This window comes from Carcharodon carcharias, chromosome 18 (assembly GCF_017639515.1).
Source record: "Carcharodon carcharias isolate sCarCar2 chromosome 18, sCarCar2.pri, whole genome shotgun sequence".
In the NCBI taxonomy this organism is placed as follows: domain Eukaryota; kingdom Metazoa; phylum Chordata; class Chondrichthyes; order Lamniformes; family Lamnidae; genus Carcharodon; species Carcharodon carcharias.
The window spans coordinates 69,881,196-69,953,284 of NC_054484.1; the positions used below are offsets into that span (position 1 = coordinate 69,881,196).

Genomic DNA, 72,089 nt, shown 5'->3' on the forward strand with positions numbered 1-72,089 from the left:
CAAGCCTGCAACAGCACAATGTACACTTGGCAAAGTTCTATTTCACAATACTTTCAACAACCTGACCGACTCCACTCATTAAACACTCGAACTCCTCTCGGAAATCCTAGAGCAGTCTAGATCACTGTAAATCACATCTTCTATGTTAAAAGGCGTAAATTAATACTGTCTGCTGCATATAATACGCGTTTGTTCCTAAAGCGTTTTTAATACAGATTTAACGTCACTGGCACTACAAGTGCACGGCTCACAAGGGGTCTAAAGCTCCCTGGTGCTTCGTGTGTGACCTTCTTGAGTGAGACTCACATGATTGCTAGCAAAGATGGTCCAGCACAATGTAAAGCCCAAAAATATTAACCAGTCGTTAACAGTGCAGTTCACATTGTTCAAAAATTATATACATCATTGTGACCGTTACTTAACTTCTAATTTGTGGGTTTAACATGGCAATAAACTGATTTATCCAAGAATGACTGTCACCAATCCAGGTGTTATTGATACGCTAATGCACGGTGCACAACAGCATGCATTTGATCTGCTTGTTCAGAATGTTGCAGAAGACTGGCGGCATTACTGGTACAGCAAAAGTGACACCGATATTTTTAGACGCATACCGCGGGAGAATCAATAAATGTGCCCAAAGCAATCCTTTCCGGATTGCCTACCAAACCTAATAGGTAGAAACTGGGGCAATGGGGACGGCTCGAACATATAACTGTGTGGGAGGAAAACAATTATTTAACCAGCAATTTCCCCATGTGATGATGGTGCACAACTTGCTCTGTTCAACAATGTAGAATATGGTTTAAATTCTGAAAAGAAAAAGGTTTCATTCAGCAGTAGGTTGACGAGAAGCTTCAAAGATTTAAGGTATCTATAAAGCACAAAGAATTTCTTAGCTGTCAGTGTGGTGACCTTGACTACTCATGTTTGAGATTGGCAGGAACATCTATATTAATGGTGTTGCACATGGTGAGTGGGAACTAAAACAACCATGCAAGATTAAAATGCTAATTTCCCTCCTATTGCAGCCACCATACTCGATCGCCACATTATCTAGCGAACACTAAAAACAGCTTACTCGACATCAACCGCATAATATCTATGAAAACGTGTGTATTTTTCTTGCTAGCTGCTCTATTTTAAATGTCCTGTGCCTAGCTGTTACACACTACACTTCCTATATACCTTCTCTATGTGAACAATTGTGTGCAAAGTTTACTGTTACTGTTGAATGAACATTTTAAACATATGCAGTCTATTAGATAGAAATAGCAATCATCCTGATACAGCATAAATTTCTGTATCTGGTAGACTAGTGCACTGCATGCAGTGTTTCATACCAAAGAAACTGGGTTTAACCCTTTATGATCATTGGTTACATTTTAACACGCAAGGATACATTTTTCAATATCGCATTGTTCAAAGGAAGTTTTTCCTGTAGTTGCATACATTTCCCAGAATCTCGATTACTAACAATAGTTACACACAATAACATTAAACATTACTAATGCAGACTATTGAATAAAATATATTAATCACATCAAAGATGCTCTGTTGATAATAAGCCGTCCCCCTTCCCACTAACTACATTGCGGAACACTAGTTGCTAGTCCTATGTCGAGTCGATTTTTTTAAAGAAAAATACACACCATCACAAACAAGTCAATTAAAACCAGGGTTAAAAAAAATCTATTGTCCCGCTTTTGGTAACGTGCAGCTATTGGGCATCTGTACCATGGGATTTGTATTTAGCATACACTGGTCAATTATAAACCGGATGGAGAGATTTCCCAGCAAATTGCAAGACACAGTTGCTTCATGCACTTGGGATATTTATTATCAGTGAATAACAATATGAGCATTTTGAAAAATTAACAGAAAGGTTAAAATTTTTACCAAAGATGCTTATAAGTGGAATAATAACAACAACCATACCCTTCCTTTTCGTTTTTTTCTTGAGTTTATGTGCTCCTTCACCGCCCCCCCCCCCCCCCCCATTATTCCTGCGGTACGAATCCATGGGTACCGATTGTACTCTGCTACTTTACACAAGTCACCATTATTTGAGCCTTCACAATGAGTATTGACAAGCTGCATATTCATCGATGTGAACACCATAGCCAAGCCTGATCTTGTCCTCATCCAGTCTGCACAAATACACTTGTAAGCAGGAATCACTGATTTTTTTTTCTTGCTTCATTCATGGGATGTAGCCATCACCGATTAGGCCAGCATTTAGTGCCCATCCCTATTTGTCCTTGAGAAGGTGGTGGTGAGCTACCTTCTTGAACCGCTGCAATCCATGTGGTGTAGGTACACCCACAGTGCTGTTAAGGAGGGTGTTCCAGGATTTTGACAGCGACATCAAAGGAATGGCAATATATTTCAAAGTCAGGATGGTGAGTGGCTTGGAGGGGAACTTCCAGTTGGTGGTGTTCCCATGTGTTTGCTGCCCTTGTCCTTCTAGATGGTACAGGTCGTGGATTTGGAAGATGCTGTCTATGGAACCTTGGTGAGTTCCTGCAGTGCATCTGGTATATGGTACACACTGTTGCTACTGTGTGTCGGTGGTGGGGGGAATAAATGTTTGTGGATGGGGTGCCAATCAAGCAGGCAGCTTTGTCCTGGATGGTGTCAACCTGTTGTTGGAGTTGTTGTTGGAGCTGCACTCATCCAGGCAAGTGGAGAGTATTCCATCACAATCCTAACTTGTGTCTTGTAAATGGTGGACAGGCTTTGGGGAATCAGGAGGTCAGTTAGGTGCTACAGGATTCCTAGCCTCTGATCTGTTCTTGTAGCCACAGTATTTATATGGCTAGCCCAGTTCAGTTTCTGGTCAATGGCAACCTCCAGAATGTTGATAGTGGGAGATTCAATGATGGTAATGCCATTGAGGAGTGATGGTTAGATTCTCTCTTGTTGGAGATGGTCATTGCCTGGCACTTGTGTGACATGAATGTTATTTACCACTTGTCAGCCCAAGCCTGGATGTTTCCAGGTCCTGCTGCATTTGGACATGGACTGCTTCGGTGTCTGAGTTGTCGCAAATGGTGCTGAATATTGTGCAATCATCGGCGAACATCCCCACTTCTGACCTTATGATGGAAGGAAGGTCATTGATGAAGCAGCTGAAGATGGTTGGGCCCAGGGCACTACTCTGAGGAACTCCTGCAGTGATGTCCTGGAGCTCAGTTGATTGATCTCCAACAACCTCAACCATCTTCCTTTGTGTTAGGCATGCCTCCAACCAGCAGAGAGCTTTCCCACTGATTACCATTAACTCCACTTTTGCTAGTGTGCCGTGATGCCACACTTGATCAAATGCTGCCTTGATGTCAAGGGCAGTCACCCTCACCTCACCTCTGGAGTTCAGCTCTTTTGTCAATGTTTGAACCAAGACTGTAATGAGGTCAGGAGCTGAGTGGCCCTGGCAGAACGCAAACAGCATCAGTGAGCAGGTTATTGCTAAGCAAGTGTCGCTTGATAGCACTGTTGATGACCTCTTCCACCACTTTACTGTGGCTAACAGGAAAAGAATTTCTGTGGCTGGACTCATTTCCCTCAATCTTCATTAATAATTATAGTTTAGAAACCTACCAAAAACTGTGGAACCATGAACATTTTCTGCTCCTTAAGCAGGCAATTGTAATGCCCTACTACTGCTCTGTCCGAGATAAATTAATTCAGCACTATAATCTGGGACCATGCAGGTCTGCATGGCTCAGCACCTGGCTGATTAAGCATCAGGAAAGCTGTGTTTTTAATTGTGATGTTAAATTTTACTAACAAATTATTCCTTAAATTTTCTCCTAACATTTGACAGATATGAATTAAATGATTTTAACAAAAAAACTATATCCAATTTCCTTTCACTGAATTGAATTTTGGAAGCTGCACTAAATTTAGTACCTATTTAGTTTTCCTTTAAAGATTTTATAACTTGTCAGCAGAATTCTTATAGTACTGCACATTTTGCATCACACAAAGTGATTTCAAATTTATATTGACACCAATTGTGTCTTATAACTGCAGAAAAATGTCAAACATTTGACAATGGATTTAGGATCATCTCCATAAAGTAGTCTCACATTTTTCTGCATCAGTTGCACTATATCTTTAACCAACTTTTTGTTTAAATACCCTAGATTGTAAAGTCAAAAGAACTCTGACTAAGCTCTCAAATAACTCTAGTGAGTCTCCTACATGACAATAGTGACAAATACTTCAAAAAGTACTTCATTGGTTATAAAGCGCTGAGACTTCCAGTGGTCGTGAAAAGCGCTGCACACGTGCAAGCCTTTCTTTTTATCGAGATAATAGTGAAGCACATAGATCAGGATGGTCTATGGTCAGTCAGTAACCTGTTGTCAGCATAAGTCTGCTATGGCAGCTTGATAAGAAGGAAAATTAGTTTGTGTTCTCAAATCTTAATCATTATGCAGTGTTCCTGATGGAAGTATCTGCCTGTATTGGTTGGGATTAGGGATAAATTAAGCTTGCAATGTTTCCCATCATGATCAACTAGCTTGTCAAAACTCATTGCAAAGGCTTATATATGAATAATGGCCACCAAAAAGACACTGGAGAATGACCAATGCACATTTGCATGTAACCTGGCAAAAAGAGTCAATACTTTTTATTTCATGGGATATGTGTGTCGCTGGCAAGGCCAGCTTTTGTTACTCATCCCTAAATCCTCTTGAGAAGGGACTTCTTAAACCACTGCAGACCTTCAAAAGAGTCAAAACCTAAAGGAGAAAATTGGTAAAAAGGGATGGAAAAATTACCTAATTGGTCCACTAGAATGCATTTGAGTTTTTAATTGTTTGAAAAGAGCCAACTGCCTCATCTACTCTTTCCAAACATTAAACACTTCACCAGCAAATGAGAAGAGTTCTGCATATTAATTTAAAGATGTATGCAGAGATCCATTTTGATTTAAGATCAGTGTGATCAGGGAAGCATTATTCAATGTTGTCCACTGGCCCTGCTGTTATAATTATATTAACTGATCATTCCCGTGGTACAGCCCCCAGCTTTACTTCTAGTGTGCTCTATTCGAAAGAATATAAAACTTGTAATGTGTTTTCCCACTTTGCAATCCAATCAATTCTAGTAAAATCTACAAGCGATGTCCTGTCGAAAACATCAGTCAGTAGTAGGGATGGGCAATAAATGCTGGCCTAACTAGTGCTGCACACACCCTGTGAAAGAATGTTAAAAAATCACTGGGCAGAATTTAAGTTTGAGGGAGGTAAAATATTGTCATAATTCAGCCTTTTTCTAGCAAAATTTAATGATAATTGCAATTTTTCCTGACTTACAATACTAAATAGGAGGTCTTGTGGCACAAGCAGGGAGTGTCCCTGCCTTTGAGTCAGAAGCTCTGGGTTTAAGTGCCACCCCAGGACTTGATGGCCAAGGAAGGTGTGTTCATAACATGGCCATCAACCTGTAAACTGTTCCAAAACACACCAATGGCAGGCGGAATGAGTGAGAGAGATTCCTGGTCAGTCAAGTGATAGAAAGGAAGTTGGAGCCTCCATAATCATTATTCATAGTTCCAGACTACAACATGCATGTAAAAATACATGATGTCACAGCAACTCAGACTTCTTGAATGATCTGTAACACACCATCAACACAATACAATATGGAAAATCTTTTAGTTTAGTCGGATGTTAGCTCAGTGAACAAATTACCATGCTTGAGAATTAAGTGAATTGCAAAATTCTCAAATATGTCATGTATGCATAATGTATCTGCTTATTGATTCCCTCATATAGATTAGAAGAAAAATTGTTTAAAAATTAAATATTTTAAACCGTCTAAGATGAACCAATGTCTAAGTTTTGCATTGAAATCTTATTATTGGGCTTCAGAATTCTTGTCTGAAACTTATTTGGCTTTTAATTACAACAGATTATTTAAAATTCTTCTGTTTTAAACTGAATACCCCAAGTGTTCAAAGCCTCCTATGTATAGTTTATAACCAGCTTTATGTATTTAAAATACTATTGAAACATTGGATTATTTACACGCCTGACAATTGAATTCTGTTAAATATGGAACAGATGTTTTTTTCTGTTTCAATTTACTTTAAAAAAAAACCTTTTTATTAACTTAATCACTGAAAGTAAAATATTCATGGTAGTAAGATGCTCTCTCCAACAATAATTATGAAATTGTTTAAAATTGATTGCTATGAAAATATAAATCTGTATCAATTTGGCTAATATCTAACTTTCATACTGATCAGTAATGGGCATTGACACAATTATGCATGTTATAAGCCCTTAAATATAAATATGCACAATTCCGTTCAGTCACATCTACATCTCATGTGCCCTTCTGACTCTTCTAAGTCACTTACAATTATATTTTCAAACTTCCAAACACCTAGCTTTTTGTCCTGCCATGACATCACTGCAACTCAACTACTCCCTCAACTCCACCTTGATGTCCTCATTCCAGTAAACCTTTACGGTCCTGAGCATTCCCATGCTACAGCCCCCAAGGTCACTTTTTCAAGTCCAAATGGGCACAGACAAGCATATCTGGCACTTGATGGTTTAGCCATCGATCACTATGTTTAGCTGTAATTTTTACTGGACTTTGATCTCCTATATCACCCAATACTCGAGGATCATCCCGTCGCCTCCTGCTCTCTCAACCCCATTCCCACTTAACAGTCGAACAGCCAACTTCCCTTTCTGTCCTTAATACTAGTTCTACTATAAATTTCTATAAATACTATAAATTTCCCTCTCATCATGCACTGTCTCTCTAGCTTTCAAAATCATCTGTCAGCACCCTTCCACTTTTGACCCCTCTGTATTGCACATCACTGTCCCGTTTTTTTCTCTCCAAAGACTTTAGTGTTTGATTCCAAAAATTCCAAAGATCCTGGCCCATGTGTCCTGCAACTCGCTCTTGGAATCCCTCCACTTACAGCACCACAACAACCATAACCAAAATCAGAAACAACATTCTGAAGAGACTGAATGTGGGGCATAATATCTCCTTCTCCTCCTTAAACTTTCCATAGTTTTGGCATTGTTGACCACACAATGCTCCTCAGTTGCCTCTCTCTCATGTTCAGTTCAGTTGGATTTCCTTCTTTTGGCTTCACTCTTGGCTATCATAGCCTGAGCACCTTTTTCAACGGCTTATTTCACTACTCACTTGAAAGTCCCTAAAGAATCAATACCTGGCCTCCTCCTTTTCTTCATGTACACTATCCTTTTTTGATATCATCCACAACACTGCCCCTTTCTGACATTATCCATAGATATAAAGTTAATTTTGACATCCAGGTTTAACTCTCTACCACCATTCCTAACCCCTTCACTAGCAGAGTCAGACTGTTTGTCCAACAATCAGCTTTGGATAAAGGCACAATTTCTTCAATTTAACAATGGGTGTCAATGCCATCATCTTGAGTCTCCTCCGAAAACTCCCTCCCTTTTTTCAGCCACCATCTCAAGATGTACCAGACTGCTCTCAGCTTTGTGTGCACTTTGAACATCAGCTGAGATACCAATCCTATATCCTCTCCTTCATAAAGACCACTTGCTGTCTCCATGCCTATCTCAGTCCATCTCCACTGAAACACTCATGTGTGACATTTTTACCAGAATTTTCTGATGGCTGCCTCCCATTGACTATCCCTGATAAACAAACAATTGTCCACCAAAAAGTTGACTGTCCATATCCTATACCACGCCAAGTCTCATTCACCCATCACCCTTGTTCTTGCCGAGCTACATTAACTCCTGATCCCACAAGGCCTCACATTTTAAATTCCTCTCCTTGCGTTTAAGTCCCGCCATAATTCCATAACCTCCTCTAGTATAAACCACTCCCCTTACCAATCCAAAATCTGTTCCTTCAACCCTGCTCTATTATGCAAACAGTCCCACATCAACACCAACAGCTATGCCTTCAGCTGCTAGGGCTCCATGTTCTGGAATTCCCTCTCTAAATCACTCTGCCTCTCGTCCTTTAATACACTTTTGAATATTCACCTCTTTGACCAATTATTTGTTCACCTCATCTAATATCTCTTATGTGACTTAGCATCCATTTTTCCCTTACGCCTCTATGATACATCTTGGGAAGCTTTTCTACCTGAAAATGTTGTAAATACCCTAGTGCACCCTCTAGTAGTGGTGAGAAAAATCCTAAAATTATCTCAGAATTCTAAGAATTAAAATTACCTACTCTCAAACCTCAAACCCAGATCATGTTTTTACTGCCCAGTTTTAAAAAAAGAACTCACAAGAAATCAGGCCAAAACATTTCTGAACCTGACCTGTATTTAATCTATCACTATATAGAGTGGTTTAGTATTGGACAAGGAGCTAGAAGTTCACAGAAAATATACTTGATTAGGTAAAATACAGCACTAAATCATTGTGAGCAACATGTAAAGGAGTGTTAACCGTTCACAATCACGAGGCTGATGGGAGTTCCTTTTCAACCACTTTTAATCCATTCTGGAGTTCACCTTTGGATGTTTTATCAATCTCCCTATGATGGCCTACTATGTGCTTTTGGAGTGAAACGGTTAAATAATTAGAAGCAAGACCCACCTTCCTCCCACCTCCTAAACACTGCGAATCGATTACTTTAAAACTCTCGGGTCTTTCTCTGTCAATTCCTGAGTCCTCTGACCTGCAACAGAAGATGTCGAGGATTTGCAATATATGCTATTAACAATCAAGTTCGTGCAAAATATTGAATTGCCTGTGGCAAAATATATTTAACGTGTTTATGTAAAAATAAAAGAATTCTGACTTTAACTTGGCATATAGTTGCAACATTTTAAAACATTTTTGTTAAGCATATCTATTTCACAATATTTGCTATCTGTGAGTGCATCCGTGGAGATGTATTGCTGGGAAACAGCTCCTTGAAAGAACCAGTACGTGCATTGGGCGGGGGGAAATAAACGGAGCTCAAACTCACTTGGTGTTGGGCTTGTCGCGATCCTCCTTGCCGATATGTTCTGCGGGTACTGAACGAAAATCGCCGTACATTTCCTTCCAAACCTGTTTCTCTTTGGTTTTCGCCATGTGTCTTTACAGGACAGTCTCTAATAAACGTCCATGAGCTTTCCTCACGCGATCGAAAGACCTTTTTGTTTCATTTTCTTTAAAACTTAAAAGAGGGGACAAAACCCCACAGGGAAAACGTATCGAAACTGACCGAGCCCTGACGGCAGCGGCAGCATGATGATGAGGAGGGAGGAGGCTGCTTCTCGGCTTTCACTACTCCGGAGAGATAAAATCGAGGTCGGATGGGATGTTTTGTAGTGCTATTTATTGCCAAGCGCTGGAGAAGAGACGCTGCTCCTTCTAACAAATCTTCCAACAACTTCAACCGCTTCTTTCTGTTCGTCTGTCTAAACACACTAGAGGTTCAATGCGAATCTTCTTGTCTCACTGGCGCTGTAGAGAGAGAAAACAGGTTCCAGCCTCCCCGCTGTCAGCATTAAAAAATCAGTAGTTTCCTTAATTTTAAAACATGAACAATTTATATCAGTCTTGACCGTTTGAAATGCGCGGAGGGTTTCGTGCCTTCGCCTCCTTGTGTCACCACTTTTTCTCTGCCCGGCTGGTGGTTGGGGGTCAGTGAGGATTTCCCCTTGCCCTTCTCCGAGGGTCCAGCTGCAGTTAGATTTTCCAATTTTTTTCGACCGTTTTTACTTTTTTAAGTTGTGCTTGATTTAAAAAAAAAATCAAAACAACGCAATAAAAGCCACGCAGTGAAATAAGCAGGTAAATTCGCGCGAGTGACAGTGCTGCTGTTGCCTGCCAGCTTGCCGGCTGCTTGGGCTGGCCTGCTTCCTCGGCCACCGCTCGGGCTCGGCTCGGCTCGGCTCGGCTCAGCTCGCCCCGGGAAGTTTCGCTGGGCTGAGTCAGGCGGGCCTGACGTCAATCGGCACAAAGCTCTGAGTGATAATTAGTGAAATATCTCAGACTTGGCGGCCCAGGGATTCTCCTCCATATTAATTATCTTAGTGTATTCCGCGCCGAAATGTATTTATTTATTTATTTATTTATTCATTCATTCATTCATTCCGTCGCTGATAAATTATTGCATTGCTTCTTCCACTAGCCATCCCCGATATCAGCAGCTTCCGAGTCATTCTCACCACTCGCCAGCGGCCGAATCGGCCAGGGCAGGGGCTGGCGAGCGGACGGGGGGAGGGCGTGGTTGGGGGAAACGCGAGCACACTCCTCGTTGGTTCATTCTGCTGCTAGCGAAGTAGAATCACACTTCTGATTGGTTTTCTTCGGCGTCAATCATATCAACTAGCTAAACCTCCCCTTTTTGTTCCGCCTACGGAGCCTTTCTTTATTTTCTATTGGCCTAGGTCCTGTCAATCAAAGTTCAATTTAGATCACGTGGCCAGTTAAGGTGAGAGACGAAAGCAATCACGTGACTTTCAATGACGCATTAGGCCCCTTCCCCTTGTGTGCCGCATCCAGAAGGCACTGCGGTGGGAAGATGGCGTCTGGAGTTGTGGGTCTGAGTGGCAGTGTTGGCCTTACCCAGCTGTTTTTCATCAGCGCGGTCCTGACAACTGGTAAGAATTATGTAGATCCACCTGTCTAATCAAATCCTTCTTTTCTGCTGTGACATTTTCTGATCTGATCATCTTTTCATTTAAAATTAGTCATTTTCAATCGGCAGATTAAAATGGCAGGTTTAATATTGGCAGTCAGATGGCCCAAGGAAAAACTCCCGTACGCTTAATTTGAAATCGACTGTTCAAGGTTAGTTTATTTTTGGGTTTGACCATAACGTGCGTTTCTTACACTCGATCGAAAATATCGTGGCTCTGGGAGATGACAGATCATGTGATTTTCAGTTTCTGACTCACTGCATTAAGCCGTAGACTTTTCCTTAAAGGAAAGGCGTTTTATTTTAAACTAAAATAGCAACTTTTGAATTTTTTTTATGTGTCAGCTTGGGCTTCAAGTTGAATACATTGAGAGATTCTGGTACCATATTTCGGCCGAAACGTTAAACGGAGTCTTTTCTGTGTACATGTTATAGATCCCATTTGAAGAGCTGTGAGTTCCCCTATAGTATGTATCCCTTGGCCAATACAAGTCAGATTAGCTTTACATGTCACCCTACTTGGCAAAACTTGGACAACATCCGGTTTGAGCTGACAGGAGGCAAATAACACCCGTGTTAAGCAATAATTATCACCAACAAAAGCAGCGGAAACATATTGTCTTTGACTTTCAATGGCACCATTGTCACTAAGTCCTTTATGAACATACCAGAAGTTGCCACTGACGAGAATCATAAATGGAGCAGCCATATAGAAAACATGGCTACAAGAACAAGACAGTGGCTTTGTACCAAATGACTTGCCTCCCTTGGGGCCACTGTATGATTTTACAAGGTTTATGTCAGAAGTGTAATGGAATACTCATCAATTACTTGGATAGGTGCAGCTGTAGTAAACTCAACACTATCTTGGTAAAAGCAGTGGCTAATTGACTTGCCTGCCAAAGGACTTGATATCAACCATTGGCGTACAGTGGCTGTAGTAACACAGGATGCACTACAGCGAATCAGCTTATTTTGACAACACCCTAATTTAGGATGTCATGAAATTCATAATTGCTGAGTCAAAATCTTTTAACTCTGCCAAACACCATTGTGGAAGCATCACAAGGATAGGGACTGCTAAGGTTCAAGAAGATCACAACCTTAACTAAGGATGTGCAGTAAATGTGATTTTACCAGAAATGCCACATCCTAATTTGGTTGCTGCATTTGCCCACGTAATAACCGTGACTACACTTCGAAAGTAAGTAATTGAAAGTTAAATGGCTTGGGGTGTTATGGGGATGTGAGAAAACTTCATATTGTTACTGTAATTTATTTAAATTTTCATATTCATCGTAACTTGTGTTACTGGTTTAAACCTGTGCTTTCTTGCTGAGGAATGTTGAATATTTATGGTCATAATCCTCTTAAGAGTCACCTTGCTGGTTTGTGTTTTTGCGTCTTTGACAATTCAGTGCAATATTGTAAATTTAAAATACTAAATCAGATTGGATTAGCAAGGTAGCTAAAATTCTTTTTGTTTAAAGAAAAGCTTGATTAAGTTTAGTTAAGATGTGGATGAACTACTTATTGTCTTGAATATTTATGGTTTCAGTAATATATATTATATATCTACAAGTTAATGAATTTTTGTACATTTAAAATTGTATTTTGTTCCTCTGTGGCTATCAGAATTGTCAGAGGTAACGTAGATTTAACATTTGCATTTAAGTACACCAGAAATGCAGTACCAAAATATTTGAAGGTAGAGAAAATATTTTAAGATTTGTTAGCTTTGTATTCAGGAAAGTAAACCTGGTTCTTGGCAGAAGAATGAAAAAAACATCTTCATGACCTATCCCGACTTTGGAATCTAGTTACAGGCAGTTGAGATTACTTTTCACGTAGGGTCATTGTTTGTGGTGAAATCTAATCTAGTCAGTGCAAACTAAGTAAGTTTGAGTGCAGAGTTGCTGAATTTTAAAATTCTGGGCAGGGTGTCAACACAGTTCTCCTAGAAATCCACAAGTATTCCTGGGTTATCATTTATAAGTCTTTTTGAAACGCATTTAATGCTGCTTTAATTTATATTATTCTTTGAGAATGACATGTTTTGTGATTATCCAAATTGTTACCTTACTTATTTGTATGGTTTATTGGAATAGATGTATAACTAATGTTCATTTTTGCAACTTGGTTCATAGATTAATGTCACCAAATGAACTCTTAACAACAGAGTAAAATTATTCACTAACAGTAGTCATTTCTGAAAGTAGATGCTTAAAATATTTAAAGGTGTAGCAGCTGGCCTGTAGAGGTGTAGTTGGCATTGCCAATAGTGAATTTTGCTTATCATCAAGTAATCTCTTGCATTTGTATCCCATCATTACTTACAGCTGAGTGCTACCAACTGAGCCACCTCTTGGAAAATGGCTCTTATACTTCTAATGTTTTCACACTCACAGTATTATGCTAATTTCCTCAAAGTAAAAGTAGTATTGGTGGTGTAGAATGAGGCTATTTTTCTGTCTTTCACTTTGTAAAGATAATTCTGAGCTCAAAGTGTTAGCTAATGAAACTGCTTCCCTTTCAGGGTATCGTTGTTAGCATCAAGCATGCACAGGCCAAGTACAGTGCAACCTTTGTTTCAGTTCTAACCTCAAAAGTGTGCCCCATATCAATTGGCCACATCAATATCCTATGGTCTCTGAGATTGCTAATTAGGAAGTAGCTCCGTGATCACTAGGATTGAGGCTACCCAAACTTACTTCACATAGGGCTCAGCCAGATAACAGTCGTCAATTTGGGCTGGATTTGAAACCACATCCCAGTGGTGAAAATGCTATTTTATAAATTTAAAGTTTGCCAGTTCCCCACATGATTTAATATTATCCATCCCTTCCTTCCATCACGAAGGTGAAACCATCAGATGTGTGAACCTTTCCATAATTATTTTTACTGTAGCCTAGCGGTTTCATGCAATGTGAATTTTTTCTTAAGTAGAGGGTAACATTTTGGTCTGAATGGTCTGTTTCTGTGCTGAAAATACTTGGCAAAGTATTTTATTTGTGAAGTACAATTAATTTGCAGCTTTCAGATGATAGCATTGGTAGTTGTACTGAATTACGAACATACAAATAAGGAGCAGGATTAGGCTATTTGGCCACTCAAGTCTGCTCCTCCATCCAATAAGATCACGGCTGACCTGATAGTAACCTCAAATCTGCATCACACCTACTGCCGATAACCCACCACCCCCTTGCTTACCAGGAATCTATCCAACTCTGCCTTAGAAATATTCAAAGACTTTGCTTCCACCACCTTTTTAGAAAGAGAATTCCAAAGACTCTCGACCCTCTGAGAGAGAGAATTTCACCTCATCTCTCTTCTAAATGGGTGACCACTTATTTTTAAACAGTGACCCCTAGTTTTGGATTCTCCCACAAGAGGAAACACCCTCTCCACATCCACCCAGTTAAGTTGCTCCTGTTTCAATGTGTTGTTATGATGCCAGCTGATGTCACTACTGGACTAGTCAGATCCCAGGTTGGATCCTGGCTTAATAGATCCTAACTTATTTTTTGTTTTGAAACGTGGAGAGTGGTTACTGAGCACATTCACAGGAGTTTGCTAGTGTACTTTTAACACAACAAAACTTGTATTAAACAAGAAAAGATGAATATATTGCACTACTCCTTCACCCTAACTATACCTTTACAAATATATACAAATTTGTAAGGATAACACAAATTACAAAATCTATCTTGTACCCTAATGTTCAATAAGGAGACAGTCCATGTAAACTTACAATCGAACTGTGGTTGGACACACCACACTCTAAAATCAAGTGACAGATATCATAAGGCAGATTCTATGGATCTCTCATCAAACTCCCAGTTACTTGTTACGCCATGAGCCAAACAGCCTCATTTGAAACTCTGTCTTTCTCTCGAAGGTATCTAATCTCCAACTCTAAGAACTCACCTTGGAATTCTCTCCCAAACGACACTTTTTCTCTTCAACAAGGATCCAACTTTAATGTGTAGTGGTGTTGTCACTGAAGTAGTAACCCAGAGACCCAGGGTAATGCTCTGGGGACCTGGGTTCAGACCGCGCCACGGCAGATGGTGGAATTTGAATTCAATAAAAATCTGGAAGTAAAAGTCTGATGATGACCATGAAACCATTGGGGATTGTTGTAAAAAACCATCTGGTTCACTAATGTCTTTTAGGTAAGGAAATCTGTTGTATTTACCTGGTCTGGCCTACATGTAACTCCGGACCCACAGCAATGTGGTTGACTCTTAAAATGCCCTCTGAAATGGCCTAGCAAGCCATTCAGTTGTAACAGACTGCTATAAAGTCACAAAAAAGGAATGAGACCAGAAGGAGCACTTGGCACCGACATAAGCACCGGAAATTACAACAGCAGTCTCAGCCCTGTTGACCCTGCAAAGTCCTCCTTACTAACATCTTGGGGCTAGTGCCAAAATTGAGAGAGCTTTCCCACAGACTAGTCAAGCAACAACCTGACATAGTCATCCTCACGGAATCATACCTTACAGGTAATGTCCCAGACACCACCATCACCATCCCTGGGTATGTCCTGTCCCACTGACAGGACAGGCCCAGCAGAGGCAGTGGTACAGTGGTATACAGTCAGGAGGGAGTTGCCCTGGGAGTCCTCAACATCGACTTCAGACCCCATGAAGTCTCTTGGCATCAGGTCAAACTTGGGAAAGGAAACCTCCTGTTTACCATGTACCACCCTCCCTCAACTGATAAATCAGTGCTCCTCCATGTTGAACCCCACTTGAGGGAACCGCTGAGAGTGGCAAGGGTGCAGAAGGTACTCTGGATGGGGGACTTCAACGTTCATCACCAAGAGTGACTTGGTAGCACCACAACCGACCAAGCTGGCTGAGTCCTAAATGACATAGCTGCAAGACTGGGTCTGCAGCAGGTGGTGAGGGAACCAACAAGAAGGAAAAAGTTACTTGACCTCATCCTCACCAACATGTCTGCCACAGATGCATCTGTCCATGATAGCATCAGTAGGAATGACCGCCGCAAAGTCCCGCCTTCACATTGAGGATGCCCTCTACTGTGTTGTGTGGCACTACCACCGTGCTAAATGGGATAGATTTTGAACAGATCTAGCAACTCAAGACTGGGCATCTGTGAGGCGCTGTGGGCCAGGAGCAGTAGCAGAATTGTACTTGAACACAATCTGTAACCTCATGCCCTGGCATATTCCCCACTCTACCATTACCATCAAGCCAGGGGATCAGCTGTAGTTCAATGAAGAGTGCAGGAGGGCATGCCAGGAGCAGCACTAGGCATACCTAAAAATGAGGTGTCAGCCTGGTGAAGCTATAACACAGGACTATTTGCGTGCCAAACAGAAGCAGCAAGTGATAGACAGAGCTAAACGACCCCACGACAAACAGATCAGATCTAAGCTCTCCAGCCCTGCCACATCCAGTCGTGAATGGTGGTGGACAATTAAACAACTCCACTGGAGGAGGAGGCTGCACAAATATCCCCATCCTCAAATGATGGAGGAGCCTAGCACATCAGTGCAAAAAATAAGGTTGAAGCATTTACTGCAATCTTCAGCCAAAAATGCCGAGCGGATGATCCATCTCGACCTCTGGAGGTCCCCAGCATCACAGATGGCAGTCTTCAGCCAATTCGATTCACTCCATGTAACATCAAGAAATGGCTGAAGGCACTGGTTACTGCAAAGGCTATGGACCCTGACAATATTCCCACAATAATACTGAAGACTTGTGCTCCAGAATGTGCCATGCCCCTAGCCAAGCTGTTCCAGTACAGCGACAACATTGGCATCTACCTGGCTACGTCCTGTATACAAACAGCAGGGCAAATCCAGCCTGGCCAATTGCCATCCCATTAATCTACTCTCGATCCTCAGTAAAGTAATGGAAGGGGTCATCAACAGTGCTATCAAGCAGCACTTGTTAGCAATAACCTACTCACTGATGCCCAATTTGGGTTCTGCCAGGGCCACTCAGCTCCTGACCTCATTACAGCCTTGGTTCAAACATGGACAAAAGACCTGTACTCCTGAGGTGAGGTGGCTGCCCATGACATCAAGGCCACATTTGACCGAGTGTGGCAAAACTGGAGTCAGTGGGAATCAAGGAAAATTCTCTGGTTGGAGTCAGTCCTAGCACAAAGGAAGATGGTTGTGTTGTTGGAGGTCAGTCTTCTCAGCTCCAGGAGATCACTGCAGGAGTTCCTCAAGGTAGTGACTAGTAACATTCAAGCCGCACAAGTGTCAGGCAATGAACATCTCCAACAAGAGAAAATCCAATCATCGCCCCTTGATGTTCAATGGCATTACCATCACTGAATGCCCCACTATCAACATCCTGGGGGGTTACTATTGAACAGAAACTGAACTGGACAAGCCATGTAAACACTGGCTACAAGAGCAGATCAGAGGCTAGGAATCGTGCGACGTGTAACCCACCTCCTGACTCCCCAAAGCCTGTCCACCATCTACAAGGCACAAGTCAGGAGAGTGATGAGATATTCCCCCTTTGCCTGGGAGTGCCGCTCCCACAACACTTAAGCTTGACACTGTCCAGGACAAAGCAGCCCGCTTGATTGGCACCACATCCACAAACCTTCACTCCCTCCACCACCGATGCACAGTAGCAGCAGTGTGTACCATCTACAAGATACACTGCAGGAATACACCAATGCCCCTTCATCAGCACCTTCCAAACCCACAACCACTACCATCTAGAAGGACAAGGGCAGCAGATAGATGGGAACACCACCACCTGGAAGTTTTCCTCCAAGTCACTCACCACCCTGACTTGGAAATATATTGCTGTTCCTTCACTGTCGCTTGGTCAAAATTCTGGAACTCCCTTCCTAACAGCACTGTGGATGTACCTACATGGTTCAAGAAGGCAGCTCACCACCATCTTCAGAATAGTAATTAGGGGTGAGCAACAAATGCTGGCCCAACCAGCGAAACCCACATCCCATGAATGAATAAAAAAAAAACTTTCCAGGTTTTCAAGCCCTCCTTCCGATGTTACGTCCCCTGGATCTCTTTGTGCATTCAAGCCTCACCTTCCACACACACTGTTTCAGATTTCAGCTGTGCCAAGCAAAATACAGTTGCTCCAAAAGCCTGTAGTAAGGAGTTACCAACCTTTGGCCGTCCCCTCAGATCTTCTGGCTTCTCTCAAGCCCACTTTGCTTTAAGTCTGTTCCTTGCAGCTCTGTCTCTTTAATTCAGAATCTTTTCCCCTACTCCTTACTCTTAACTTCATTGAACAGGACCTGTTTCTGATTCCTGTCCTTGTTCCTTGACTTGACTGTCTTCCTGGGACCTCTTTCTGTCCCACTCCCTGGTTGTTTTGGGACTTCCCTCTTTGCTTTGGGAACTGCTCTCTGCAGCTCCTGCCCTCCTTCTGGCACTTTCTGTGGAATGGTGCTCCTCTGTAGAGATGTAGAAGGTCATCTGGCCTTTCCTCGCTCTTTCGCTTTTGGGTCATCTTCCCCTTCTGGTTTCCTCACTGAAGATATTAAAATAAAATGAACTACGCATGTGCGCAGGGCCGTTTACCGGCCTGAAGACATTGAAATGGATGAAGTGCGCATGTGCGGCCATTCTCCACAGGGAATGGAAACCATGTTAATGTGAGCATTTGTTAAAGGGAAATGTCTGCCGAAATATTCAGTCCTGCAACTAGCTTGACAGGAACATTTGGGAAAAGGGTTGATTGCTTCAGAACAGTGTTCTCAAAAAGATTCAATATTTGACAACTTCAAAAATAATTTATCTTCACATGAGTTTCTGAAAGTAAAGTGTTTCTGAATGCCCAAGTAAAATGTCAAGTTGTATGGAATCATAGAATGGAATCATAGAATTCTAACAATACACAAGGAGGCTATTTGGCCCAAAGTGCCAGTGCTGACTCTGCTATCTATTTAATTCTGCTGTTTCCCCATAGCTCTGTAAACTTTTCCATTTCATGTATTTACCTTTTCAGATGATGAGTTCCAGACCATACAACTCCATGCATAAACATTGTTTTCCCTCTTGTTGTTCATGGTTCTTAACCAAAATCTCTGTCCTCTGATTATTGACAATACTGCCAATTGACATAGTTTCTCCTTATGAACAGATTTGATCAAGTAAATAATTTTGAACAAGCCTATCAAATCTCTATAATCTTCTCTGCTCCAAGCAGAAGAATCCCAGTTTCTCTCATTTCTCACGTAACTGAAGTCATGCATCACTGGTACCATTCTAGTCATTTTCCTCTGTATCCCTTTAAGGCCTTGACATCCTTCTGAAGGCATAATGCTAGGAATTGGATACAGTGTTCCAGCAGTGATCTAACCATTGTTTCTTTAGGTTTAGCATAATTCCCTTGTTTTCTTATTCTATGCCGAGAATCCCATGGACCTTTTTTTTATAGCAGCCTTCTCAACTTGTTCTGCCACCTTCAAAGACAGGTACACATGGTCCCAGGTGTCTCTGTTCTTGTATCTCCTATAAAACTGTACGATTTAGTTTATGTTGACCTCATTCTGCCTACCAAAATTAATAATTTCACACTTTTCTCCCCATTAAATTTAATCTGCAATGCATCTGCCCATTTCACCAGTCTATCTCTGTCCTCTTGAAGTCTGTTACTATCCTCAATGTTTGCTAGATTTCTGAGTTACGTATTAGCTGGAAACTTTGAAATTATGCCCTGTATACCCAAGTTCAGGTGATGAATATATATTGGAAAGAGCAGTGGCCCCAAAACCCAACTTTGGATGTGCCTTTGCACACTTCCCACCAGCCTGAAAAACAACCGCTCAACAATATTCACTTCTTTCAGTTCCGCAGCCATTTTTTTTTATTTACGCCGCAATTGTCACTTTGATCCCTTGGGCTTCAAATTTGCTAACAAGTCTATTAAGTGGTACTTTATCAAATGCCTTTTGAAAGTCCTTACACATGACATCAGCCGCACTACCCTCATCCACCCTCTCTGCATTAAAGAACTCAATCAAGTTGGCGAAAGATGATTTGCCTTTATCAAATCAATGCTGCCTTTCATTTATCAACCCATATTTTTCTAAGTGCCAATTAATTTTGTACCAGATTAATATCTCTTAATAGTTAGGTCGACTAGCCTGTAGATAGCTGGACTGTAGATAGTATCTCCCTCTTTTTAAATAGGGACATAACATTTGCAATCCTTCTGCTCCCTGGCTGCCCTCCCTTTGAAAGATTGTCTTCGCAGTTTTTACCTTTAGAGCAATCTAGGATGCATCACATCTGGACTAGGTGACTGAGTGCTGCCAACCTTTTCAGTACCTGCTCTTCGCTATTTTTATATCACCAAATTTCTTTCTGCTGCCTCCTTTTACAGGGACATTAACAGTATCATTATTTGTAGTGTAGGCAGGAGCAAAGTATTCCTTCCTTTTGACCTCCCTTTTACTATTTATCAAAGACTTTGGGTTCCCTTTTATGTTACCTGTTAATCTATTCTCATGCACTATCTTTTTCAGTTCTTTCCATACTTGTTGGATTTACCTTTATTCTCTACTGAATTGTGATAATTACCTGTCTTTTATTAGAAGCCTCCTTTTTTCAGTTTTCTTTTCATTTCTATAGGTATTAGGACCTCTGGGGCTCTAGCTTCGGATGCCCTTCCTTTTCCCCTCCATGGGAATGTGTCAAGCTTGGTCTCAAACTATCTCCTCTTTTGAGGCTTCCCATTGCTTATTTACTGTTTACCAATTTTCCTTCCTTTTCCATGACTACTCTAAATCTAATATTGTGACTACTGCTTATCTAATACTTCCAACTGAAACATGCATCACTTTTGAATTGCCAAGATGAAGGGAAGAAAAGCCAAATAATAATGTGCAATATATAATGTAACTGAAATTTGGAAGTCTCCAATGTTAAATTTTAGCACTGATGCAATGTTTAGTTTTTTTTTTACTAATCAACTTTCCACCTTGTCTTAAAAGATGATATTTTATACTGGGGTTCTGATGCAGAGGTGCCTTTTGAGTATTTTTTTCATGTGCAAGGTTGAAAGATGAGTGCCAGCAGATGAAAACCATGAAGCAATTATAGCTGAGACTGGTTGGATCCTGACTTGCTATCTGTGTACACTTCACCACAAAAACAGGGAACAAGATCTGGCTTGCTTTTCATCCTCCCTAGCTCAAGGCAGTGAGATCAATTATAGTGCCCCAGTTGCTATCCGGATTGAGATTAGAATTCTACACATACTAGGAATTGAAACGACAACTTTCTGATCAATATTGCACTTTGCTCACAATAGCTTAGTTGGTTTACGCTCGGTTTACGCTCGTTACACAGAATCATAGAAAATTCGCAACAGAAGGAGACCATTCGGCCCATCTGTAGACAAAAAAGCCACATAGCCTAATCCTATCATATTTTAGGATGGCCACCTTACAGCCATGTTCTCTTGCCAAACATATATTGTTTACTTTGTATTCCAAGATTATTTATATTACTTATTTTCTTAATTGATTTGGGAACTTCCAAGGAGCTCAAGAAATTATTTCTCTTGTCTCTTTTTCAACGTTCTTCCCCCCAATTCTTCCCACCTGATCCAATTAATTACTCTTATACGGGAAAGTCATTTATGATTCCAGATTAGTTGAATGGTGTTTACCTAAATATTTAAGATTCGACATGGCCAAGTGTCTTAAGAAAGGGCTTTAGAGTTCTCCTACTTTGGGATTCTCCTCTTCCATTTTGGTTCTACACATAAACTTAACATTATGGTAAAGAATTGTTTCTATAGAATTGGAGAGTTGTAATGTAACGCTATACAAAATTTAAACTTATGATTAAGTCAAATGCAGTGTCATGCTTACTACGGAACGATCTGTAGAAAATGATTTCTTCCTTTTGTTAGATTTTTATAACGTTTAACGATCTATGTCTGTTTTAAAGGAGTCCTTGGTGACCGATTCAGCATATTGCGGGCCTCGCAGTCTGTTCATTTTCAAGATGCAGGGCCTTTGCCTGGGGGCCGCATTCCAGATGTTGTGTCTTTATCTATGGGCTTTTCAGTTGAGGAGGTAACTAACATTGTCTTTCTTTCCTGTATATTGATGCTGACTATGATTTATCTAAGCAGAGGTGCTATATTGGAAAGCCAATTGATCACCTGTGATATGTTTGCACATGACATTTGAATTCTTAACCATAAACCTCATGTATGAGAGTATTACATGCTATGAAATATGTTTCGTCGCTTCATCCGCATTAAATCTATTGGCCAAAAGTTTGTAGTAGAAAAACTGGTGATACTATCAGCGCTCGCTGTTATTCAAGAGTAAATAGGACAGCAGTTTCCAGTGGCTGCACAGACACAGTTAAACACAGAAATCAGGAAGTTGCTGTCTTGAGTTGTCCTGTTCCTGTAAAGGTTTTGCCATAATGGTATCTTGCCAAGAGGACCTGCATTCAAGTACTCGGAAGGATATGAAGTTGCAGTACTTTGATGATAAATATCCAATAAACAGAGAAATTTGGGGCTTGTCCATTCAAGTGCAAGTGAATTTTTAATGGTGTGATGAGCTTTAATACAGGCAAATGATCCATCTACCACTGAATGTGATATTTTATAAGTATAAAGTCTCAGTTCTTTGGATCTTAATTACTGAAGGTTTAAAAAAAGTATTTTTTTAACCTTATTTCTCTTATCTCGCAATCCCTTATTTTTTCCCTTTCTTTATTTTGCCTTTTTTTTTTACATGATTTGGCGTTGAATTAACAATTCTAGCTTCCCCCAATAACCAGAAGAATAGAAGCTAATCATAGGACCCTAATGTGATCCTAAACAAGATTGTTTTTTAAAAAATAGACTTTTTTCATAAAATTTGTAAAAGTGCATTATGTAACAGTTCAAATTTGACATTACATAAAGTGCAATACAGTTCACTCTTTCAATACAGTTCATGCCACTCTGAGGTGCTTCACTACATTTACAATTCCATCCTGAATAAGATCTATTAACTCAGCAAATCCCAGGTATTGAGTTGTGACATTCCATAACTGTACAGCTCAACACCACACAGGTATGATATGTTTACAGTAAGGAAAGCCTGAGTTATACTTGGCAAAATACAGAGTATGTATTGCCTGTTTACAATATAATCACCCACACATGGGTTTGGACTGAGCCAGATCATGATGTTGCAAATATATAAATATTGTGATAACCATACTGCAGATTCTTAAAACTGCTAAAGAATTCCTAAAATTGATCATTTAGACATGATGGATAAAATTACAATGTTATCATAGTGTATTATCAAAGTTTTATTCCACTTTAGACATGGATTCATGTTATAAGATCAGAAATAGGAGCAGTAGACTATTCGGCCCATCGAGCTTGCTCCCCCATTCGATAAGGTCTTGGCCTCAACTCCACTTCCCTGCCAGCCCCCCGTAACCCTTGGTTCCCTTGTCAATGAAAAATCTGTTTAACTTGGCCTTGAATAAATTCAATAATCCAACCTCCACTGCGCTCTATGGAAGAGAATTCCAAAGACTAATCACCTCCTGAGAAGAAAACCCTCCTCATTACCATTTTAAATGTGAGAACCCCATATTCGGAAACTGTGCCCCCTAGTTCTAGATTCCCTCATGAGAGGAAACATTCTTTCAGTATCTACCTTGTCAAGCCCCCTCAGAATCTTATGTTTCAATAACACCGCCTCTCATACTTCTAAACTCCAATGAGTATAGGCCTAACCTGCTCAACCTTTCCTTATAAGACAGCCCTTCATTCGCTGGAATCAGCCCAGTGAATCTTCTCTGCTTCCAGTGCTAGTATATCCCTCCTTAAGGAGGGAGACCAAAACTGTACAATGTATTCCCATGTGTCGTCTCACTAAAGTCATCTCCCAGCCGCTGATCTGCTCACCTAGCCGCAGTATTCATATGGCTGGTGCAGTTGGTCAATGCTAACTCCCAGGAGGTTGATGATGGGGGATTCAGTGATGGTGATGCCATTGAATGTCAAGGAGAGGTGTTTAGGTTCTCTCCTGTTGGAGAAGGTCATTGCCTGACACTTGTGTGGCACAAATGCTACTTGCCACTTACCAGGCCAAGCCTGAATATTGTCCAGGTCTTGCATACAGACACAGACTGCTTCATTGCCTGAGTAGTCGCAAATGGTGCCAAACGTGTTCAACCATCCACAAACATCCCTGTTTCTGACCCTATGATGGAGGGAAGTTCATTGAAGCATAGAAGATGGTTGGGCAGAGGATACAACCCTGAGGTATGTTAGCTCGATTGCAAATGTAAATAACAAATCTATAGAAGAGTGAATGAAAAACACAGTTGACTTTCACATTTGTAGAAGTGTTGTGCTTGTGTTTAGCTTGGAAATAGCGGAACCAAATTGTGCCAGATTTGCCTGAAAATATGCAATTTGGTTTTCAAGGATCTTTTATGGCCTGGACTTGCTATTGGCAGTTTGTTTCATCGACCACGTGCCAACTTTTTAGTGACTGTGAGGGGAATAGAAGAACTGGCTTTGCCCAAGAGTGAAATTTCGTACATTGTTGAAAATGTGAGTAATTTTCCAGTTTTTTGTGTGTAACTCAAGAGTTAAAGGAAGATTTTTGCACTAAAGATGACATGGAAATTGATTTATTATAATGTTGCGTCTTGGCAGCATAATAAAACTTTATAACCTAGATAGAAAACATTGACCTGATTTCAATGCATGACCTTTTATGTAAGTGGTAGAAATTATGACCAAGAGAAATCAAGCATTTGGCTGTTAAAATTCAGTTCTCTTCATTGAAATTGCTGGCTTTTTTCTATGATGGACAGATTTGAGAGCATAGATAGCTAGCTGGCTTACCATGCACTCCAAACTTGGCATTAAATGTACCTTACTTTAATAGTGTTCATTATTTAAAGTAATGTTTAGGTTTCCCTGATGGTTTTGTGAATAGGTGCATTCTCCACTGTGTTACTGAGGAAGGGAGGTCTAATCACTGTATATCCTTAAGTTGGCTGGTACCGGTGATGACGGCTGCTCCACATGACCTCGGTGCACCAGGACTGGAAGAACTGTCATGTTTTTCACTCCTGATTGCATTCAGTAATTTCTACTGTAAAGTTTCTGGGAAGAGCTTGTCAAAACTCAGAATTTGAGACATTCATCCATTCAGTTCATGGAAGCTCTAATTCTTCTAGACAAGTATTGAACTCCAATTTAAATCCCGTAATATCTTTACGTCTACTAACTTTTCTGGCAGATTACTTGAAATCTCTATTGTCTGTTAAGTATAACATTTTATTTCTAAAATCTGTTTTTGAATTGACGTTTTACTAATTTGAGCTTCTGTTCTCTGACCCGATTAGCCCAATTTATCTGAAATAATACACCAGAATTACCATCTCTACCTGTATGTTTTGTTTTCCATATTCGTTTATTTCCTTAGTTTATACTAGTAGACCCTGTGGTGTTGCATATGGGACATCAAGGCAAAGTGTAAGCTTAAAGTGAAGCAAAGTTGGAGAAAAGTAATTGCAGCATGACTTGCAGATATAATTCAGTGCCCATTTTAAAATCATACAGTTTTATATCACAAAAACAGGCTATTCAACCTAACAGGTTGATCTTGGTGTTGATGCCTCTTCCTACCTTGTTTCATCTTGCTCTAACAGATCCTTGAATTCATTTCTCCCTCATGCAATTATCTAGCTGCTCATTAAATGCCAGTGTATATACAGTCCTATTTACAGTTAAATAGCAATACTTACAGCAACAAGCTGAGTAGTAGAAATGATTGGGGCACAGGAGCTTCTTTGCTTTAATGACTGACAAACTGTGAGGTACAACCCCACCATTCATGAGAGGGCATAATTACTACATGACAAGTTTGGATAGGCAGTTCCACTATAAAGTTGGAACTTATAATGGGGAAAAATTGATGGGTAGAACATAAGACTAAGGGTAATGTTTTGAAGATGGAACAGGTGCACAATTTTGAAATATGTGGCTATATTTTATGAAATCTTAATTTGTATGCTCTGATCTAGTTGTGCCCTGCTCCATCTGAAGTCTTGAATTGTGTGCAATGCCACAAGAAATCAATTTGTAATATCAGGAATTTTATGTTAGCGCGCACACTTCCTGTCATCTTTTTCCAATTTATAAATCCCTATGGTTGCAATTATAGTAGCAACTGTGTGCGTAAACTTCTCACTCCGTAATTACAATGGTAGCACCCCAGTTTAGCATTTCCCAGCTCTTCAGCCCATATTACCAAAAAACTAACTCTTGTGCTCCAACTAATTCTATCTCATATTGCTATTTAACTATGAATGACATAACATCAAATAATATATAAAGGTAAGAATAGAACATTTGCTTTTTAAAATGACAGCTTAATTAGTCCACCTACTCTCATATACACAGTTTCGACCTTTTGTCTGTCTCGTGTTGTTACATAACAGATTTCATGAATACCATTGAGCGCACCCCACCCTTAATCTTCGCTGATCACTCCAATTAAAAACTTAAAGTTTTTATTGGGCATCTCTGAAAACTATCTTGATGTAAATTGAAAATTGAGCTCCCAAACATTATCTCGCCATTGCACTATAATGCCTTAGCATAACCTCAGTAGGGTTGAGCTGGCTTTATATCTGTGTTCCACTTCCTTTAATTATTTTTTATTCATTTTTTATTTTATTCATTCACGTGATGTGGGCTTCGCTAGCTGGGCCATTATTTATTGCCCATCCCTAGTTGCCCCTGAGAAGGTGGTAGTGAGTTGCTTTCTTGAATCCCTGCAGTCCATGTAGTGTAGGTACACACACAGTGCTGTAATAGAAGGAGTTCCAGGATTGTGGCCCAGTAATTGTGATGGAACGGTGATATATTTCCAAGTCAGGATGGTGAGTGACTTGGAGAGGAACTTCCAGGTGGTGGTATTCCCATCTATCTGCTGCCCTTATCCTTCTAGCTGGTAGTGGTTGTGGAAGGTGCTGTCAAAGGAGCCTTGATGAATTTCTGCAATGAATCTTGTTGATCCTACTGTGCATCGGTGATGGAGGGAGTGATTGTTTGTGGATATTGTACCAATCCAGCAGGCTACTTTTTACTGGATGGTGTCAAGCTTCTTGAGTGCTGTGGGAGCTGCATTCATCCAGGCAAGTCGGGAGTATTCCATCACACTCCTGACTTATGCCTTGTAGATGGTGGACAGGCTTTGGGGAGTCAGGAGATGAATTACTCATCACACGATCACTAGGCTCTGACCTGCTCTTGTAGCCACAGTATTTATATGGCTAGTCCAGTTCAGTTTCTGTTCAATGGTAACCCCCAGGATGTTGATAGCGGGTGATTCATTGATGGTAATGCCATTGAATGTCAAGGGGCAATGGTTAGATTCTCTCTTGTTGGAGGTGGTCATTACTTGTCACTTGTGTGGCGCAAATGTTACTTGCCACTTGTCAGCCCAAGCCTGGATATTGTCCAGGTCTTGCTGCATTTGGACATGGACTGCTTCAGTATCTGAGGAGTCACGTATGGTGCTGAACATTGTGCAATCTTCAGCGAACATCCTCACTTCTGACCTTGTGATAGATGGAAGGTCATTGATGAAGCAGCTGAAGATAGTTGGGCCATGAACACTACCCTGGGGTGCAGTGATGTCCTAGAACTGACATGTCTGGACTTCAACAACCACAACCATCTTCCTTTGTGCTAGGTATGACTCCAACCAGTGGAGAGCTTTTCCCCTGATTCCCATTGACTCCAGTTTTGCTAGAGCTCCTTGATGCCACGCTTGGTCAAGGGCAGTCACTCTCACCTCACCTCGGGAGTTCAGCTTTTTTTTGTCCATGTTTGAACCAAGGATATAATGAAGTCAGGAGCTGAGTGACCCTGGCAGAAGCTAAACTGGGCATCAGTGAGCAGGTCATTGCTAAGCAAGTGCTGCTTGATAGCACTGTTGATGACCCCTTCCATTACTTTATTGATGATCGAGAATAGACTGATGGTGTGGTAATTGGCTGGGCTGGATTATCCTGCTTTTTGTGTACAGGACATGCCTGGGCAATTTTCCACATAGCCAGGTAGATGTCAGTGTTGTAGCTGTACTGGAACAGCTTAACTAAGGGCATGGCACATTCTGGAGTCTTCAGTACTATTGCCGGAATATGGTCAGGGCCCTTTACCTTTGCAGTATCCAGTGCCTTCAGCCGTTTCTTGATATCGCATGGAGTGAATTGAATTGGCTGAAGACTGGCAACTCTGATGCTGGGGACCTCCAGAATAGGCCACAGTGGATCATCCGTTCAGCACTTCTGGCTGAAGATTGTAGCAAATGCTTCAGCCTTATCTTTTGCACTGATGTGTTGGGCTCCTCCGTCATTTGAGGATGGGGATATTTGTGGAGCCACCTCCTCCAGTGAATTGTTTAATTGTCCTCCTCCATTCATGACTGGATGTGGCAGGACTGCAAAGCTTAGATCTGATCCATTGGTTGTGGGATCGCTTAGCTCTGTCCATCACTTGCTGCTTCTGTTTGGCACGCAAGTGGTCCTGTGTTGTAGCTTCACACCTCAATTTTAGGTTTGCCTGGTTCTGCTCCTGACATGCTCTCCTGCACTCTTCATTGATCCAGGATTGATGGCAGAGTGGGGGACATGCTGAGCCAAGGGATTACAGATTGTGTTCGAGTACAATTCTGCTGCTGCTGATAGCTGCCCAGTCTTGAGTTGTTAGATCTGTTTAAAATTTATCCCATTTAGCATGGTGGTAGTGCTAAACAACACGATGAAGTGTTCCTCAATGTGAAGGTGGAATATTGTCTCCGCAATGATTGTGCGGTGGTCACTCCTACCTATAATGTCATGGACAGATGCATCTGCAGCAGGCATGTTGCTGAGGATGAGGTCAAGAATATTTTTCCCTCTTGTTGGTTCCCTCACCACCTGCAGCAGACCCAGTCTAGCATCTATGTCAGTAGTCGTGCTACCGAGCCACTCTCTTGGTGATGGACAGAGTACATGCTGCACCCTTGTCAGCCTCAGTGGTTCCTCATGGAGGAGCACTGATTGATCAGCTGAGGGGGTGCGGTATGGGTAATCAGCATGATGCTTCCTTGCCCATGTTTTACCTCGTGTGTCCACGGTTTGTTGCTAACTCCCAGGGCAACTCCCTCCCGACTGTATACCATTGTGCTAGGTCTGTCCTGCCAGGGATGGTGATGGTGATGTCTGGGTCATTAACTGTAAGATATGATTCCATGAGTATGACTATGGTTAGATACAAGTGAGTGGCTTGCTAGGCCATTTCGGAAGATATTTAAGAGTCAGATTTGTTTCATGGTCATCATTAGACTTTTACTTCCAAATTTTGATTGAACTCAAATTCCACCATGTGCTGTGGTGGGATTTGAACCCAGGTCCCCAGACCATTACCCCAGGTTTCTGGATTTCTAGTCCAGTGACAATACCACTACACCATCGCCTCCTCCTGCTACATCAGATTGTCCAGGCATTCAAAGTGATGAAATAAAAACAAAGTGCTGAAAAAAAACCCAGCAGATCTGGCAGCATCTGTGGAGAGAGAAACAGAATTAATGCTTCAAGTCCAATATGACTTCCCTTCAGAACGGAAGAAGAGTCATATTGGACTTGAAGCGTTAATTCTGTTTCTCTCCACAGATGCTGCCAGACCTACTGAGTTTTTTTCAGCGCTTTGTTTTTATTTCAGATTTCCAGCATGTGCTGGAATGTTCCAGGCAATCAAAGTGACGAGTCTGTTGTTATTCTCATGGTCCTTTCTATTGTCCACATTTACACTGTCACTTTCAGATCCACTAGATAATGATCAGGAAAGGAAGCCCACTCAACCTGTCATCACCTCCCAGCCAATCCACTGCCACTGCTCTATCTGAAACTCGTTGGTCAAAAGAGTGACATCATTGCAGCCAAGCTGAGACCAGCTAACAGCACATGCTGGAGGTTGAACCATGGTACTTTCTGGTCTGTGCAACTCAGTCCCATGTTGCATAATGCATTTATCCATTACGTTATCAGAAGAGCTCCAGAATGTGGAATTTATTCATAATAATAGACAACTGGGGCATTCCAGTTTAACAGTTGTAGATTTTAATCCAGTTTCACTGTTCCTCAGCTTAAATAGACCATTCATTTCTCAGTGAGATTTTCAGTTTGAACTTATGAATTTTCTGTAGCATGAATTTTAACACATCCACATAAGCAGTGCTAAAATTAGATATTTTACATACAAGAAACTTTATTAAACTTTAAACCAGGCTCTCCAACCTTTTTGCTTGGGGGTGGTGGAAGCACTTTTCCATTATTTCTCACTCAAGGGGAGAACGAGCAAATTTTGGAAAGATAATGGTTGGCGTAACTTTAAACAGAATTTCATTAAACGTATTTAAAAAAAGAAACAATTGTGCAAAACAAACAATGTCACAGCAATAAACTTAAGTTTAAAAAGAGAGTTTTGAATAAAGAGTATTGAATAAAAATGACCAGTGTGTATGTGTGCCAGGCTCACCCCCATTCTCAGGGTACTCACTCACTCACTCACCCTCACCCACTGTGTGTGGCTATTGGGGGGGCATGGCTGTGGCTGTTGGGTGGTGTGGGTGTTAGTGTGAGAAACCGGAGACTGTGAGTAAGGCAGACACACTCCCTCACATTCCCTCACACTCCTCGCCAGCCTCTTCCCCACCCACATCCTCATCAGCCAGCCTCCTCCTCTTCTCCCCAAGCCACCCACCTCCCATCCGGGGCTCTGCAGCTTCACACTCCTAGGCCTCATCAGGCGGCCCCTTCCCTACCCGCCACCTCTGAACTGGGGTGCCACAACTTCACATTCGTCTGCTGACCTGCACTCTGCAGCGTCACACTCCCAGGCCTCGCCAACTGGACACTTCCCCCACCTATCTCCTTAGACCTGGGGCTCCACAGCCTCTCACTCCCAGGCCTCGCTAGCTGCCTTCTTCTCCCGGGGGCCCGGCATTGTGGAGGCGCACCGAAAGAAAACCTCATCCCAGCAAACTCACCGCTGCTGGTGTTCACTACTCCTCCAGTCAGAGACTGTTTCTCTCCCACATAGACTCACTGCCTATCAGCAGCAAACCCGGGAGATGATTAGAAGAGCAGCTCTTTGCCTCTTTGACCATTTTGAAAACTGGCTCCGGGGGCCACATAGAACGGCTTCGGTGGCCGCCAGTTGGACAAGCCTGCTTTAAACTGTATGTTGGGCTAAACTTGGTATCAGCAGTAGGGGTGTGTCAGGTCATGTTAATTATAATTTCCTTCTATTCAATGGTTAACTTCCCAAGTGTGATCATAAGGAATTTCTAGTCATTTATACAAATAAAGTAGCTTTAATTGAGTCCCATTTCATATTCTAAATATATTTATTCAGATTTACAATTCTGAAAATCTGTGGACCTTCCGAGAATTGATAATTGAGCTTTGAAATTGAAGCTGAGACAAAGCTTCACACACAGTTAGTGGTTACTCATATGCAATACGCAGTTGCAAAGAAGCTTCCTGAAGATCTGCTACTCTTGAGTGTGAGGTTAAGTAATCGTTAATATAGCAACTGAACATTAACCACATCCAAGCTATTTTGAGGGGTAGAGCAGGAAAGTAAAAGGGAACTGTTAGAGGTACTATCTCTATAGTGTATTTATTTTACTAAACTGCTTGAAGGAACTGTTCCACAGTAATGAGAGAGTGGCTCATTGGTGTAGCATTGCCTCTTTATATTGTGTCTTTAGTGGGTCTTGGAGCCTTTTGGATGATAATGCAGTCCCTTTTTTGATATACCAAAAATTACAAGCTAAATGAGTTAAATCGAGAAAACTGACATAGTTAACCATCCATAAATTCTTTGAAACAAAGAAAAAAAATCATACACTGAAATCATACCACTACGGTTCAGACATATATTCTTAATGTAGTATATATAGCAGGGTTCTTGAACAGCCTAGTTTTGCATCCAGTAATTTATGAACTTATGAAAACAATGGGAAAAGATCATCAAGCCTTTCCTATCCAACACTTCACAACCATGCAGTGCACTGAACCATCCCATAACATGAGGCCTCCTAAGTGAGGCCAAGAGAAGGGAAAATAATCTGTGGTTAATTTGAGGAAAAACTCTGGAAATTCCTCTGACTTGCCATTGCAATTCACCAAAACTTCATAGTCTTTTAATTCCTCATAATTTCTATAACTAGGAACTTGGTCTCTTAGCTGAAAATATCCTCTCTAATAAAGAACTTCCCTTGTAAAAGACTACAGCAAATCCATACCAGCATGCTTTAGTAGTCTGTTTCGGTGAGGGGATGATTTGGAAAATAAATACTTCCTTATTCATAACACTTCCTAACTCTAACACTTCCCTAACCATTTTATATTTGTAGCCTTGAGCTTTACTGCTGTCTGTTTTTAAAATAACCTATTCATCCAAGCTGAATCCAGTTCCTTCATTTAAAAAAAGACTTCAGCAAATGCAGAGTTGGACAAGATGAAATTATAGTTCTAACTTTTCAGCCTATTTTAATAACCAATACCCCCAAGGCTAGTTGTCATTCTGGTTGCCCTTCTCTACTTTGAAATCCAACAACAATAACCTGCATTTATATAAAGCATCTGTACCATAGTATAATATCCCAAGGCAATTTCACAAGATCACTATCACCATGAAGGGACCAAAACTAGACTCATTGCTTCAAGTGTGGATATATTATAGCCACATAAAGCAGAAGTTTAGTGCTGTCTGCTTTATGCTCACTGCTCTTAGTAATATAGCCAGAAAGCCTTTTGGTCTTACTACAACCTTCTCACAACATTTGTAAACCTTTTTAAATGATTTATCACCCATTGCTCAGATATCTTTCTCGGTCTATAACCTTTGCAACTTGCAGGGATATCACTTAAACATGTAGGGCTCAAGTTTCCACTAGTTATATCAGCATAATCCAGGTGGAATCAACCAGCTGAAAAGATTGGATAGTTTTTTACAGAAGTGAGTTATGTCCAAAACCACATGCAGTTTGTTCCCACGATCTGTCAAATTGGCTCAAGATTCAGTTTTCCTTGATTAGGCACTGCCAAAAGTGCCCATGCCCCCAGGTTGGTATTGCGAGATTCCACCGATTGCACCAATTGGTTCAGGAATGCTGTTCAAGTTGCACTAATTTTCTTCAACCTATAGGCACTCATAGACACAAACTGACTAGTTTATACTAATTAAACTATTAAATGGTTTAGTATAGTTTTTTTAAGAAGCCAATTAAATCAAGTGACTCTCAGACGGAGGACTGGAGACCCTTATTAAAAATCCTTATTTTTGGTGATAAACCCATTTTCAGCTATTTATTAATAAAACTGCATCAGTTTATCACTCTTGAATGCATCGAGGAGATCTTTTTTATTTAAGAAAACAGTTACATTCTATGATGCTACCCTGTTATGTTGGTTCATGGAGAATTATGTTTGTGGTTATGCAATTTAATTTTAGCACAAACTTGAAATGTAACCAGCATAGTTTCGAGCACTTTGGTGCCATTTCCCAATTGCATCCAAAGTTGAAACCCTTCAAGTTCCCCAACTGCAAATGCTTGACAACAATTTGAACTTCTCATCTTCAAATTTCTGCCCAGCCTTGCCTCATCTCTGATAGCATTATATTTCTTCTCTATCCTACCTGCACCCGTCAGTCCTCTGACTCTGCCTTTTTGTACGTATCTTAGCCCCATTCCTTGGAATTCCCTCCCTCCTCCCCCTCTACCTTTTCATTTCTTTCCTTTAAAAAAAAGTTTATCAAAACTCATCTTTTGTCGAACCTTTTGGTCACCTCTGCCAAATTTTCTTCCAATGGCTTTGCGTTTGTGTCTTTATGTTTCCATTTGTGGAGTACTTTGGGGGTGTTTGTTAATGTCAGAAGTGTTATATAAATGCAGGCTGCTGGATATCTGCTACATATGAGTCTAATCCCCTAATTTATCTAAATTGGCACATAGCCTATGGATTTCATCTAAATTATTAACTCCTGTGCATGTCATTAGCAAAATTACGAACAGTTCAATTAATGTACTACAAATTATTCATGAAAATAATTAACATACTTAATGATTAACATAAGTTCAACATGCTCCTGGTCTGAGGCTGTTCTAGGATAGAGGCAAAACAAGCCTTTCAGGCGAACTCTCCTTTTCTGGTTTGGGTTAGCTGAAGGTCCAGTGGTGGTGTGTGCTTTCAAGCTTTGTTTATTTTACAGCATTGCTGACCAAAATTAGGACTTCCTCAATAACAGCAATACTGCAAGTTAAATGTAGGGTTAGAATTATTTCAACTTGAATTATCAACCGTGTTACTTATAAACTCTATTTCTCTGTACAGGGTTATTGTTACATCTTTCACTCCATGTCCCAAGGTGACATTAGTGTCTGGTGAAAGCAGCTGAATTGAACATATGTTCCCTTTTCTAAAGACTGAAGAGGAAGTGTAACTTTAGCAGTAGACTTCCTCAGAGGATTTGTGTAACCAATTTGTTTTGAAAAGAACCCATAGTAACACTTGTTTCAAATTCTCATTGTTGCATAATCTGTAAATGGTCCTTCGTGCATCTTTATGCATTCTGAACATAAGGGAGTAATTTGTGATATTTATGATCCCACTAGCTGTTAGCTCCAATTTTCATCCAAAACTACAACAGCACCATAGCCTAGGATTTTGTATGCTGCAACAAGAACTTGACATTGCTCAATGTCTAGATGGTATCAGATATGTTTGTCGGAGCAATGTAAATTGAATAATTCTTGGTCACTGATTCACATAAAATCCACGGTTTGTCATTTGTTTAACGGTTATAAGTTAGTGATTTTCTGTTTCATATTTGCAACTGTCAAATGTAGCAATTTTTGTTGGATGTGATGGGGACAGAGATGACAAATCTTTCTTAGGTGTTCCTAAATTTTTATGCCTTTAAACTTGTACCGTTACACATCAAATCACTTAATCCAAATTAAAGAGTTTTAAAAATGACTTTACATTTTTGTTTCGTTTGTAGCCAATCCCTTTCACTTTGGATAGTATTTCAAATTCTATCCACTCGCTGTTCTCTGAAGAAACACCAGTGATTCTACAATTGACCCCCAGTGAGGAGGTGAGTTGGGAGGATATGAAAAAAATTAGAAGCGGTTAGCATATTGCAACTTTAACTGAGAATTTACAGATGACACAACATCCGTGTAAAATATTTGCATATTCAACTTTGAGATGGTGCAGAAAATATGATAAAATTTCCAGTACGGCATGTGTTCCAGCTGCTTTTTGTTTTGCTTTTCCATCTTTTTCTGCTATGCCAACGATAAATACTGGGTTACGGTTCTATGGGCATTGACTGTTCTCTGGTACTTCAATACTCACCAGGCATATCAGTTTGTTTCAATCTTGTCAGCTATCACAGCTGAGTATGATCTCATCCAGCGTTCACACACATGCACTTCTGGTAAGGGTCATTGAATAATGATCAGGAATAAGAACCAAGGTTGATTTCAGTATTTCTCCTTTGCCATCGCAGGACATAAAGAGTCAGCACAAATAGTAATTGAACTCTAGGAGCTTGACATTTTTGAGGAACTGAATAATAACAAGATTGATTTGTGAATTTTTTTTTTTAGAGACTATACATGGTGGGAAAGGCAAACACCATTTTTGAAGATCTTCCTGTGACATTACGACAGATGCGTAACCGTTTGTTCCAGGATGACTCGGTTCTGAGCTTCCTTCCTCATAACTCTCTGAATAAAAATAACGAGGTAAGAGGAAGTAGGGGATTTCACTTGCAGGGACTTTTGTCTTATGTGCCAGTAATCCGACAAGACAATACCCTAATTGTAGGGCAATTCTAGCTGGACAAATAGCGGAATTCTTACCAATTTTTCAACTGCTTACTGCTTATCTCTCTGCAGCCCTGTGCCATTTTAGCTAGATAAGCCTCAGCAATATTCCTGTACATCCTGGAGAGTGCATCTCTAAAAATTGGCCCTCTATACCAAAGCTCCTTGAATTTGGGCAAGTGAGCTGTGCCATTTTATGGAGATGGTACACAGCCAATGAACATTGCTACATTTGTGGATTTCTTCATGGCTTGCCTCATAGACTCTTAAAACATGGTGATAAATGTAAATGTCAGAAGCACAACTAACCAAAGATTATCCATATGCAAAACTTTAATAGGAACTTGTATTGGCACTCCATACAACACTTCTTATACAATATAGAAAACATAGATTAGTTATTTATAAAATTTGACCTTTTTTTTGTTGCAGGGAATTGGGGGGGTTGGTTTCAAACTATTGGCTGGAGTTTTTCTTTGTGAAACACTGATCAACCTGTGAGTGACATCTCTTCCTGAAGAGGATAGTCAGTATAAATTATTAACTGTTTTAGTCTATATTAAAGACCTGAATCTTTCTGTATGCCTGAACTGAACTAAGCAAAACAGGTGCAAAAGCTTATGGTCAAATAACTAGTGGGTTCATTTCATTGACTGCATAGTTTCCAGGTAAACCTCAATGTTCTTTCACCCCTTCCTATACGCCCAAAAAGAGAATCTATGCTAAATTTGTTGCACCAGTTTAATTTAGCTTTTCTGCCTCTGCTCAGTACTCCTTCATATTAAATGTCATGCTTTATGTACCAAAGAATGTTCACTAACTGGTGTTCTTGAAGGAAGAGGGTGGCATTTTTAAAAATTACATTATATATATCAGAAATGAAATACATTCCAAATCCAAGCCCTCTTTATTCATCTTAAGCTCGACTGAGGTCTACCTCTTAAGTTACACTTTGAGTGGATTGGGGGAAAGAAGTAGACAATTTGGGACATATTAAGTGACAATCTGAAATCATCCCTAATCCTCTTCCAAGGGCAATAATGGGTTAGATTTCTTTGGAATGTCATTCTCAACATGAAGGTAAACTATTGGTGAAACTGATATTTTGACTTGTCATAATGTACCTGTCAATCAAGCATTTGAAACTTGCTCTCTAAGCATGATAAGCACCTGAAAATAATTCTTGAAGCTTAGATTCAGCAACGATTAAATTGCCTCAGATAGCAAGTGTGTTATCTTGCTATAATACCACACACTTGTGGATATAACACAAGCAGAAAAACCTTATTGTATGTTAATGTTTATTGCAAGTATTCTAGGGTATTTGTTAAAAAGTTTCCCTGAACTATAATTATATCATTCTTGTAAATTCATTTTTTGTAAGGATTCTAAGGTTTTTTTTTCTTTATTAGGTTGATCTTCTGTTTCTTTCAGAATTGCAAGTTCTTCATGATATTTCTGCATTGGTAAGTTGGAAATAACTTGTCAGTGCATTTAAATGGCTCTTCCATACAGTTTATAACTTTTTTTCCTCCTCAAAACTTTTGCTTCATACTGAATCTTTTAACTGCTGTCACTAGTACCACTTTATAAACTGAAAAGTCTATTTACGTGTGAAAGATGAGTGTGACACTTGTGAATACTGTGCTAAGCATTGTTGGGTGGGCCATATACTTCATAGCAATTTTGCTGATTGTAAATAACAGGAAGCTTTGACTTGAGCACAGCCATCTGGTTGTGAAGTTAGCCTTGTTTCCTGCAGTGTTAAGCTAGTACATACATTTTCAGTTTTGTTCTGACAACATGTATTTACAGGTGGCATGTCTCCAGCAGTGACTTCTTTTCCTGTCCCTGCATGGTCACCACCATAGTAATCTATCCTTGAACTTTTGTTTTTTCTTATCTGCATCTGAACCTTGGTGGCATGCTAATGATGCCCAAGTCTACCACTGCACTAATGCTGACAATCATTTATGTTACTAGATTGATGCTAAGTTGTGAAATGAGTAAAATTTGCTCCAACTGAACATAGGATCATAGGACTTAGGAGCAGGAGTAGGTTATTCGCCTTTGGAGTCTGCTCCACCATTCAATAAGATCATGACTGATGTGGTTGTGGTCTCAACCCCACTTTCCTGTCTGCACCCTATAACCCTTGACTCCTTTGTCTATTAAAAATCTATCTAACTCTGCCTTGAAAAAACTCCATGATCCAGCCTCCACTGCTTTCTGGGGAAAAGAATTCCACACTCTAACAGCCCTCAGAGAGAAAATTTCTCCTCATCTCTGTCCTAAAAGATCAAGCTCATATCCTTAAACTTTGAACCCTAGTTCTAGTCTCCCTGACAAGAGAAAACATCCTCTCAGTATCCATCCTCTCAAGTCCCCTAAGAATCTTATGTTTCAATAATATCACCTCTCCTCTTTCTAAACTCCAATGGGTTTAGGCCCAACCTGTTCAACCTTTCTTAACAAGATAGATAGATTCAGGTAAAAATAAGCAGTGCAGGTGAAACACTTATCTCTGCATAATGAGAAAAGCCAATAGAGACAGAATTGGAATGGGGTTGGCGGGTTGAAAAGGTTCACCCAGGGTGAAGCTAGCCCATTGCATTTCAGGTGTGCTGGCGCCTGTGATGTCCCCCAAATGTGGGACACGGACACTCAACTGCAACATTTGTGGCAGTGGGCACTGCATTCACACACTCCCTTGATTACAAATCAAAAAGAATTTCATCATCTTTGTCATCTTCTGCAGAATTTGTGGAATATCTACGAGATGGCTTTTTGGAGCAGCTTGGGGTGAAGCCCACTAGGGAACAGGCAATTCTAGGTTTAGTGATGTGTAATGAGGCAGATTTGATAAGGGAGCTTAAAGTGAAGGAACCCTTAGGAGGAAGTGACCATAATATGATAGAATTTACCCTGCAATTTGAAAAGCTGGAATCAGATGTAACGGTATAACAGTTGAATAAAGGCAACTACAGAGGCATGAGGGAGGAGCTGGCCAGAATTAACTGGGAGATGAGCCTAGCAGGAAAGACAGTGGAACAGCAATGGCAGGAGTTTCTGGAAGTAATTTGGGAGACACAGCAAAAATTCATCCCTAGGAAGAAGAAGCATACTAAAGGGAGGACGAACCAATCATGGCTGACAAGGGAAGTCAGGGACAGCATAAAAGCTAAAGAGAAAGCATACAATGTGACAAATAGCAGTGAGAAACCAGGGGATTGGGAAGACCACAGAGGACCAACTAAAAAAGAAATAAGGAGGGAGAAGATTAAATATGAGGGTAAACTAGCCAGTAATATAAAAGAAGATTGCAAGAGGTTTTTTTAGATATATAAAGGGTAAGAGAGAGGCAAAAGTGGACATTGGGCTGCTGGAAAATGACGCTGGAGAAGTAGTAGTGGGGAACAAAGAAATGGCGGAGGAACTGAATAGGTACTTTGCGTCAGTCTTCACAGTGGAAGATACAAGTGACATCCCCAAAGTTCAAGAGAGTCGGGGGGGGAGCCAGAGGTGAGTATGGTGGCCATTACCAAGGAGAAGGTGCTAGGAAAACTGAAAGGTCTGAAGGTGGATAAATCACCTGGACCAAGTGGATTACACCCCAGAGTTCCGAAGGAGATAGCTGAAGAGATAGTGGAGGCGTTAGTGGTGATCTTTCAGGAATCACTGGAGTCAGGGAGGGTCCCAGAGGACTGGAAAATCACTAATATAACCCCCCTGTTTAAGAAGGGAGTGAGGCAAAAGATGGGAAATTACAGGCCAATTAGCCTGAACTCGGTCGTTGGTAAGATTTTAGAGTCCATTATTAAGCATGAGATTTCAGAATACTTGGAAGTGCATGGTAAAATCGGGCAAAGTCGGCATGGTTTCATCAAGGGGAGGTCATACCTGACAAATCTGTTAGATTTCTTTGAGGAGGTAATGAGTAGGTTAGGCAAAGGAGAGCCAATTGATGTTATCTACTTGGACTTCCAGAAGGCCTTTGACAAGGTGCTGCACAGGAGGCTGCTCAGTAAGGTAAGAGCCCATGGTGTTAGAGGCAAGGTACTAGCATGGATAGAAGTTTGGCTGTCTGGCAGGAGGCAGAGAGTAGGGATAAGGGGGTCCTTCTCAGGATGGCGGCCAGTGACTAGTGGAGTTCCGCAGGGGTCAGTGTTGGGACCACAACTTTTCACTTTATACATTAATGATCTAGATGAAGGAACTGAGGGTATCCTGGCTAATTTTGCAGGTGATACAAAGATAGTTGGGGGGACAGGTAGTATTGAGGAGGTGGGGAGGCTGCAGAAGGATTTGGACAGGTTAGGAAAATGGGCAAAGAAGTGGCAGATGGAATACAACATGGGGAAGTGTGAGGTCATGCACTTTGGTAGGAAGAATAGAGGCATGGACTATTTCCTAAATGGGGGGAGAATTCAGAAATCTGGAGTGCAAAGGGACTTGGGAGTCCTAGTCCAGGATTATTTTAAGGTTAACTTGCAGGTTCAGTCAGTAGTTAGGAAGGCAAATACAATGTTGGCATTTATTTCGAGAGGATTAGGATATAAAAGCAAGGATGTGCTGCTGAGGCTTTATAAGGCTCTGGTCAGACCACATTTAGAATATTGTGAGCAATTTTGGGCCCTGTATCTCAGGAAGGATGTGCTGGCCCTGGAGAGGAGGTTCACAAGAATGATCCCAGGAATGAAAGGCTTAGCATATGAGGAACGTTTGAGGACTCTGGGTCTATGCTCGATGGAGTTTAGAAGGATGAGGGGGGATCTGATTGAAACTTACAGAATACTGAAAGGCCTGGATAGAGTGGATATGGGGAAGATGTTTCCATTAGTAGGAGAGACTAGGACCCGAGGGCACAGCCTCAGAGTAGAGGGAAGACCTTTTAGAACAGAGATGAGGAGAAACTTCTTTAGCCAGAGAGTGGTGAATCTATAGAATTCATTGCCACAGAAGGCTGTGGAGGCCAGGTCATTGAGTGTATTTAAGACCAAGATAGATAGGTTCTTGATTGGTAAGGGGATCAAAGGTTACGGGGAGAAGGCGGGAGAATGAGGTTGAGAAGCTTATCAGCCATGATTGAATGGTGGAGCAGACTTGATGAGCCGATTGGCCTAATTTCTGCTCCTATGTCTTATGGTCTTATTTGTAGTGTACCATCTTTCCAAAAATGCCTTTGCTCTACTAACAACAACCTGCAGCTGGAGGACCATCACCTTGGTGAAATATGCTCTTTGGTCAGTGCGCAACTGCTTGAATGCTAGTGAAAAGAGTTGTCCGCGACCCAATGTTGCAGACTGGCACCTTCAAAGGTCCAGGACTAAGTAAGGAAGACCAGATCAATGAATTTCAGCTTCTGCCATAATGTGCTTTCTTTTCACTGCCAGCTATTTGCTCAGGCTGAATCATGCCAAATAAAAATTTGATGTTCTGATCAACACAAGTTCAAGTTTCAAATCCCATACCCTACCAATCACCTTACTTTCACCTCTGCAACATTACCCACCTCCACTTCATCTCAATTTCTTCAATGTCCTGCTTCCATAAATTCTAATTCGTTCAAAACTCAGACAGTATCCCGTCCTGTGTTCATTTCCAGTTGTCCATCACAACAACTTTCATTTACGTCACATATTTAACATAGTAAAACCACCCAAGGCGCTTCACAGGAGCGTTATCAAACAAAATTTAACACTGAGTCACATGAAATACAAGGACAGATGATTTAAAGTTTGGTCAAAGGAGTATTTTGAAGGAGGACAATGAGCCGTTGAGATTTGGAGAATGGATTCCAGAGCTTTGGGCCTGAAACTGTTGAAACTGCATGGTTTCAGATCCATGTTGATATATACCAGCTCCTTTACCCTACTGTTGAATTTAAAATCATTGTTACCCTTATTAAATTGCTTCTTCACACTCGAGTCAAATCACTTCCATTTCTTTGAACTGTTAAGCTCAAAAACCTTTCCAGGTTCTTCAATTGATTCATTAGCATATCCCAAATGATTGTCTTTCTTTTTAAAATAAAGATGAATTTTGATATCCTGAACTGCAAGCAAGAGAATCTTTTGCGGTTTTGTACCCTTTCTGGCTTCTGTGCAGTTCCTCTTTCACCCCATCTTTGTAGTTAGGGACTCTAGAGCTTGCTCTGCAAACACCACAAATTTGCCATTTCTCTACCTCTTAAAATTTGTGTTTCTGACTATGTTTTTAAGTGATCCCTCCTAACTCTGTTATCATTCTTTTTTAATTTTCCTTCTAAAGTGCTATGGCTTTTTTTTTCTTATGTTAAAATATCCTATATGCATTCAAGTTTATCTTTTGACAGGAAAACTAAACACACTTTTTTTTTCAGTGTTTTAAATTAAATAAACTTATGCTTTGGGTTGACCAAAAAGGGATGCAGTTGTTCAATTTTGGTGTTGCAAGATTTTTGCCAAAAAATCCTTCATCCCCAAGTATGTTGGATGTTATAACATCTGAGTGACACAAATGTCAAACCAGCTGATTTTGAAATCTTGTACTCTGAAAATAAATATTGATTTACTCAGCTTTTCAAAGATATTTTGCATATTAAAATTTGCATCTTATTAAAAGAGAAATACCTGGTTATCTGCTAATGACTTAATTGGGAAACTTGGCTGCGAAGAGTTTGAACACAGTAGTGTAAAAGGAGAGGAGAAGGAACATAATTTGTGGGGCTGGGTAAATAGTTTACTGACCAATTGTGTGTCAGTTCATCTGCTAAGCTCTATGTAATTTAGTGACTTCTCTTAGCCAGTTTCTTCAATATACAACTCCAGAATAGCAAGGAATTAAACAAATGGTGATACTTGATGCATTCACTTTCAAGCTTGAGTTGTGGCTAACTTGTTGGCATGAAACAATTTGGATGCCATAAATTGTTAGAAAAGAAGGAAAGTTACATTGATGTAAAGACTAGAATCTTGCAACTGTTAAAAAGGGGTATCTCAAACAAAATGTTTGAACAATATAAACAAGTTATCCAGTTCAAAAGTAAAATTGTTGCAGTTAAAAGTTAGGTTTTTTGTAATTTTACTGTGGTTTGTATATTGCTGCATTTGTGCTTTTTTTTTTGTTCATTCTTGAGGTGTGAACATTGTTGGCAACGCCTACATTTATTGCCCATCCCTAATTTCTCTTGTGCTGGTGAGCTGCCTTCTTGAACTGCAGCAGTCCACCTAGCCTAGCTACACCCTCAGTGCTGTTTAAGAGGGAGATATACACCATTCATAGAAGAATATATGTATGTATTGAACATTTGATATTTGTACATACTAGCATAACATACTTCAGTATTAGTATTTTTCGGACAGTGGCCATATGATGGGTGTGGTTGATAAATCCTTGTCAACTTCAGAATTAAGAAGTGAAACCTTTAGTCCATGAATACTTGAAGGAAAATGGTTTTAAAATAATGAAAAGCTCTAATAGGTAGGTGTTGAATGATTTACAGTTAATAGGTAAAATAAGTGTCAGGCTGTCTTTACATTGCAAAGTTTCCCAGCATCCATCCCTTAATAAAAATAAGTTCTCTTTACATTAGAATGAGACAGCCCACAACTTCCCCTCATCAATAAATGGGTGAAGTTGCTTTACACTAAAGTTGCATGCCATTTGCTCCCTGCAAAGATGATGTGCTTTATACAAAGGAATCTCTGGATGGATCCATAGCCTACTGCACATTGTGCTGTTGATGAGTACCTGTAGAACAGGAATCAAGTTCTGATGGGTTTATGATCATCATTCTGATAGCTATTGAAAGAAGAAAGAATACACATATTTTTCAGTACCTCTGTTGTGTCACTCTGTTATTTGGCACCAACAATGCAAAGTATCTTGTTTACAAAAGCTTAAATTTATAAAATGTCCTTAACATAGAGAAGGGACCCAATGTACTTAAGACAAAGAGATTAGGATGGGCTGAAAGGTTAGCCAAATAAGTGGGTTTTAAGGAAAGGCTTATAGTAGGAAAGGGAGGTTAGAGAAGTGCAGGAGCTTAAGGAGGCGATTCTAAAGAAGCACTTTTTTGGCTGAAGGCATGTCTGCCAGATGAGAAGGAAGATGATGGAAAAGAAGCTGGAGTTAGGAACAAACAGCTACTTTAACGTAAGAAAACGTCCCAAGGTGCTTCTCAGATGTATTATAAAATAAAATATGACATTAAACTACATAAGGAATAATGAGGTAAGATGACTAAAAGCTTAGTCAAACAGGTAGATTTTAAGGAGTGTCTTTAATGACATAAGTGAGGTGGAGAGGGTTTGCGAGGGAATTAAGAGCTTTAGGTCTTGACACCTGAAAGCACAATTGCCAATAGTGGAACAATTTTTAAAATTAGGGATGCTTAAGAGGGCAGAATTGAAAGAGTGCAGCTACCTGAGGATTGGAAAGCTGAAAGAAATTAGAGAGGGAGGGGCAACACCATGGAGGGATTTGAAAATCAGTGTGAATACTTAAAAAAAAAAATATGTTTCTCAACCGCAAAACCGTGCAGGCCAGTAATCACAGGGATGATGGGTGCATGGAGCTTTGTGCGAGTTAAGACATGGGCGGGAGAGTTATGGATGACTTCAAGTTTTGGATGGTGGAGAGTGGAAGACTGGTCAGCATTGTGTTGGAATAGTTGAGTTTGGAGGTGAGCAAGGCATGGATGAATGTTATGGCAGTAGATGAGCTAGGAGCAGAAGTAGACTATATAGCCCCTTGAGCCTGCTCTGCCATTCATACAATCATCTGGTCTTCTACCTCAACACCTCTTTCCTGCCAGCACCCCATATCTCTTAATTCCCTGAAACCAAAAATCTGTCCGCCTTGGCCTTAAATATATTCAAAGATGGAGATCCACAACCCTATGGGATAGAAAATTCCAAAGATTCATAACCCTCTGAGTGAAGAAATTTCTCCTCTGTCCTAAATGATCAGATCCTTGTCCTGAAACTCTGCCCTTGTGTTTTAGATTCCCCAGCCAGCCAAGCCCCTTCAGAATTTTGTACCTTTCAATGAGATCACCTCTTGTTTTTCTAGAGTCCAGAATGTATAGCCCCAATTTACTCAGCCTCTCATCATAGGACAGTCCTTAATCCCAGGAACCAATCGAGTGAACCACTACTGGCTGAGTCCTAAAGGACATAGCTACTAGACTGGGTCTGTGGCAAGTGCTGAGGGAACCAGCAAGAGGGAAAAACTTACTTGACCTCATCCTCACCAATCTACCTGTCACAGATGTATCTGTCCATGACAGTATTGATAGGAGTGACCACCCAACAGTCCTTGTGGAGACAAAGTCCATTCTTCACGTTGAGGTTCCCCTCCATCGTTTTGTTTGGCACTGCCACTATGCTAAATGCTAAACAGATCTAGCAACTCAAAAGTGGACATTTATAAGGTGCTACGGGCCATCAACAGCAGGAGAATTGTATACACCCACAATCTGTAACCTCATGGCCTGGCATATGCCCCATTCTACCAAGCCAGGAGATAAATTGTGGTTCAATGAAGAGTGCAGGAGGGCATTGCAGCAGCACCAGACATACCTAAAAATTAGTTGTCAACCTGATGAAGCTACAACTCCGGACTGCTCGCGTGCCAAACAGCAAAAGCAGCATGCGATAGACCGAGCTAAGCGATCCCACAACCAACAGATCAGATCTAAGCTCTGCAGTAATGCCACATCTAGTTGTGAATGGTGGTGGATAGTTAAACTTCAAATTACCCCATCCACAAATGATGGGGGAGGACAGCACATCAGTGCAAAAGGTAAGGTTGAAGCATTTGCAACAATCTTCAGCTAGAAGTGCCGTGTGGATGATCCATCTTGGGCTACTCCCGAGGTTCCCAGCATCACAGATATGAGTCTTCAGCCAATTCGATTCACTCCACGTGATATCAAGATACGGCTGAAGGCACTGGATACTGCAAAGGCTATGGGTCCTGACAACATTCCATCAATAATAATGTAGTCTTGTGCTCCAGAACTAATCGTGCCCTTAGCCAAGCAGTTCCAGTATGGCAACAACACTCATCTACCCAGCAATGTGGAAAACTGTCCAGGTATGTCCTGTCCACAAAAAGCAGGACAAATCCCACCCAGCCACTTACCACCCCTATCAGTCTACTCTCGATCATTGCAAAGTGATGGGAGGGGTCGTCAACAGTACTTTCAAGCAGCACTTACTCAGCAATAACCTGCTCACTGGTACTCAGTTAGGGTTCCACCAGGGCCACTCAGCTCCTAAACTCATTACAGCCTTAGTCCAATCATGGACAAAAGAGCTGAACTCGATGTGAGGCGAGCATGACTGCCCTTGACATCAAGGCAGCATTTGACCGAGTGTGGCATCAAGGAGCCCTAGCAAAACATTGGAAATCGGGGGAAAACTCTCCGCTGGTTGGAGTCGCACCTAGCACAAAGGAAGATGGTTGTAGTTGGTGGGGATCAATCATCTCAGTCCCGGGACGTCACTGCAGGAGTACCTCAGGGTAGTGTCCTAGGCCCAACCATCTTCAGCTGCTTCATCAATGGCCTTCCCTCCATCATAAGGTCAGAGATTGGGATGTTCATGAATGATTGCACAATGTTCACCATTCTTGACTTCTCAGAAACTGAAGTGGTGTGTCCCATATGCAGCAAGACCTGGACAACATTCCTGATAAGTAGCAAGTAACATTTGTGCCATACAAGTGCCAGGCAATGACCATCTCCAACAAGAGAGAATCTAGCCATTGCCCATGACATTCAATGCCGTTACCACTGCTGAATTCCCCCATTGGGAACCTCCTGGGGGGTTACCATTGACCAGAATCTGAACTGGACCAGCCATATTAAAAACTGTGGCTACATGAGCAGGTCAGAGGCTGGGAATTCAATGGAGAGTAACTCATCTGTCTCCCTAATGCCAGTCCACCGTCTACAAAGGACTAGTCAGGAATGTGATGGAATACTCTTCACTTGCCTGGATGAGTGCAGCTCCAACAACACTTAAACTCGACACTGTTCAGGACAAAGCAGCCCACTTGATTGGCACTCCATCCACCTCCAACATCCACTCCCTCCACCACTAACACTGCAGCAGCAGTGAGTACCATTTACAAGATGCACTACAGCACCATCCAAACCCACAACCTCTACCACCTAGAAAGACAAGGACAGCAGATAGATGGGAACACCACTACCTGGAAGTTCCCCGAAAAGCCACACAGCACCTTGACTTGGAAATATATCGTTACTCTTTCACCTTCACTGGGTCAAAATCATGGAACTCCCTCCCAGGCTGCACTATGGGTGTACCTACATGGATTGCAGCATTCAGAGAAGGCAGCTCACCTTCTTGAGCCCAATTCGGGATGGGCAATAAAAGTGTTGGCCTAGTCGGTGTTGCCCATGCCCTGAAAGAAAAAAATCTGGTGAACCTTCAACATACCATCTCCAAGGCAAGCATATCCTTCCTTAGATATGGAGCTGAGACAGGGGCAGAGTTGGGTGGGGTAATGGAGGTAGAAATAGGTGCTGTGATAATACAACAACAACAACAACCACTTGTACAAATATATCACTTTACCTAATTACACCTCAGTGTTATAAAACAAGTTTGATACCCAACCACTTTCAGTAATGTTAGGGACGCTGGCAAAAGTTTGGTTCATTTTAACATCTGCCTTAAAGGAGGAAAGCAATGTAGAGAGATGGAGAGTTTTAGCGACAAAACTCCACAGCTTAGGGCTGTGGCAGCTGAAGGCATAGCAACCAATGATTGAGCAATTAAAATTGGAGATATTTAAAAAGCAGGAACGTGAGGAGCGTACGTATCTGTTTTGGAACTGTAAGGAGATTACAAAAGTAGGGATGGGTGATGCTATTGTTAGATTTTCAAGCAAGGATGAGAATTTTAAATTTGAGGCACTACTTAACCAGGAGCCAATGTAGGTCAGTGATGGAGAGTTGATAGGTGAATGGGACTTGCCACAAGTAAGGACACGGCAGCGGTTTTGCAGGACCTCAGGTTTACAGAGGGTAGATGAACATACAAATCTGGAGCAGGAGTAGGTCACTTGGCTCCTCAAGCCTGCTCCACCATTCATTAAGATCAAAGCTGATCTGATTGTAACCTCAACCCCACATTCCTGCATACCCCCAATAACCTTTCACCCTTTTGTTAATCAAGAATCTATCTTGCTCTGTCTTAAAAATATTCAAAGACTCTGCTTTCACTGACTTTTGTGGAAGAGAATTCGAGACATTCGACCCTTTGAGAGAAAAACTTTCTCTTCATCCCTGTCTTAAATGAGCGACCCCTTATTTTTAAACCGTGACCCCTTAGTCCTAGATTCTCCCACAAAAGGAAACACCCTCTCCACATCTACCCTGTCAAGATCCCTTGGGATCTTAAAGGTTTCAATCAAGTCACCTCTTACTCTTCTAAATTCCAATAGATACAAGCCTAATCTGTCCAACCTTTCCTCATGAGACAACCCGCCCATTCCTGGTATTAGTCTAGTAAACCTGCTCTGAACTGCTTCTAACACATTTATATATTTCCCTAAAGAAGGAGACCAGTACTCCAGATGTGGTCTCACCGCTGCCCTGTATAACTGAAGCGTAACCTCCTTACTCTTGTAATCAATTCCCCTCACAATAAATGATAACATTCTATTAGCTTTCCTAATTACTTGCAGTACCTGCATACTAGCCTTTTGTAATTAATGCACTAGGACACCCAAATCCTCTGCATCTCAGAGCTCTGCAATCTCTCACTATTTAGATAATATGCTTTTTTATTCTTCATGCTAAAATGGACAAGTTCACATTTGCCCACATTCTTAATTTGCCAGATCTTTGCCCACTCACTTAGCCCATCTGTGTTCCTTTGTAGCCTCCTTATGTCCTCTTTGCAACTTATTTTCCTACCTATCTTTTGTGTTGTCTGTAAATTTAGCAACCATACCTTCATCAAAGTCATTTATATAAATTGTAAAATGTTGAGGCCCCAGCACTGATCCTGTGGCATGCCACTTGTCACATCCTGCCAACCAGAAAAAGACCAGTTTATGCCAACTCTTTGCTTCCTGTTAGTTAGCCCATCTTCTGTCCATGCCAATATGTTACCCCTACAATATGGGCTTTTATTTTCTGCGTTAACCTTTTGATGAGGCATCTTATCAAATGCCTCTGGAAATCTAAGTACAGTACATCCATAGGTTCTCCTTTATCAAAATCACATGTGACTCCTTCAGAGAACTCCAATAAATTGGTTAAACATGGGGCTGCATCTTCCGGGCGGGGCCCGTCCGCATACGCGTAAAATGACGCGGGGCGACAGGCAGACGTCCCAAAGTCTTCCCGTGTCATTTACACTTTCAGGTCAGCGCGTGCAGAGCCGAGTCAGCTGCGCGCCCGCCAACCTGTCAATGGCCGCTTAAGGCATTAATAAAGTAATTGAGGTAATCAATGGACCTGCCTGTCCAACCTTAAGGTTGGCGGGCAGGCCGGGAGCCCAGGCAGTCTTCTGAAAAAACATGAAACCTCATCCACGAGCAGGATGAGGTTTCATGGGGGTATTAAAATTTTTATGAAATGTCTAAATAAAAGAAATTGACATGTCCCAGCTCACGTGACACTGGCACATGAGTGGACATGTCAGCATTTTTTTTCTCATCTTTAATCAAACTTTCAAACTTAAGCCAATCTCCCTGAGGCAGCACGAAGGAGCACAACTCAGGCTCAGGGAATTCCCCCACCCTCCCGCCTGCACAGGGAGCGCATAACGCTTCCTGGCGGATGTCATGCTGGACGGGCCTTAATTGGCCCGCCCATGTAAAATGGTGGCACGCCCCCGACCAGGGGCACCGATCAGGAACCCACCCGTTCCTGCACAACTCCCACAACGGGTTGAAGATCGTGCCCATGATTTCCCTTTCACAAAACCACGTTGACTCTGCCTGATTACCATGAACTTTTCTAAGTGCCCAGCTATAAAATCTTTAATAATAGCTTCTAACATTTTCCCAATGATACATGTTAGGCTAACTGGCCTAGACCGTGGGAGGCCAGCAAGAGTGCATTCCAAGTGCGTTGGAATAGTTAAGCCTAGAGGTAACAAAGGCTTGGATGAGGATTTCAGCAATCGCTGAGCTGAGGCAGAGAGAATGTTAATATCAGCCAATGTGGGGGCCAAGAAGGAATGTTTGGAGGTCAGTAGTTCAGTGGGAGTAGGGTCGTGAGAGCAGAAGGTGGGTCTCATGGACAAGATGGAGATGACATGAGGGGAGATGGAGAAATTAGAGAAAGGTGTGGGTATGGACTTGCATGGGTGGGGCTTGCGCAGTAACTGTACGTTTGTGGGTGATGTCACCAAGAGGCAAGATGTAGAGGAGAGACTAATTATGGATCCCTGTGGAAGCCCATTTGACTCTGTTAATTAGAAAGAGGCCATTGCTGAAGATGCTTTGTTTATAAGATCAGTAAGAGTGGAATCAAACAGCCCCATAGAGTTGGAAAATGGAGGAGGATAGCGTGGTTAATTGTGTTTAAGGGCTACAGAGAGGGAGGAGGAGGTATTGTGCATCATTGCCATAGGCAAAATGTTTTTCATGCCCAGTTTGCACCACTTTGCTGAGGCACTGTGATGGACAGAAACCTGATTTAGAGACATTCAAATGGAGTATTGAGATATGGTCAAGGATCTGGGAGGCAACATGATCAAGGAGGTTGGAAATGTAGTGGTTGTTAGCTGGACAGAGGAGGGTTTTTTTGTTGAAGACTGGAAAGATGGCAGCCTTGAAAAAGGGGACAGTTTGACAGAAACATTTATAATATCGCCTTGCATGGCAGTCGGAGGTCTTGTGGTGCAGTGGTAGCATCCCTACCTCTGGGCCAGAAGCTCCAGGTTCAAGTCCCACATCAGGACTTGATGGCCACAGATTGTATGTCCATAACGTGGCCAAACAGGTCTACTATCAGCCTGTAAATCCTTCCAATACGCCTGATGGCAGGCAAAAAAAAAGCAGAACTTTCCTGGTCAGCCATACTGCAGAAGGCAACAGCAAACCAAATGCAGTACTTTGCCAGTTATGGACAATCCAATGGAAGTTCATGTTTGCTAATGCCCTTTTCAGGCATGGTACCTGAAGGAGGAGGAGAAGTGTGGCAGCCAGGAAAGGATGAACTTAGAATTCATTTCAACAATGAGTAAAGATTGTGGTTTCAAGGGTGATCTTGGTAATATTATTTACCTGTCATGGTCATGAATGTCAATTGGTAGTTATTCTCCAGAGATGTGCTCCCTTCCAGAACAGTAGAAAGGCAGTGAACAGAGGACAAGCTCTGAATTTAAAACGGTCTTCTTTGATCAGTAACATTGGGAACTTGGCAACTTGCTTGTTGAGAAGTTAATGTTGGGAGATTTGAAAGTGTATGTATCCCACCAATATTTCGAGTCTAATACTCTCTCTAGTGGTGCAATTCAAAAGTGGATTTTCTTTGCTGTTAAATTCCTGCACAATATAAAGCATGTGTGAACATCCAACATACTTTGAGGACCCTCTATTACGTTTTGGCTACAATACAAAGTTAATTTGACTTCAATGGGCAATTTTTTAAAAAAGTAACCTTGGATATAAAATATTCCCACAGCTATTCAGGCACAAACATTTGGCAAAAGACCATTCACCTGACCTTTATTCACTGGAGCTGGCAGGTCTGGAAGAGATTATAAAACGTTATGGGCAGGAGTCCCAGCAGTTTCGTGATGCTGCCCAAATCCTTGCTTCAGTCATCCAGAAGGTAAAATAATATCACTTGGGTTTACATTTCACACTCTAATCTTTACCCTGCTACTCTACAGATTTCTTCTGGCCACCAAGTTGATTTTTCAACTTTTACCAAGCTAGAGGTTAAGAATATTTTCAAGATTTTTTTACTCAGTACAACCTTGTTGCTTCCACAGACATGGTATTTGCTTCTATTGCTTCCCAACCTGTGCTCATAAGTAGAGTATTTTTGGAAGAGAAGTTTTCAACATTATACCAACATTGTATCTGGGGTTAATCTGATATCAAGTGCAATATCTCACAGGTTGTACGTGTTCAAAATCATTATTGCTTTGGACAAAATTAACAAAACATAATTATTTTGATGTCAATATAATCTGCCAATGGATCCTGGTCCAAATCTGCTATGTATGTTCCATACAGCACATGGTTTTTCACCCATTATAGCTGAAGATTAGGTAAAATGAGATGGGATCGAGTAGATTTTGGTTCATTTGTTCATGCCAATTATATGGATAAAAATTTAAGATTATTCTCAAACTGATTTTGTTTTTGAGGAGGGGCATGATGCTAGCTTTTGAATGGGACCACATTAGCTTGCATGGGGACCAGAAAGGGATGAATTTGGAATTAATTTCAACTTTGAACATGGCATTTTAATTGAGTTGACTATTATTTACCTGTCATGAGCATGAACACTAAATGCTGAAATCATAATCTGAATTCTGCAAAGGGACATAAAACAGGTTAGATTTTTACATATGTAAATGAGGGCCCCAAAGTCTGTTTTAGGTGGCTGTTGAGGATGCTTGAGAAAAAGTAGGTTGGATGTCTTTCAAGCATTCTTGGGGCACAGGATATTGGCCCTTGTTGCACCCATAAAATAGATGCAGTAAAGTTCAATTTCTACTACTCCCTTGTTAAGATAGTTAGCAGTTCAATGTGCTTGACTATAAATGCCTTGGGTGGTAACAATTCTTTTGAAAGAGTGTTTAAAATCAGTGGATGTTGTCATTAATTCAAAAACAGCTAATCCTCATGTTTAGTAATGATAAATGTAATTCCATCCTGTTGGGAGTTGATACAGTATTGGAGAAATGATCAGTTTTAATACGTTTTTTGCAAACACTTGAATCTAAGCTGATTCTACAAAAATAATCACAATGAAGGAAATGCTAAATTCAGCATTTTTTAAAAAAAATGCCCAGAAATAAAGTTTTAAATCGAACCATTGTAGTTGCCAAGTTTATTATTTTAAGCTGCAATTAAAGTTGTGACTCGAGCCACTGAGTTTGGATTTACATAGTCTGTTCTGTGCAATGTGGTTTTCAAAGCAAAAATTAATAATCAAGCAATTACAAAAAAAAATTTCAATGAAGCACTTACAATATAGAAATTAATTGTTTTTAAGATGAAAGCTATTTTACATAGTTATTTTTTCTATTCCGACTTTGTTATAACATTAGGAATTGACATTTAATTACTGTCATGTAAAATGATTGGAATATGTGCTATTTATGCTCACAAAAGCCATGCATCTTTGCCACTTTCCAATAGTTTTAATGTTGAGTTCAAGTGCTGCTGAAATTAACTAATGGGTTTAAAATGACTATTTCCCTTCTCACCACTTTCCCTTCTGTAGTAGAATGTAAATATCTTCCTCCTGCATTAATTTGGATCATATGCTAATTTACTGGGAGGAATTGAGCAATAGCCAACTTGTTGAAAACTTTCTAAAATTTTCATGGTTGTATAATATGGTAACCGATTTTAATTCTTGCAGTTCAGGAGCTGAAGCGCTTCACATTATCAGGAATAGAGATATTGTAGTCAATATGGACTATTTGTAATCTCTAATATTTTACATCCATTCATGTTAATGGGAAGAAAGTCATACTGCATCTGATACTGACCTGCCACATTCATGACCTCATTCCCATTTTGCTCAAAACTCTTAAAGCAAGGGCATTGTTTTAAAAGTTGCCCAGATAATTCCTGTTTTTTGTATCTAATATGCACACAATGCTTTTCAATGTTAGCATTTATAGTCTAAGAATAGTAAGGTTTTTCTCTCACACAGCATTGATAGCATCAGGCTTGAGCAGATGAGCAAGTGGCAGTCTCACCCTGCAATGAACCCTTTGCCCACACAATCTTCCTCAAATGCCTCTCCAATTCAAAGGACTGAGCTTGTTTGGTTTCTCTTTTCACTATCAGATTGTAGCGAAAACATCTCCAGTAGTAGCTTCTCTTCCTGCCCTCACAATGATGCCTTGGATCGTCCAAGAATCTATTCTTGGCCCTTTCCTCTTTTCTCTTCTACATATTGTGTGTTGGTGACATAATTTACAGATATGGTGTCAGCTTCCACATGTGTGCTGATGATTTATCGCCTATCCCTAATTGCTCTTGAGAATGTGGTGGTAAGCCACCTTTGTAAACTTCATAGGTATACCCCAAACACTGCCTATTGTAAAGAAATTACAGTAGGTTTCTACATCACAATGGTGTGTGACTTGGAGGAGAGCTTGCAAGTGGTATTCCCCATGTACCGGCGGCTCTGGTTCTTCCAGGTGATAGAGGTCACAAGTTTGGACAGTGCTGTTGATGAAGCCTAGACATGCAGCCTTCCTAGAACTCTCCATTCCTCCAAATGTGGCCTCTCGTGCATTCTGCTTCCTTTGGTCCATCACTGACAGCTGTCCTTTAAGCTCACCTAGGGTCTACATTCTGGAATTGCTTCCCTAATCTCCTTTGTCATCACCTCCTTCCCATTTAAGATGCTCCTTTAAAACCCAATTCATTTGTCAATTTTATGGCAATTCTTACTATTACCACCTCATTTAGTTTGACAACCTTTTTTTTTGAATATGCCTCTGTTAAGCACCTTAGGACATTTTTCTCTGTTAAAGCCAATATATAAATACAAGTTGAATTGAAAGTGCCCCAGCTAACTAATGTTTCATTGTATAATTTACACTTTGTACCAATCTTTTAATAGTTTTAAAGTACTGAGCTTAGAACAGTTTTCAGTTATTTTGAGGGTGTTTCTTTTATCTTGTCTCTTTAAAAATCCGTTAAAAATTAAGTCTCATTGAATGGCAGGAGGTGTTCGTCCTTTTATTGTAACTTGCACATAATTTGCATGACCCCACTGAACACTTCTAATGAAACTTATAGGGATGTGCAACTCCCAACATATGCCAAGATCTACATGAATGGAAATTTCTTTTTTTTTAGTTTGCAGATGAGGTGTTCTCCATTTACAGTGGAAATGCTTTGATTGAATTGTTGACGGTGAAGAATTTTGATGTCTCTCTTGTGAGGAAGACTCGGTCTATTCTAGAGTCTCCATCCATAGTAAGTATAGCATATGTTAGTCCCATAGTTCCGGTCCTAGAGCCTGCTTAAATAGTTTGGTCATATAATGTGAATTAAGACAATTTATTTTTATCCTTCAGCCAACAACACTGGAAACAAATTATATGGCCTTTATCATATTTCTGTTTGTGGGAGCTTGCTGTGCATGAATTGGTTTCCCACATTACAACAGTGACTACACTTCGGTAATACTACTTTGACTGTAACGCACTTTGGGATACCCTGAGGCACTATATAAATGCAAGCCCTTTGCTTTATGAGGAACTTTAAAGGTCAGCCAATGAGGGGCAATAACTGTGGCCAGTGTTGCCCAACTTCAGAGATTTTTTTGCTTGTTTTTTGAAAAGGAAATGGAGCTCAGGAAACAATTTGCAACTTGAAAACTTATGACCAAGAGAAGTGTTCAAAATTCAGAACTGACTGAATAAGTCAAAAAGCCCTGTTACATTTCCGTTTTGTGGTTTTTAAACAGGTATTTGTTTTCCCTGTGAGTAAGCTCTTTATTCAGGTAGGTGGCCATCCAGGTACAAAAAAGCCTGTCCCTTGGCAGAATCCCTCTCACTCCAAATCCCCCTTAAAAGCATACAGTATATGACTGCAGACTAGTGACTAACTCATAAGGTTCTGAAACTCTTTGAAAGTGGTGATGCTAAAAATATTTGATAGAGTTGATGTAAAGATGTTTCCACTTGTGAACAAGACCAGAACTAATGGCCACAGATAGCAGTCACTGAAATCTAAATCTTGGGTGCCAGCATTGATTACGTTAAAATAAGTAACAACAGCTTATGTAGAGCCTTTAACAAGAACAAGGAGGTTATGTTGAAAACAAAAACAGAATTACCTGGAAAAACTCAGCAGGTCTGGCAGCATCGGCGGAGAAGAAAAGAGTTGACGTTTCGAGTCCTCATGACCCTTTGACAGAACTGTCGAAGGGTCATGAGGACTCGAAACGTCAACTCTTTTCTTCTCCGCCGATGCTGCCAGACCTGCTGAGTTTTTCCAGGTAATTCTGTTTTTGTTTTGGATTTCCAGCATCCGCAGTTTTTTTGTTTTTATCTCTGAGGTTATGTTGAATTTGTATAAGACACTAGTTCGGCCTCAGCTGAAGAATTTCATCTGGTTCTGGGTGCCACGTTTTAGGAAAATGTGAAGGCATTGGGGAAAGTGCAGAAAAGATTTCCTCAGGGATGAGGAACTTCAGTTCTGAAGATAAATTGGAGAAGTTGGGACTGTTTTCCTTGAAGAAGAGAAGACTGAGAGGAGATTTGATAGAGGTATTCAAAATCGTGAGGGGTCTGGACAGAGTAAATGGGGAGAAACTGTTCCCACTTCTGAAAAGGTCAAGAACCAGAGGGCACAGATTTAAAATAATTGGCAAAAGAAACAAAAGCAGCATGAGGAAAACCTTTTCTCGCATAGCGAGTAGTTTAGGTCTGGAATGCATTGCCTGAGAATGTGGTAGGGGCAGGTTCAATCAAGGGGGCATTGGATTGTTACCTGAAAAGGAAGAATGTGCAGGATTATGGGGAGAAGGCAGAGAATGGCACTAGGTGAATTGCTCATTCAGAGAGCTGGTACAGGCATGATGGACTGCATGGCCTCCTGCCCTGTAACAATTTTGAGATTCACAGAACTTCAGGTTAAGGAAATACAGCTGTCTTTTGTTTTTAAGGAAAGGCTAGTAGTGATCAGTCTTTCTACAAAGGACTAAGTATAAAAACAGAAAATGCTGGAAATGCTCAACAGGTTTGGCGGCATCTATGGAGAGAGAAATAGAGTTAAGGGTCATCAACCTGAAATGTTGACTGTTTTTCTCTAGCCACAGATGCTACCAGACCTGCTGATTTATTTCCAGCAGTTTTCCGTTTTTATCTCAGATTTCCAGCATCTGCAGTATTTTATTTTTGTCTAAGTGTAAGCATTTGCTTAAACAGACTCTTTGGAAAAAAAAAATTACTGATTCTACAGGCAGTTTAAGTGTATTTTTAAAATTCACAATAGTTATATCTTGAGGCTCTGGCTAATGAAGGACCAATAACATATTGCTAACATTTTTGTTCTCTTTATAGAGCAACCCAGGCAGTCCATATGGTTTGGCCTACCAATACAACTATAACTATGCTGTTGTATTCAATATTGTCCTCTGGTTGATGATAGGCCTTGCTTTAGCTGTGATCGTCATTGCCTACAACCTGTGGAACATGGATCCTGGTTATGACAGCATTATCTATAGAATGACTAGTCAGCGAATTAAAATGGAATAAAATGGAATGCTTGCTTCACATTAAGTCCAAAGAACCCAGCTAATGAAAATAATGTATATTTCTGAAGTTCTGGAAAAGGTTATGGTATCAAGACTACTAGAGTTTGTTCTTGCACAATGTTGATAGTGGGAGAATAATAAAATTCACTTGGTATGTAAAATTAAATATTTCCATAGTACCTTGCTAAAATACCTGTGTCTCATGGCTATTAACCCTAACTCTGGAATTGATGAGCTGATTGCCTGGTCATGGATGATTTTTTTGATTTCTTATATTGTGATATGGTTTGAGAACAAGGAAATAACTTGTTTTTGTATTCCAGACTTGAGATAAATAGCCAAACACGAATTTACCTTTCACTAAACCATTCCATTGGATAAAAGCCTTGCAATTTCATTTCTAATATCTTTTTATTTTACAATCAAATCTGTGTATATGTTGGCACTATTTCTGCTTTTGTAAATCACCACTGTGCACAGCTTACTGTTTAATTCAGATTGTCATTTTCATGTTATAATAGTGAAAGTATCATGGATAGACATGGCAGCTGTGATCAGAAATGCACTGCAAAAACTTATCTGACCTTAGGAAATTGATTGTGAAATTATTTGGTTTCTTTATTTTCAAAGCTAGTGAATGTGGTGTAAAATATGTAAACTGCTATGCAGACTCCTGAATGGTGGTCATGTGTTTTGTGTGGTTCAATTGTAACTGTTTCAGTTATGTTTGAGATGGAATAATTCTGGTATCTGACAAAAATAATGGTAGAAATTAGTGGTCAGTCCTGCTATTTGTGAATGGCTGTGTTTTACTGATGTTCAATGCAAATGTTAATAAAGAATTAAATGTAAATATTTAATAGTTAAATTTACTGCGAAAGTAAACTTCATTGCTGTTATGGAAATCAGCAAATGTGAACTTGTAGCATACAGCCCAAGTCTCAGATATCCCATTTTGAACATTAGAAATCCATAGCAGGTACAACATGGAAACAGGCCATTTTGCTCAACTTGGGTTGACATTTATTTTCTACAAAAGAAAATAGTTCCAATCACATTGGTCCTGTTCCCATATCTTTCCAATTCCTTTTCCTTCACCTGTCTACCCAATCTAATATTGACTGTTGATGGTTTAACCACTAATTCTGGAATTGCATTCCCATCCTCATAACACTAAATTGGTTTCTCTTGCTTTCTGTTTTCTGTTACATTGTTCTGTACTATGTTTTTATGAAAAAGAAAATAATTTATTTTTCTTGCTATTTGTATTCTTATACACTCAGATGCTGCTCAATTCCTATAGTGCAGTTCCAGTACTCTAACTGAGGCCTAATTTTGACTTTTATTTTCTACACCTCTCAAAAACCTAAAATTCCACAAGCTTTTTCTAAACTTGCCTATATCTTCTTGAGGTGCTGCCTTGATGTCCTATGAACCTGTACCCACAAATTCCTATGTTCTTCCACAGCATGGAGTCCACTCCCAATCAGAGTACAATTTATTTTTTTAACGAAAATTATCACCTCATATTTGCTTTGATTTCCACCCCCAATTTTTAGCCCATTCCCCATTTTATCGATATCCTTTTGACCTACTAAATAATGAACTACATGCCCTCTTTCAACATAATCTGCAAATTTTAACACCATTGAATAGAGGTTTTCCTTGAACCAAAATCTATTTTGAACCATTCTGAAAAAACTGTCTAAATTTCAGTTGAGCTGCTCTCCTAACCAATCCAGTTTGCTATCCTCCTCCTAATTGCATACCCTTTAATCTTCTCTAATAATCTCCTGTGTTCTACTTTGTTAAAGGTTTTCTTAAATCTCATGTAGACTATATCCACTGCATTTTCCCCATCAGCCATGTCTCAAAGCATTCCAGTTTGGTGAGCATGATTTTTCCAGTTTCAAATCCATGCTAGCTTCTTGTAACTTGCCCATGAGTATTGATGTTCCTTCAAGCAACTAAGCAACCAAAATTTTCTGCACAGGCCGCACACAGTTTGGCCCCTTTAAGTTAGCATGTGTGCATGGCTGCACAAAGAAATTAAAGGGTCTCTGCATTTAAATGAATGGGCTATACACTACAAAAAAAATAGGGTACGTTGTCCAAGCTGTATGATCATTTCATCCTTGAACTCATCACATATTCAACTAACAGTGCTGTAATTATGTAAATTTCCTCTTTTAAAAATTGGTACATTGGCCATTTTACTGGCCACTGGCACTAAACACAACGGAGTCTTGCAATAATTTCCAGGGCCATAACTATTTTCTTCTGCACTTTTTGGGATGCTAGGATATATCCCATTAGGCCTTGGTGCTTTGTCTTCCTTTAGCTTAACTAAGTTATCTAAAATTTTCCACCACAAATTTCACACACCTTGCTCTCAAAACACTTCAGGATTCATCTCTCTAAAATCCCTCTTTTTAGTAAAAACTGATGCAGAGTACGCAGCAAATGCTTTGCCAATTTTTTGATCATCTGCAAGCTGAATTCTCTCTGGTTCTAAAACAAAAACAGAATTACCTGGAAAACCTCAGCAGGTTCTGTTCTACCTTGCTTTCAACAATTCTAGTTTTTAAACTGATATGTACTGGTACCTTTACTATTGATTTAATTTCCCCTCTATCAAAAAAATCTACAATAATCATTTTTATTTCTACTCATCCCTATTCTGATTGTAGATTTCTTCCTGCATTTCTATCCAATAACTCCAAAGTCTGTAATACACATCCCTACATTTAGCAAGCCTTTTATAGCGCTATAAGATTGGTCTTATTGGCAACTTTGTAAATGGGGCCTGAGCCATTTGCTCACCATGCAACCTTGATGCTGAAATAGGGCACATCAAAGGCATCTTGCAGGGATAATAGCTGCCCTGATCAGGTCATTTTGTGCAGTATATCACACAAATCCATGAATGTGCCTAAGGCCATCACTTTAGCCCTGAAAAGTGACCAGTTTACCTCAGATTACTCTGGAAGGGCAAGGTATCTTAAAAATTTGAGCAACAGCAGCAACATGAGTGGTATTCGCCAATAACAAGATGCTGCCATCAAGCCAAAAAAACACACTACACTCATTTGTGTGATAGGCAATGTGGTGTATGAATTTCAAAGCCAGTGTGATGCTAGTTATGTAGGCCATACGTCCCAAAGACTGATGGATTGTATCGAACAGCCTGCTCCCACCGCTGTTCACGATGAGCAGGGTACAGACCGTACCCAACCAGTGCATGCATGCAAAACTCAAAACGCAGTGTCCAACATTAGATGTGATTCCGTGATCAGACATCTGCTAAATAATCCTCAATCTGCTAAGAATTACGCTGACAACCAATTCAAGATTGTCAGTCTGGCTCGCAATGTGGAACATTTGCATGTACTGCAAGCTACATGTATTAATACACAGGGCCGTGTTCTTTGCAGACAGAAAGAACGTACACACATTGCACTGTTTCAGCTAAAAAAAATAAGTGACAACCATTCACTGATTCATTCTTCAGGGCAATGCCTCGACCAATCAGGGAGAAGTTGCCTGGTTTAAATTTCAAACAATGCTGGGCAGCTAATTGTCAGTCACCATCGTGGTGCATTCTCCATGGCAACCCCACTTGCCAACCAATCAGCACCCTTCACGTACAGTATAAATTGTTGTTTTCCCTCTTATATTGGCCTTTTTGAGTGTCCTGATGTGTGCAAGTTGAAAAGCCTAGATATGTATCTTTTTTTCAAGTAATACAGTTTACATTAGTGCTAATTTACTGCTGAAATGGTTTAAACATCCCTGTTCAGATGTAGCCAATTCTTGCTGAACAGATCCCAACTACCCCAGAACTGGTGCTAATGCACAAAGTGGAATCTTTCTTCTGCTTGATACTATTCTTTTAACCATGCCTTATTTCCCAAACCTTTATGATCCCCTGCTGAGATTACCCCTGGATAAGCCTGATCCCAGGGTGGAACCCAGCTTGATAGGTCCTAGCTTTTATTTGTTTGGGTATGTGGAGAGTGGCTACTGAACAGAGTCACCAGAGTCAGCTAATGAATTTTAACAAAAGAATAAAACACTAATTTAACAAGAAATGATGAACTATATCACAATACTCCTTCACCTACAACTATGCCTTTGCAGATTTGTAAGGATAACACAAGTTACAAAGCTATCTTATACTCTAATTTTCTCAGTAGGTACACAGTCTGTGTAAATCTATAGCACCCTTTGGTCAGACACCACACTCTGCAACCAAGTGACAGATGCCACCTCAATCAGATGCTATAGATCTCGTCAACTCCCCCCAGACACTTGTCACATTGAACCAACCAGTCTCATTGAACTCTGTTTTTCATGCAAGGGTTTCCAATCTCCACTTTCCAATAATTCACCTTGGGAACTTCTCCCAAGCTGATGCTTTCTCTCAGACACTTTCCGCAAGTGCTCACCTCCAGGGTTTCGAGCTCTCCCTCTGCTGTTCCTCTTCCCTGGGTCACCACATGCAATCAAGCTGTCATCCATGCACTTTCTCTCACCAACTGAGCCATCAACAGTACCAGTGCTTCACATGCCCATCGCAATGAGTTACAGACCTTCAGTTGTCTTTTTGAACATTCTTGCCTCTTGCAAGTTGTTCCTGTTTTAAATGTATTTCCTGCAACTTTTGTCTCTTTAAATCTGAAGCTTGGAACCTTTCTCTCTGTCCCTCACTCTTAACTTCACTTAACAGGACCTTTTCCAGGCTCCTGTCCTTCCTTTGACTAGAAGGTTTGCTTGGGAATTTCTTTTGTTCCATTCCCCTGGATTCTTGGGGGTTTTTTTTAGCTTGGGGCTGACTATCTGTCCCCTTTCCCAGTCTCTCCTGCCAGCTACTTTCAACCAACTTTAGCTTGGGAGTTGGCTTCTGTTTGGCAGCAGTCTTCAAAACCAGCTGAACTCCAACAGCTTCCAAAACAAACTACTGTTTCTCCTCTTCTGAGTGTGTCTGTGGGAAGGACTGGCCTCTCTGGACCTCTGTTGCTGGGCTACAGCCCAATTCTTCTACCCTTGTGTTTGTTTAACTGCTTAAGATGTAAACTCTCATTAGAAATACAAACACCTTTTTAAAGTGAAGCTAAAACTCCATTTGCCTTTCTTAATACACACATGCAGAAGTACAAATCAAACTTAAACTTTAAAACTAAAACTCATTCCTAACACCCAAAAATACCAATATAACTTACTTAAACTGTGTCGATTACCTAATGCTTTCCTGACCTGTGTTCTACTGTATGGCTAGGGTAGTAATGCTGACATTACCATCTGTGAAATCCTGCACCTAAACTTGGTTCCTAGACGTTATAAATTCATCTAAAGGTGTGCACTACTGACGTAGGATCCCCCATCATGATGTCTGAAATAAAAGCAGAAAATGCTGGAAATGCTCAGCAGCATCTGTGGAGAGAAACACAGTTAGCATTTCAGGTCTGTGACCTTTCATCAGAACTGTGAAAAGTTAAAGATGGTCCTGAGCAAGGGCTGGATGGGTCAAGGCCAAAAGGCTGGTGTGTGATAGGGTGAAAGTCAGGAGAGATTGAGTGACTGAAGCGTTAGTCTTCCAGAGCCAAAGGGAATGATGATGGGACAAGAAAAGAAACAAAAGATGTGCCAGCGCAGGTATGCTGCAAACTGAAAGGGGAAAAAAACCAAGCAAATAAAAAGAAACAAAGTGGAGCACAGATTATTGTCTGAAAATTGTTGAACTCAATGTTGAGTCCAGAAGGCTATGAAGTGCCTATTTGAAAGATGTGATGTTCCACAAGCTTAGATTGAGCTTCACTGGAACAGTGCAGTATGCTGAGGACAGAAATGTCAGCAGGGAGAGCAAGGTGGAGGATGAAAATGACAGGCCACTGGAAGCTCAGGGTCATGCTTGTGGAGATGTTCCGCAAAGTGGTCACCCAATCTGTTTAGTTTCCCCAATATAGAGATCACATTTTGAGCAGCAAATGCTGTACACTAGATTGAAAGAAGTACATGTATATTGCTGCTTCACCTGGAAGGAGTTTTTGGAGGAGAGGGGGCGGTCACTATTTCAAAATAAGGGGTCGCCCATTTAGGACAGAGATGAGGAAAAAAATTTCTCAGAGGATTGAGAGACTTTGGAATTCTCTTCCTCAAAAGGTGGTTGAGGTAGAGTCCTTGAATATCTTTAAGGCAGAGGTAGATAGATTCTTGATGAGCAAAGGGGTGAAAGGTTATCGGGGCAAGCAGGAATGCGAAGTTGAGGTTAAAAACATCAGCTATGATCTTACTGATGGACTGAGTGGCCTAATCCTGCTCCAAATTCATATGTTTGTAAAAGGGCAGGTGTTGCATCTCCTATGTTTGCATGGAAAATTGCCATGGGAAGGAGAAGGATATTGGGGGTAACTAAGGAATGGCCCAGGGTATCAAGGAGAGAATGGTCCCTTTGGATTGCTGAAAGGTGAGGGGAGAGGAAGATGTATTTTGTGGTGGCATCATGTTAAAGATGGCAGAAAATTATCCAGTTAATATAGAAGCTGGTGGGGTTGAAGGTGAGGATAAATGGAACCCTATCATATTTCAGGAAGGAAGAAAGGGGGTGGAGATGAGAGCAGAAATGTGGTTGACATGGTGGAGGATCCTGTCAACCATGGTGTGGGGGAATCCTTGGTTAAAGGAAAAAGAAGACATTTCAGAAGTGCTGGTGTGGAATGTTGCATAATTAGAGTGGGTGCAATGGAGATGAAGGAACTGGGAGAATGGAATCCTTACAGGGTGTAGGGTGCAAGCAAGTGTAGTTGCAGTGACTGTGTGAGTCAGTGGGTTTATAATGAAAATTAGTTGATTGTTGATGGAGACAGAGAGGTCAAGAAAGGGAAGGGAAGAGTCAGAGATAGACCATGTGAAACTGAGAGAAGGATGGAGTGGAAATGACGGCACCTTCCAAATCCGTAAACTCAACCAACTAGAAGGACAAGGGCAGTACCTGCCAGTTCCCCTCCAAACCACGCACCTCCCTGACTTGGAACTATATTGCCATTCCTTCAGTTGCTGGGTCAAAATCCTGGAACTTCCTAATATCACTGTGGGTGTTCCTACAACACATGGACTGCAGCCGTTCAAGAAGGCAGATCACTACCATCTTTTCAAGGACAATTCGGGATGGACAATAAATGCTGGCCCGGCCAGTGACACCCAGAACCCATAAATGAATTTTTAAAATTTGAAGCAAAGCTGAAGAAGTTTTTCTGCTTTTTGATACCATGACATCTGGTTGCTCTCCACCTCTTCCAAAATCTTTAACCAGCCTATGCAATATGTCCCTTATTCTAGCACCTAACAGACAATCAAGCATCTGGGACTGTTGATCTGCACTGCAAAATAATCTGTCAGGCTACTTATTAAATCATTTACCATTATATATTTCTAGCTGTGTTACTGATTTTCCTCCAACCCCCCCAGCCATCTTTTGTCTGTTGGTGCAAGTAACTAGAACCTTAAATCTGTTTCAGAAAATAAGTTGGTCTGGACACTCCTGTTCTACCTTCTTTATGCCTCTCAGCCACTCATTCTATGTCCTCCCTGGTGTTCTCTCTATCTCTCATCATTGTAACTAGCCTCTTAAACCCACTCCAAAAACCTCCCTCCTTCCTTGATGTCAGATTTTTTTTCCTTCTCATGCCTGAGATTTTCAGCTCAAGCAACATGTGTTGATGATACTTCCAACAGATGTTTGTCTGAGTTATTAATAAATGCTGGAACCATCTGTCCATCCCTTCCTGTGATGTCATTTTAAATTTTTGTTTGTTCTGCTATAAAATTCATATGACTTGCATATAGTATCAATTTGCCTACTTTAATTCCTTCATTCTCTATAACAAGTTCCCAATTTCACTAAATTATCACTTTTGGAGCCCTTACTTTACTTTTGTTCCCATCTCATTCCTCTGTGCTGAAGGTGGAACTCTTGACAAGTTAGTTTCAAATTATCAATCAGTTTCTAATTAATACCTGGCCAGTGACCAACTTCCACTTGACTGACTTAACTGCCAATTGATTTGCAATTACACAAGTTAAAATTCGAGTTTATATTTCAGACTGAGGGGAATTAATCATGCTTGCCCTTTGGAGTTCCAAAACACCAGCATTTAATGCTTTCTCTTACTTAATAAAATAAAGATCCAATGCCATTTACCCATACTTCCACAACCACTATTACTAAATACATCTTTCCATAATATTAATATATTGCTACTTTTGGACTCTGATATCTTAAAGGTAAAATCCCCTATTCTCAGTCAGAATCTTAGTGAGAAAACTTAGTCAAGTGTGTTATTGGCTCAATAATTAAATGCATCACATTTATGTATGACTACCATGTTCATTCTTAGTAAGGGTAGCAATAGTGGCTGATTTAAACTCAGCCTTTAGACTTGAGATGGGGAAATTCAGCAAGCCTTCTTACTCCCAAAATCTCCAGTGACCCCTGCTAGAAATAATGAGATTTGGAAACATTAGGTGAGGACAGGATTTGGGTCCTGGTGTAGTATTTTATAATCCAAGGCTGCCAGCACTCTACCCAACAAGAAGCTTGACACCATCCAGAACAAAGCAGCCCTCTTGATTGGTACCTATCTACTACCTTAAACATTCAATCCCTCCACTGCTGACATTCAGTGGCAGCAGTGTGTACCATCTATGAGATGCACTGCAGCAACACATCAAGGCTGCTTCGGCTGCACCTTCCAAACCCGCCACCTCTACCATCTAGAAGGACAAGGGCAGCACCTGCAAGTTCCCCTCCAAGTCATTCACCATCTTGACTTGGAAATATATCGCCATTCCTTCACTGTCATTGGTCAAAATCCTGGAATTCCCTCCCTAACAGCACTATGGGTATACCTACACCACATGGGCTGCAGTGCTTCAAGAAGGCAGCTCACCACCACCTTCTCAAGGGCTATTAGGGATGGGCAATAAATGCTGGCCTAGCCAGCGATGCTCACATCCCATGAATGAATGGAAAAAAACAGCATTGCGGGTGTACCTACACCAACTACATGGACTGCAGTGATTCAAGAAGGTGACTCACCACACCCATCTCAAGGGCAATTAAAATTGGGCAAAATGTGCCGGCCCTGCTAGCGATCCTCACATGCCCTGAATAAATACAAACAAATGAGTATCACACAACCTCCTGAAGAGGAATGTAAGTAGGAAAGCTTGATGAAGAGAAGAAGTGTAAGATATAGAGATGAGGAGGCTGTGTCATGTAATATAGATGGTAATTTTCTTTAGATTAAGTCGTGGTTGTGGGATATGGGCACCTGCAATTTGATATAAACTAATCTTAAGCATTGATATCAAAAAACTTTCATAAAATTTTACCTATTAATCCATGCGTCTTCTTTATATAATCTAGCTGGTGTGACTTTGACATTGTACCCTGAAGTGTCCATGGTTTATGTAGAATAAACCAACCAGATTACAGCATATATCACTACATAGCTGGAAACATAATACTTGGTAACTAGATTGCTAGGGGTTTGTCAAAATGAATGGATAAAAACCTTCCTATTGGTACAAACACCTACACAGTGAAATATGGATTTAAGTTCTAGGAGATGTGATGACAGGAAGAACTAGGAGAAATAAAGATTAAATCAGATATAAAGGCAATTGTATAAGTCAGACGAGTGTCCATGAAAATCTTGCATTTGAAGTTCAATTGATCTTGTGAAAGGTAAGATAATTTTAGACAAAGATCTAAATTAGCCCAATATCAGTGCAAAAATACCTAGTGTTTTAATCAAAAGTCAAAATACAACTAACAGGCTTTTATAAAAAGTCACAAACAAGATAGACAAGGCTCAAGATAAGCATGCATATTGACAAGGAGACACAATTCAAATTATACAACATTACTGAGAAGGCTCACCCAACACAAATATAAATTTCTGTCGATGAAGAAATTAACATCGTTTGAGGATCCTATCAAACTAATGTCAGAAATAAAGCAAGGTTGCTTCACGATTAAAATCTTTGATACCAGAAAGTTATGGAAAAGGTAATTTATTTTTTGTCCGTCTTCACAGTAAAAAACACAAGTTCTATACCAGAAATAATTGCTAACCTAGGAGCTTAAAAGAGGAAAGAAATTAATATCAACAGAAAAGAAGTATTGGAGAAACTTAAGGGACTAAATCTGACAAATCCAGGGACCTGATAGCCTACACCCTAGGGTTCTGAAAGAGATAGCTGCTGAGATAGTGGATGTGCTAGATGTGATTTTCCAAAATTCCTTACATTCAGGAATGGTCCCATGAGATTGCAAGTTGGCAAATATTACAACATTTTTCAAGAAAGGAGGGAGAGAGAAAACAGCAAAATACAGGCCAGTTTGAACATCAGTTGTTGGGAAATGTTGGAATCCATTATTAAGGAAGTCTTAACAATGCAGTTAGAAAAGTACAGTATGATTAGAACAATGCAACATGTTTTTACTTAAGGGAAACCCTGTTTGACAATATATTAGAGTTTGTTGAGGATATAACTAGTAGGGTAGATAAAGGGGAATCAGTAGATGTAGTATATCTATTTCCAAAAGGCATTCAATAAGGTGCCACACAAAAGGTTAATAGGTGAGATAAGGGCTAATGGAGTTGGAGGTAATTTATTAGCATGGATGGAGAATTGGTTAACAGATTGAGTGGGCATAAACTGGGCTTTAGTGGAGTGCTGCAAGGATCAGTGCTGGGGCCTCAGCTATTTATAATCCATATTACTGATTTAGATGAAGAGACAGAGAGCAATGCATCAAAGTTTGCTGATGATACCAAGCTAGGTAGGAAGGTAAGCTGTGGATAGGACACAGAGAGGCTGCAAAGAGATATGGATAGGTTAAGTGACTGGGCAATGAGATGGTAGATGGGGTATAATGTGGGGAAGTGTGAAACTATTCACTTTGGTCATAAGAATAGAAAAGAAGAATATTTTTTAAAAGATGAGAAACTTGTAAGTGTTGATATTCAAAGAGACTTGGATGTGCTCATATAAGGAACGCCGTAAGTTAGCAGACAGGTGTAGCAAGCAATTAGGAGGGCAAATGTTGGCTTCCCAACATTCCGGGTAATTCAAAAAAGGCGCAAGACTTGAACATACTGGTTGCAGAGAACGGGTCCCTGTGTATGAATGTCTGTCACTTCTAGCAAGTGTAAATGAGCCACGTTGCGAGCTTGACTGATTACCTTCAGTCAGTTGTTAGCGTAGTGTCACAGTCAGGTTGAAAGGGAAAATGCTGACAACCCCTATCCCCTTTACAAAAGGGTTGGAGTGCAAAAATAAAGAAGGTTTGCTACAGTTGTACAGGGTTTCGGTGAGACCACATCCGGAGTACTATGTGCAGTTTTGGTGTCCACTTTTAAGGAAGGATATATTCACATTGGAGGCAGTAGAGCAAAGGTTCACTAAATTGGTCCCTGGGATAAGGGGGTTGACCTATGTTGAGAGACTGAGTAAATTGGGCTTATATTCTCCAGAGTTTAGAAGAATCAGTGATGATCTCATGAAACATACAAGATTCTGAAAGGGTTTGATAGGGTGGACGCTGAGAGATTGTTTTCACTGGTTGTGGAGTCTAAAATGTTGGGGCACAGTCTCAGCATAAGGGGCCTATTATTTAGGACTGAGATGAGGAGAAATTACTTCATCCAAAGGGTTGTGATGAATCTTTGGAATTCTTTACCTCAGAGAGTTGTAGATACTCCATCATTGAATACACTTAAGGCTGGGATAGACAGATTTTTGGTCTCTTTGGGAATTAAGGGATATGGGAAGCTGGCAGGAAAATGGAATTTAAGCCCAAGATCAGCCATGATCAAATTGAATGGCGGAGCAGACTCGATGAACCATGTGGTCTACTCCTGCTCCTATTTCTTGTGCTCTTGTAATTCCACAACATAATAAAAAGTAAAAATCAAGACTCATTAAAAACTGACTTCTTTTCCTCCGTAGGTTAACTTTCAACTGTATTTTCAAAACCCCAGATTCTTTCCTGCTATCATCTTGACCAGCAGATTATTCAAAAAAAATTACCCTCAATATGATAAATGTACGTCTTCTGGTCTTATTATCCTGATTTATTATGAAATAATGTTTTATCTGAACTGCTGTCCTGTGAAGTTCACCTTAACCTTCTTTCTAGATCTTGCATGTGGAGCTTAAACTTCTCTAGTCTTTTCTCATAATTCACTCTTTTAATACTTGTATTCAATCTTGTTCTTCTTAGTGTCTTTTGAGTACAGTACATTAAAAAAAGCTTTAGCATAATCTCTGTAATTTCTTTTATGCCTGTAATGCAGTTTCAGAAGGGCCAATGCTCTTATGGATACAGCATATGCCTGCATTGCACTAAACTAACCTCACACACACAATATTTATGTAGCACAGCAGAATCTTGTCTTTTTTTTAATTCTTTCCCAGGATGTGGACATCACTGGCTAGGCCAGCATTTATTGCCCATCCCTAATTGCCCTTGAAAAGCTGGTGGTGAGTCATTTTCTTGAACTGCTGCAGTCCATGTGATGTAGGTGCACCTACAGTGCTGTTAGTGAGAAAGAGTTCCAGGATTTTAACCCAGCGACCTAGGTTGATGCTAGGACATCCTTTTGGTTTCACTCCTTATCGACTTTTCAGAGGACAGTTAAGAGCAATGTTGCTGTGAGACTGGAGCCACATGTAGGCCAGACTAGGTAAGGACAGTAGATTTCTTTTGAACCAGATGGGCTTTAACAACAATTGACAATGGTTTCATGATCATGATTACTGAGACCAGCTTTTTTAATTCCAGATTTAGTAATTGAATTTAAAGTCCACCAGTTGACGTAGTGGGATTTGAACCCGTGCCCCAACAGAATTAGCTGACATAGTGACATTACGACTGTGCCATCACCTCCCCTTAAAGAGTAGCCTTTAACAGCAGCTGTTCACCCATAAAGTTGGGTCAAGAAGGATCAAAATAACTGGAGCAAGGACATGAATCAAAATGGTCCATTAAATGGAGCAGTTTGAACTCCTGCTGTAGAAGGACCTGCAAAGAAGATTGGACCTTTTTGAAGCTGAGAGCCATCATCAGGTAAGAACAACATAAAATTAGCTTGAATGGAGGTTACTGCAGTTTTCTCATGTGCGTTTGAAACCTGGAAACAGGTAAGAAAATAAAAAGCTGGCCTCAGAAAGTTGCCAAGGAAAGTTTGCTCACAAGTTAGCTTAATTATAATATGTTGCCTGACAGCGCATCTTATCAGTGTTTCAGTCACTTTAGTTGTTTCACCAGAGTGGTCTCTTTTGCTGACATGTCAATATATTTGACTTTTGGACAATTAAGTATGACAATCAACAAACACATACAATAAGGCTTCTACATTTGCACATGCTCGGGGCTAAATGACACACATTTTCTCTCACATTCTTATTCCAAGCAACAGCACCTACTGTCCAGTGGGCCAGCTTGAGGACTCATTGAGCTGCTCAGTCCAGGGATTTCAATCTAACTCAAAAACAGAAACAAAAATACCTGGGAAAACTCAGCAGGTCTGACAGCATCTGCGGAGAGGAATACAGTTGACGTTTCGAGTCCATATGACTCTTCATCAGAACTAAGGAAATAGAGAAATGAGGTGAAATATAAGCTGGTAGAGGCGGGTGGGACAGGTAGAGCTGGAAAGGGGACAAGTAATAGATGGAGGCAAAAAAGAGATTGCCAAAGATGTCGTAGACAAAAGGACAAAGGAATGTGCTAATGGGGACATTAAGGGTAGCAAGCAGGACAAGCTAGTGGTAGATGGCCCTAGTGGGGGTGGGTTGGGGGGAAAGCATCGAAATGGGCTAAAAGGTGGAGATAAAACAATAGATCGAAATAAATTTAAAAATAGGTGGGAAAAGAAAAATTTTTTTTTTTAAATGATAAATTATTGGAAAAAGGGGGATCAGAAAGGGGGTAGGGATGGAGGAGAGAGTTCATGATCTGAAATTGTTGAAGTCAATATTAAGTCCAGAAGGCTGTAAAGTGCTTAGTCGGAAGATGAGGTTCTGTCCCTCCAGTTTGTGTTGAGCTTCACTGGAACATTGCAGCAGGCCAAGGACAGACATGTGGGCATGAGAGCAGCGTGGTGTGTTGAAATGGCAAGCGACAGGGAGGTCTGGGTCATGCTTGCGGATAGACCAAAGGTGTTCCACAAAGTGGTCACCCAGTCTGCGTTTGGTCTCTCCAATGTAGAGGAAACCGCATCGGGAGCAGCGAATGCAGTAGACTAAATTGAGGGAAGTGCAAGTGAAGCGCTTCTTCACTTGAAAGGGGTGTTTAGGCCCTTGGCCAGTGAGGAAGGGGGAAGTAAAGGGTCAGGTGTTGCACCTTATGCAGTTGCATGGGAGGGGCTTGTGTAGGGGGTGATGGAGGAGTGGACCAGGGTGTGCTGGAGGGAATGATCCCTGCGGAAAGCTGCCAGTGGGGGTGAAGGGAAGATGTATTTGGTGGCAGCATCATGTTGGAGTTGGTGGAAATGGCGAAGGATGATCCTTTGAACACGGAGGTTGGTGGGGTGATAAGTGAGGACAAGGAGGACCCTATCATGGTTCTGGGAGGGAGAGGAAGGTGTGAGGGCGGATGTGTGGGAGATGGGCCTGACGTGGTTGAGGGCCCTGTCAACCACCGTGGGTGGAAAACCTTGGTTAAGGAAGAAGGAAGACATGTCAGAGGAACTGTTTTGGAAAGTGGCATCATCAGAACAGATGCAATGGAGGTGAAGGAACTGAGAATGGGATGGAGTCCTTACAGGAAGCAGGGAGTGTGGAGCTGTAGTCAAGGTAGCTGTGGGAGTTGGTAGGCTTGTAATGAAAAAAGCAAAACACTGCAGATGCTGGAAATCCAAAACAAAAATAAAAATACCTGGAAAAACTCAGCAGGTCAGACTGCATCTGTGGAGAGGAACACAGTTAATGTTTCGAGTCTGTATGACTCTTCAGCAGAACTAAGGAAAAATAGAAAAGAGGTGAAATATAAGCTGGCTTAAGGGGAGGTGGG

At 40.7% G+C, this 72,089-nt stretch overlaps 1 protein-coding gene across 1 annotated transcript; it reads left to right on the plus strand.

Moving 5' to 3' along the window:
* The first annotated feature begins 10,459 nt into the window (after window positions 1–10,459).
* atp6ap2 (ATPase H+ transporting accessory protein 2) lies at window positions 10,460–57,857 on the plus strand. The gene is made up of 9 exons (XM_041211924.1): window positions 10,460–10,597; window positions 21,572–21,699; window positions 24,078–24,206; window positions 34,731–34,826; window positions 35,344–35,481; window positions 36,975–37,028; window positions 51,221–51,370; window positions 54,598–54,717; window positions 56,811–57,857. The coding sequence occupies exons 1-9, from the start codon at window positions 10,519–10,521 to the stop codon at window positions 57,003–57,005; spliced, it is 1,089 nt and encodes a 362-aa protein (XP_041067858.1). The 5' UTR covers window positions 10,460–10,518; the 3' UTR covers window positions 57,006–57,857.
* The last annotated feature ends 14,232 nt before the right edge of the window (window positions 57,858–72,089 follow it).

Bases quoted from the DNA above. Each gene is read 5' to 3' on its own strand.
- atp6ap2 (XM_041211924.1), top strand. From the start codon at position 10,519: ATGGCGTCTGGAGTTGTGGGTCTGAGTGGCAGTGTTGGCCTTACCCAG. The intron at 24,207-34,730 runs GTGAGTAATTTT...TTTCGTTTGTAG, and splicing joins TTTCGTACATTGTTGAAAAT to CCAATCCCTTTCACTTTGGA. The intron at 34,827-35,343 runs GTGAGTTGGGAG...TTTTTTTTTTAG, and splicing joins AATTGACCCCCAGTGAGGAG to AGACTATACATGGTGGGAAA.